Below are 70,841 nucleotides of genomic sequence, written 5' to 3' on the forward strand. Positions count from 1 at the left end.
TCCCCATGACTCAAGAGGCTGAGGCAGGAGGATCACAAGATTGAGGCCAGCCTCAGAAATTTAATGAGACCATATCTTAAATAAATAAATAAATAAAGTATCGGGGATGTGGTTCAGTGGTAGAGAGGCCCTGAGTTCAATTCTTTGCACCACCAAAACAAAGTAAAACAAAAGAAAACTGAACCCCTACTTCAAACTATAAAGTTCATACTAAATGAATAAGACCTTAATTATCAAAAAACATAAAAATTCTCATTAGAAAATGTAGGTGAGTCATTTGGACCTCAGAGTCAAAAACATTTCTTAAATAAAGCATGGGAAAAAAAAGCACCTTACTAGAAATACTGATAAATTTGACTATATTAAAAAATAAGGCTAGCCAGGCACAGTAGCAGACCTGTAATCCCAGCAGCTCGGGAGGCTGAGACAGGAGGATTATGAATTCAAAGACAGCTCAGAAACTTAGTGAGACCCTGTCTCTAAATAAAATATTAAAAAGGACTGGGAATGTGGCTCAGAGGTTAATCCCCCCAGGGTACAAAAAAAGAAAATGTAAAAAAAAAAAAAAAAAAAAAAAAAATATATATATATATATATATATATATATATATATATATATATATGGAGCAAGGCACAGTATTACACACCTGAATTCCAGCTATTCCAGAGGTTGAAGCAAAAGACTCATGAATTTGAGGCCAGATTCAGCAACTTTACTAGACCTTTCTCTGAGAGGGAAAAAGGATAAAGAACATTTGTTTGCCATAGATTTTATGCAAACAAATCTCCTAGACTAACCATTATTCTGTTGTTCAGAACCACTCCCCAGTTGTTTTAGTCAGCTTTTCAATGCTGTGATCAAAGGACCTTATAAGAACAACATAGAGGAGGAAAGATTTATTTGGGGCTCATGGTTTCAGATATCTCAGTCCATAGAAGGCTGACTCCATTCCTCAGGGCTAAAGGTGAGGCAGAACATCATGGCGGAAGAGTGTGGTGGAGGAAAGCAGCTTAAGACATCACATCAGGAAGTGAAGAAAGAGCTCTGCTCAACAAGGACAAATATATACTCCAAAGTCACGACCCCAGTGACCTGACTCCCTCAGCCACATCCCACCTGCCAACAGTTACCATTCAGTTAATCCCTATCAGTGAATTAATTCACTGATTGGATCAACACTCTCATAACCCAATCATTTTATCTCTAAATTTTTTTTGCATTGTCTCACGTGTGAGCTTTTGGGGGACACATAACTTAAACCATAACAAGCCTTTTATAATTTGATATTTAGTTTTAATATAAATAAAATTGCAACTGACTCCATAAAGAGAGCCATTCTTTCCCTCAATTTTCAATGATATTATTGGCACCAAACCACCCTCTTTGCTTGACCTTTTTCACCTCAGAGAGGTGTCCCCTTCTTGTTTCCTGATTCTTCTCTCAATCAGACTTAGACTATGAACATATTTCTGGCCTTTATTGTTTGGAAACAGTGATGGAAAAAAAAAAAGGTTAAAATCTAAATTAAAACAGGTGTATATTGTTTCTCATTACAAAATAGCTAGAAGAAAGGATTTTTAATATTCTCCCCACAAAAAATGATGTTTGAAATGATGAATAAGCTAAATATCCTGATTTGATCATCACACAATGTTTCTATGTATCTCAACATCACATAAATATGCACAATTATTATGGTCAATTATAAAAAACATAAGTGGGACTTTATCCCCACCTAAAAATAAAATTTAAAAGTTACCAAAAATACAGAAATTAATGAAAATTAGTCAACTTTCCTTCCTTAAATATTTTCTGAGTATCAACCATCTATAAGACATTGTGCTAGAAGCTAGAAATACAAAAATAGATAACATGTAGTACCTGTCCTTAAAAAGATGACAGTCTGGGCTCAGCAGTAGAGGAATTCTTAGCATGGACAAGACATTGGGTTCCATCCCCAGTGAGAAAGAAAGAAAGAAAGAAAGAGGGAGGGAGGGAGGGAGGAAGGAAGACCACAGTCTGTCACAGGAAGACAAGAGAAATGAGTATTCTTGGCACCCTATTAGGGTTGCCTGTAGGGACCAAAAGGGTACAAAGGAAGAAATCGGCCATGTTCCCAGGGAGGACAGGGAAGATGGGGAAAGGCCGGCATGGGAGAAACTTTAAAGATGCAATTTGAGCAAAAGATGAAGGCGTACATAACCAGGTGAGATACACACAGGATATCCAGATGGCTGATATCCAGAGAACTGAGGAAGGCCCACTGAGGAAGGCATACCAAGGAACTAAAGCAAGGAAAAGTGTTGGGACAACCCTGAGAAACCTCTGAGGAACCTGATTGCGAGGAAGGAGATTGAGAATGGAAGTGACACAGGACATGGGGAAGATTCTAGAGTTTAAGATATATGAGACAGACAGGCATGGTGAAACACTCCTGTAATCCCCACTACTTGGGAAGCTGAGGTAGGAGAATGGCAAGTTTGAGGCCAGCTTCTGCAACTAGGGAGAACCTGTATCAAAATAAAATAGAAAGGGCTGGAGACGTAGCTCAGTGGTAGAGTGCCCCTGGATTCAATCCCAAATACTAGATGAAAAAAAAAAAAAAAAAAGAAAAAGACACAAAACATAAACATGTGTCTAGATTTCAAGAAAGAAGCCAGGAGAATTGGAATATTTAAAAATATCTGAAGGACAAATTCCTTCTTTTTGTCTTAACTTCCTGTGGATGTTAAAATTTCTAAGAAAAGGTAATAGTATTTCCAGGAAACCACTCGACCCTAACTTAAATCCTTAGTGTCAAAATTATAACAGAGTTCCTCTTGACTCACTGGCAACAGTTTTGATGCACAAACAAGGTATATGTCTATAATTATGATGATCACACAAAGTGAGCTGGGGGTGTAGCTCAGTAGCAAGCACAAGCCCCAGGGTTTAGTCCCCAACAGAGAAAAATGTAAAGCTTTTAAAAAATCAGACAAAAGAACCTAAATGAGCACTATGAATGGGTCTCATGTCTTCACCTACATCCCATTGATATCCTCCTATTAGCATCTCGCCCTTCTCATTGGTCTTTTCTGTTTACATGGGGGATCTATGATGTGAACACACAAGCATTTTCTAGGTTCCTATAGATAATATCAGAATATCATTATAAATCCATGACACAGACAGTGATGAGCTGTATATGGAACCCAGGTAAGTAAAGGGAAACAAAGAAAAAGAACCAGAAGAAGTACAACAATAATAAAGACACACAGACATGTTCCAATTGAGTTTCACTACTCAGCACTTGAAGTGATCTTGGAATTTCTGGTGGGAAGAAAACACTCAAAAGGATTTACAAAAATTCTCCTTGCCCTTTTTTTTTTTTTTTGGTATTGGGATTTCAACTCAGGGGCACTCCACCACTAAGCCACATCCCCAGCCCTATTTTATATTTTATTTAGAGACAGGGTCTCAGTGAGTTGCTTCGTGCCTTGCTAAATTGCTGAGGCTGACTTTGAACTCATGATCCTCCTGTCTCAACCTCCTGAGCTGCTGGGATTATAGATGTGGGCCACTGTCCCAGTTCTCCTTGGTTCTTAATCGTGTATCATCTAGACTATGCTTTCTCTTTGAGAACACCAGGCCACCATGAGTAGACAAGAAATCATTTATTCATTCTGCTTCCTAAGTGCCTCTGCCCATTCTGTTTTTGATGCTGCTACGTGAAGGTCTTCACCCTACTGGACCTTGGCACTAATCTGATTGATCTTGACACAGTGGAATTGGTCAGATGAATATAAATTCTGACTTTGATTCCACATGACTGTGTGACCTAGGTCAAGTCACTTAACCTCTCTAAGTCTATTTCCACACTGTAAAACAGAGATGGCTACTCTATAAAATGGTGGCTATAATGGTTGTTGTTTATACCTCCAATCTCTCCCAGGGTTGTTTTAGTAACATAAAGATCTGATCATGTTTCTTCTCTGTTCAAAACCAGCTGTGGGCCACTCATGATGGCACATGTCTGTAATCCCTGCAGCTCAGGAGGCTGAGAGAGGAGGATAGCAGGTTAGAAGCCAGCCTCAGCAATTTAGCAATACTGTAAGCAACTTGGTAAGACCCTGTCTCAAAATTAAAAAAAAAAATTAAAATATAAAGGGCTGTGGATAGGCTGGGGTTGTACCTCAGTTGGTAGAGCATTTGCCTAGTATGCCTGAGGCACTGGGTTCAATCCTCAGCACCACATAAATAAATAAATAATAATATAAAGGTATTGTGCTTGTCTACAACTAAGAAAATATTTTTTAAAAGGTGGGGGAAGGGACTCTGTGGATGTAAAGTTCAGTGGTAGAGTCCCAGGTTTAATTCTCAGTACTACAAAAACAAACAAAAGCCTCTATGGTCTATTTTTCTTTATAGATGAGGTCCAAAAGTCTTAGTGTGGCCTTAAAAGTCCTATCTACCTCTCCAGCAATTATTTTCACTGACTTCCCTTTTCCCCTTCTCTGTGCATGCTCTTGTAAATACTCAGACATCTTTCTATTCCCTGGACAAAACCTATGTTTTCCTCTTCTCAACTTTCTCGTGTGTGTGTGTGTGTGTGTGTTGGGGATGGGCAGGCATGGTGATGCATGCCTATAATCCCAGGGACTCAGGAGGTTGAGGGAAGAGGATTGATTGCAAGTTTGAGGCCAGCCTCAGCAGCTTAGCAAGTCCCTCAGCAATTTAGTGAGACCCTATCTCAAATAAAAAATAAAAAGTGCTGGAGAGGGGTTGGGGATATGGCTCAAGTAGTAGCATGCGTGAGGCACTGGGTTCAATGCCCAGCACCACATAAAAATAAAATTAAAAAAACCTAAAGCTAGAAAATAAATATTTTTTAAAAATGGAGATGTGGCTTAGTGGTTAAGAGCCCCAGGGTTCAATCCCCAGCTCCCAAAAAAGAAATAGTGTGTGTGTGTGTGTGTGATGGTTTTCTTTTATCTACTCAGCCTGTCCAGTGTATAACCATTCAAAACCCTAATTCCTTGACTCTCTTTCTCTCCTATGTGCCTTTGAAATTTGTGTGTGTGTGTGTGTGTGTGTGCCTATGTGTCTAATACAGCATTTATTTGGTCTGAGATGTTCTAAGAATGATTTTTTAAAAATTATTATGATGGAGAGTAGATCCTTAGGTCTTCACCTGTTTTATCTTGGTATCTCCCTCTTTAGTCCCCTCCCTCTCTCCCCTCTTTTCCTGCACTTAGGAGGTAAGAAATAAATGGCTGCTAAATTGAATTGAACAGTTCACTCCTACTGCAGGTCTCTAAATCTTTCATGTGAGCTATGATGATACAGACTTTCATCTTTACACAATAAATTCCTTTGTGGTTATTGACTCTGCACATGAGCATGAAGAGGACAAGTAATAGAGTTGTATTCAGTTATTACCTTATCCTCCAAGTGGCAGAAAGAAAGACCTAGCTCACCAGCATTGGTTCTAACAACTAGAAAACAATATGTGGTAAAGTGAATTTAGGTGGTGTGTTGGGAAAAGAGTGTGGTGTGTGTTTGTCAGCTCTCTGGGCACTATTAAAAAACAAACAACAAACAAACAAACCTTGGATAATCAACTTATAAAGCTAAAAGATTTACTTTGAATCATGGTTTTAGAAGTTTCGCTCCATGATCAGGTGGATCCATTGCTTTTAGGCTTTTATTATGTGTACAGGATGCCAATGGCAGGGTACATGTGGTATAGGGAAACTGCTCATTTCATGACCAAGGAGCAAAATAGAAAAGGAAGGGGCTAGGGTCCCACTATCCCCTTCCAGGGCACATTCTCCATCACCTTAAAACCTCCTACTAGGCCGCATCTCTTAAAGGTTCCACCACCTCTCAAAAGCACTGCTATGGTCTTGAACACATGAGCCTTTGGAGGACATTCAAGATCCAAAGGATAACAGGGTTTTTATGAATTGATATGAGCTGAGCTCCATAATATAGCTTGAGGAATCAGACACAGTGCCATTGTGGTGTCTCTGTTGTTGTTGTTATTATTGTTATTGTTATTATTTAGAAACCTTATAGTTAACCTATAGAACATACCTGAGCCTCAGACTTTTCTGAATACCATGCTAATCCTAAAGCATGCTATTATTATAACTTAAAACTCCATAGTCCAATGAGTTTGTTATATATTCGATTAAACAAAGATAACAGAATTTCTCAGGGCTTTTATTATGTTAATCTTTGTGAATCTCTACAAATTGGCTTATGGTATGGAAGTTGTTACAGAATGAACGTTTGCATTTTCCCTCCAAATTCAAATGTAGAAGACCTAACTCCCAGTGTGAGAGTATGAGGAGGTGGAGTCTTTAGGAAATAATCAGGATTAGATGAAGTCATGAGGGTAGAGCCCATACAATCATGATAGTGTCTTTATAAGAAGAGGAAGAACCAAGATTGACACATCTCTCCCCTCCCCTCTGTCACATAAGCATTTGGGAAACAAAAGCAAGCCAGGAATAGGACCCTCACCAAGAATGAATCTGCCAGCACCTAAATCACGGGACTTCCCAGCCTCTAGAACTGTGAGAAATGTCTGTTGTATAAGTCATACAGTCTATGGTATTTTGTTATAGCAGTCCAAGCTGAAATAAGAGTGATTCCAAATTTATTTGAAAATGGAGTTGTTTCATAATAGTGCATTATGGTGACCTAGTGTTTCATGGAACACACTTTGGGAGACATGGCTCTAATTTAATCTTTTTTTAAATAACTTTTATTTATTTATTTTTATTTGGTGCTGAGGATCGAACCCAGGACCTTGCATGTGCGAGGTGAGCGCTCTACAGCCCCCTAATTTAATCTTAATTTCATCTGGAGGCTGTATATGAATTTGTTACATCATGTAATAGCAGCACATAATGTAATTCTTCTATCAATGTCCAGAAGATTTCAATGTGATTACAGTATAAATATGCATTTCAAATCAGTTTTGGACACGAGGACTGAATTGAAACCTCTGCTCTTTCTTGGGTCTCCAGCATATTGGCTTCTGATGGGAATCATGCCACTGGCTCTGCTGGCTGTCTAACTTGCCAACTCACCCTGCTGTTTTGGGGACTTAGCCTCCATAATGACCTGAGCTAAATCCTCATTATCTATCTACCTACATACATACATACCTACCTACTTATCTATTCATCTATCCATCCATCCATCTATCCATTAATCCTATTGGTTCTGTTTCTCTGTAGAACCCTAACACAGTATTAATGTAATTAAACAAAAATACCCCTCAAAGACCTACTACTTCTTCAGCAAGAAAATTCCCTTTAGAAAGACTTAGCTTTGTAGAATTAATATAGGATCATGGATTTTTATTGACTAGAGAGAAATCAAATTGAAGGTTAAAAAATTCCATTGCTGAGATACTAGCAATTTCTGATAGGTATATTTTGCTTTATAGTTCTAGTACAATGATTAGCATTGCTGAAATTAATTAATTTATTATTATTATTATTATTATTATTATTATTATTAGGCACTGGGGATCAAACCCAGGGTTTACACATACACTAGCAAGCACTTTACCACTGAACTATACCTCCAACCTCCAGAAATTAATTTTTTTAGTGCAACAAATTTGATGGTATTGGTGAGAATAAAGATAATCAAAAGGCTTTGTAAACTAGTGCTGTTATGATAATGCAAACTAGGAGATATCTAGGGCAATTAAAAGTGACAGAATTTATCTATGGAAAGAAGGAAGCTCCTTTCATCTTCTTGTACAAAGAGATGAGCTTCAATATTCAGCATTGACTGTGGGTCCAGCTTTTTATCTCTGCCCAGTAACTCTACCCTACTGGTCTTTTCTGCTCTCATATGCTTCTTCCCAGCATCAGTGCTTAAACATAAGCCTTTTCTACCTCTCATTCCACCTCACCCTTGACGTGTCCTGTTTTCTTCTATCCAATAAAGGAAGGAGGGTGGAGATTTGGCTTCTCTGGCAGCCAAACACAGTGATGCTTGCTCCAGGCTCCACCTCCCACATCATCCACCACCCTGTGTGGACTATATTGCTCTTACCCAGAAGCTGTTTTTCCACCCTAGGAGCTGACCTCATTGTTCCTGGGGCTGGAGCCATCTTATAAGGCAACGCTTGCCAGTTTGGGAGTTGATGGCAGTTTTGTGTTTGTGGCACTGGAGGAGTCGGCTTGTCCATTGTCTTTTGTCATAAAGATGTTAACGACCACCTTTCCTCTCCTTTGAGCATGAACATGGCTGAAAGCACAGAAGTGTGACTCGTATGTCACACATGGATATGTATGTAGATTCACTAGTTTAGGAAGCTGCTGTTGTTCATGAGAATTGTCAGTATACAGCTCTGCTTCCTGTTCTTGCAGACCAGCATGACATTTGGCTCAATCGAGCCCCTGTCATGGGTTGCCACACAAACATTGCTTGACTGGTGCTGTCATTTCCTGGCAATGAACAATTATTCCACATTGCCTCAGGATGCTCTCACAGTGTCCCTCTCGTGGCCACTGAACCAGTCCTCAAAAAGCAAATGTACAGCTGGAGTCATGCTTTTGAGGAACACAGGCAGCAACAAAGCCAGTATGGTTTATTGGAAGGACCATCAAATACAGCTCTAGGAGCACAGCTGCAGTATTTTGAAAATAGAGGAACTGGCTCCCACCCCAATCACCATATAGTTGTCACAGCCATACATGGCCTTCTTGTCCCTTCCCCATCTGACGCCATGAAGAGGGGAAGGTAGCAGTGGTGGTTCTTGAATTCCATAATCACTGGCCACATACTATCATCTACTGGATAACACCACATACCCTCACAATTCAGCTAATCAGCTCTCTTGTTAGATTTTTTTCCCCTTAATATGCACCATGTTCTTGGCCATAGGTTCCTTGATTTTCCCTATTATTTTAATGAACTTAATAGCAAGCAATCCACATTGAATTCTGCATCTTTAGGATAGAATGTTTTACAGTAGTGCAAAACATGTCTCTTCAGATGTACATTGGGAACAGACTTACTACCTTAGCAATTCATCAAGTAGCCAACTAATATTTGCTTACCGTCTACTTTGTATATGTCTTAGGTGCAAGGTGCTCATTGTGAAGGTTCAACAACAGATTATATATTGCTCAGGAAATAAGCATCTTGAAAAGTTAATAAAAGTAGTTATTTCATATTTTAAGTAACAAATGTCTATACAGTACCTGGAACTTTTTAAATAATAGGAATTTAAATGCAACATGAGGATAAAAAGTGAACAATGCCATCCAGACTTTAAGTCTGGGGAGAGCTAGATAAATTATTTAATAATAAATGATGCAGACTTTCCTTATTAGGAGGGGTTACTGAAGCCATTACAGGACACAAAACATTATCCTGATACAGAAACATAAACTTAAACTTATCTTTATCTAGCCATTTGTAGGGGAGAAAGAACCCAAGACTTTATTTTTGGTACTGGGGATTTAATTCAGAGGCACTTTACCACTGAGCTACATTCCCAGGCCTTCCTCCCGCCTTTTTTTTTTTAGACAGGGTCTCACTAAATTGCTGAGCGCCTCCAACTTGGGATCCTCCTGTCTCAACCTCCTGAGTCTAGAGGAATGCACCACAGTGCCTGGCTGAAGACTCTTGAAATAGCTAATTTCCCTCCCCCGAAAGCAGAATCTATGAATAAGAAAAGAAGAGATTGTGGGATCACAGCTCTAAATTATTTGTTCTGAGCAAGTAACCTTGAAGATGAAAAATTGACTGTAAGGACTAAAGGACTCATGATTTCCTAGTGTTTGAACTGCTTACATAATACTTTTTTTTTTGGTGGTGCTGGGGGTCAAACCCAGGGCCTTGCAAATACTAGGCAAGTACTCTACCAACTGAGCTACATCCCCACCTGTGGGCTGCTTACATAATACTTGATGAGACATCTATTTACCCCAGGATCACCAGGACACCCCTTTTGCAAAATATTGCTTCAGGGCACAACATGCTTTATTTTGTGTAATTTTTCTTTATCTACTGGAAAACCCATGGAGGCCCTGTCTCTCTTCCCCTCCTGTGCAAAATAAAGACAAGAGAACCTATAACTTCACTGGCATTGGAACTCGATTTTTGCTCACACTGCCTCAATTAAACAAGTTCTGAATTTTTTTCCCCCTTGGTGATGAGTGACATTGCCGCGCACCTTAACAGCAGAGAAAGCGATTCTGTGGGCCAATACATTTGTGTCTAGGAGGCATGGATATCTCCTGCTAACCCTCCTAGCTTCACACTAGCGGCTTTTAAATTGCTCAGAATTTTAGAAAGCCATAATCTCAGCATATTAAATATTAAGGGACTCCCTCAGAGTGCCAGAGCCTTAAAGTTACGTTATGCAAATCCGAACGAGCATGTTTCCATGGTGCAGAATAAAAGTTATGGCAGGGCTTTTTTTTTTTTGAAGCAGCATACTATAAACGTCACTCATGCCACTGTCTTTCACAAGGGCCCACTTGCTGTGAAATATTTTGAAAACAGAGACAAAGTGGAGATAACGCAGAGCGCAAACAGGCAGAAATGAGTAAACCGAGCTTGGCTGCTCCCAAAGAGGAAAAGGGACGCTCTGGAAATCTGAAGGAAAAAAACACGCGGCCCGCTGTTCGGGGACCTCTGTTTCCCTCGTCCCTCGAGCTGGGGGGAGCTCCCCCAGGAGAAGGAAGCAGCCCCCCCAAACCAGCTTCCGGACTGCTGCTTCTCTCCTCACACCTCCAGGGAGCAGTGCAGTCTCAGGCCACAATTCTCCGCGACCCAAAAATAACTACACAGATGCAAGGAAAAGGGCCAAAGCCCGCGGCACAGGGCGGTGCTTAGTTACAGTCTTATCGCTCACAGCCAGAACGCTGGAAACCTAACCTAGCGCCAGCCTTTTATAGCCAGTCCCTCGAGCCCCGCCTTAGCAACCACTCCTAGCAACGCCTCGCCCTCGCGCTCTGCCGGCTTATCCGCCTCAGTCAGGCCCTTCCTGTTCCCCTCCCCCCACCCGCTCGGCACGGCCGCCCGGGCCACGTGACTTGCCCCTGGGGAAGGGCCGGGCGAGTGGAAATGTGCAGGGCGGGGCGCTGGAAGGCGAGGCCTAGCGTCATCAAGATGCGACCAGATGGTTGTGGCGCTTAGTATTTCAGGGCGTCTGGAGGTTCCGGGACTAGGGAAAATGGCGGGGACTGTGGTGCTGGCGTGGATTCGCGGCCCCGGCTCCGGGTGCAAGGCGGTGCAGTGTACCTCGGACCGGTGTTCCCTACGGGATTTTATCCACCGACACTGCCAAGATCAGGTGAGGATCGCGGTTCCTGGAAGGTAGGGGAAAGGCAGCCTAGGGGCTGGGCTGGGTGCGAACAGGGTCTGTCTCGGGGTAGGTCTTATTCTCTGGGGTTTTGGGTTTGAGACTAAGTTCTCCAGTTTTAAGGTGCATCAAACTAATACTGAGACCTTTTGTGTTTTGAAGGTGGTTGCTTTGCCTCCCCATAGAAAGAGAAAAGAAAAAATGCTAATTATGGGTGTTTATTAGTTCAGCCCTGATTTACACTTTGGTTCGGTTTCTTTATCTGTAAATTAGGTATTTGGACCAGGTGACCTTTAAGGCTCATGTCCTTACATTCATAGGGACGTGCATTGTGTCTACTAACCACAAAACCCTGTTGAGTTCTTAGAGAAATATGTCCTAGCCAAACCCAGATCAAAAGACCATTGGGGAGCGGAGTGAGTTCATCTAGTCACTGGATTCCTCCAGTCGCTGGTCGGGGCCACCCACTTAAACACTGTACTGTTGAGGGCATGGATTCTTGTCTTATTATTTAGATGCTTTCGTCAATAATTTAATGTTTTTTTTTTTGTCCATGCATATTTATGAAAACCCATCAAGGACTTGTAAGGTTACCTGTATACCTGTATTCTTTTACTTAATTCCCAAGTAAGCAAGTGTTTATCAATTGTGAGATAATAAATATGTTCATTTATCTAAGAAAATTAGTGGTCCTCTTGAATCTAATTTTAAAATTTTGGCACTTGATCTAGAATTCTGATTATACACCTAATCCATGCTGTTTTTTCCGTTACTTATAAGCTTAACAAATGTTAACACTGCAAACCAAATCTTTAAAACACTAGGTCTTGTTCCATGGAGAAGCAATGTGCGTTTGCAAATAATGTGGTTTTCCAGCTTCCTGCTTTCTTTCTTGTTGCAGTCTAGTCTAAAAACAGCAGAGCTGTTTTGGACCATCTGAATGGGAAAACAATTTTGCAAAATAGTTGGCTTTTAATATACTTGAAAATAACTGATATGAAGTTTCCAAACTTACTAACAGTTGATCCAAAGTGGAACCAGAAAAAAAATAGGATCGTAACTCTCAGGAGTGATGGGAATAAGAATTTTAAAATAAGTAGCAAGAAATAGAAATGAATTCTGACAGTTATTTCACAAACATCACTATAGCAAATCTGAATAGAAACAACTTATAAAAGGGTATTTGATGAGATGTTGAAACATAAAAATAGTTCAGGTTCACATCTATGCTTTTTTAGGTGGTAGTATTGGGAATTGAACCCAAGGGCACTTTGCCACTGAGTTATGTCCCCTGTCTCTATTTATTTTTTAAATTCCAAGACCAGGTCTTGCTAATTTGTAGAAGTTTACCTTGAACTTTCCATCCTCCTGCTTCAGTCACTGGGATTATAGGTATGCACCATCATGCCTGACCCACACCTATGCTTTTAAAAGCAAAAGTGTTCTGAAATTAGAAAGTTAGTGTTAGTTCCCACTGAGAAAATTAAAATCTGTCCTGTTTTCATCAGGCATAACAGACACAGATAAAGCCATTTGCAAAGTTAATAGAAAACAGTGTTTTTCCCAAAGACATGCTACAACGGTAAAATTTTATAAACACCTCCTTAAAAATCTTGTCTTATTCACTGGGAAAACTTAGTCAAATAAATCATAGATGGATTTAAAAACTCCACTGTTTAAAATTATATCAGTGATAATGAAATATTCTACCCTTGCCTTGATGGTCTAAGTCTCTTTGATACAGAGAAGTACTCTTGATTTCCATACCAGGTGCAGAGCTTCTGATTAGGAGCTTCTGGACACAACATTCCATATCTATCTTAAATAGAGGAAAGAGGAAACTGGGTGTGTTTCACAGTTCAGACCTGATGTTGGCCCTTTTACACATAGAACTGATTTGTTTTAAGCCTGTCAAAACACTGCTTCATTTAAATTCCACCTAACTTCACCCTTGCCCCAGATCCTATTTTTCTTTTATTGGTGAGATATTCCGTGATTCTTTTGGTGTGCAATTCCCCTTTATTGCAGTGAGTCAATAAATTTTACTTGATTGAACTACAGATTTGTCCCTGATGACCCTTGAAGTGTGCTTGATAATACACAGATAGTTAATCAGATAACTCCAAATTTCTTTGTTTTTTTTTTTTTTTCTAGAGAGACTTACTTGACAAGAATCTTAACAAATAGAAGATTCAGTTTTGGTTAGTTTTCTTTTTTTTTTTTTTTTTGAGAATTTTAATATTTATTTTTTAGTTATAAACGGACACAACATCTTTGTTTGTATGTGGTGCTGAGGATTGAACCCGGGCCACACGCTTGCCAGGCGAGCGCGCTACCGCTTGAGCCACATCCCCAGCCCCAGTTTTCTTGTTTAATGAGTAGTTCTGTTTGGAAATGAAGTTTCTGCCTTCACATTAATGTCTTTCAAAGTTATTTAAAATATTAGAAATACCATACCCATTAGATAAAATATTACAAGAAATTAAAGTGACTTTTTAAAAAATAAACATTAAAACAAATATGAGATGCATTACATATTTAACTTTACAACAGTCTTAAAATAGATAGTATCTTACAGATAAGAATGATCTTAAGTTAATCACATCATTGTAGATAGCCTTAGCTCTTTTGCTTCTCTTCCAGGACATCATTTTTAGTTGGGAAAACAAATGCCAAACTACTTAAATCCAGCTGTCCATTTATTCTGCCCAGACATCTGGGCAAGTGCTGTGGTAGGGAAAAATGTAATCTCACAAATACGTTTCACTCAATTTATACCCAGTACTGCTTGGCAGCTATATTTTCCTAATCCAAAGTGGACTTCCAGGACTGCTTAGCATCCTGAACTCTGTAATCACTTGAGCAGCTGGACAGAATCTGGACTTTGCTTGTTTCCCCACATGTCACAAATATTTTTTATATATACCATGGTATTAACAGGGTGAGGAAGCCCTGGTTAATTTCATCACTCTCACTCTTATTGGTCCTCTTTCATTTCTTCTCTAAATTTTCAATACTTCCTCTTTGAGGCCCCAACTTTCTGTTCATTGAGGTAGTAAGAAGAGAATTTCCTAATTCTCATACCAGTTCCTTTACCTACCTGCCATGTATTCAGCATTTTCTTCTATTGCTATGGGTGATTTGTCCTCATTATTTCACAAATAATTCATAATTATCTTCTATTCTGCACAACATCTGTCCCCTCAGTTATTAAAGGACTTTTTTTTTTAAGCATTAGTTCTCTGTATTTCCATGTTTTTCCTTTTTACTGCTCATTTCTACCAATGTGTAAATATGAGCTCACATCCCTTCAGCTATCACTTCGATTTTCTCTGTTTTTGTTTTTCTTTTCTTTTTTGGTGCTGGAGGTGGAGTCCAGGACTTGGTCCATGCTAGGGAAATGATATCCTCAGTCTCTGGTTTTCTTTATAGAAAAAATTCTTGAAGGTAAACTCTTTTTGAGTTTTCGTTAGGCTTTTGTTCCCCTTACTCCAAACAACTTTCATGCTCATCTCTGTTTTCTATGTTGCCACATCCAGTAATCAGTCTCCAGGTTTCATTGTATTTGGAGCATCAGCATCATTTGGCATAGTTGATCATTACTTTCTCCACACTTTTTTTCAAGCAACTAGTCATCACCTTTAGTTCTCTTCTACTTCACCCCCCTAGGGCCTTGTGCACTCTACCAACTGAGTTATCTCCCCAACCCCTCATTGACCTCTCGCTGCTTCCTCCCCATCTCCCTAATCTCTAAACCTTGGAATTACCAGGGTTTGTTTTTTCTGGTAGATTTCCTCTGACCCAGTGGATTTCATCAGTGTGCTCACAACTTTCATATGTAAATCTCCAGTCCCAATATTCACCTGAACTTCAGATTTGTACATCCATCAGTTTATTTAACGTCTCCATTTGCCTAATAGACATAACAACCTGCAACTAATTTTCCCCCCAAAACTTTCTTCTCCATCCTGATAAGTGGCAAATCTATTCTCCCACTTGTCAAACCAAATTTTTATTTCTTTTAATTTCTTAGATTAAAACAAGGTAGATTTTTCTTTCTCATGTGTAAGGAGTCAGGCTGTTTGGGTTGCTCCTTGTTACCTGATTGGGCTCTGGACTCCTTATGTCTTATTACTTATATGGCCTTTACCTTAGGGAACAAGTTGGTGCTTCAACTTCTACAGTGACAAAGCAGAAGAACATATATCAAAATTTTGAACTCCTCCCCAGTTCTATTGTTTTCACTTTATCTATCCAGACCATTAGCAAATCTTATTGCCTCTACCTTCAGCGTGTCCTCAATATTTTTATTGCCTTCTGCCACTACCACATTGGCATGAGTAGCTTTCATTTCTCACCTGTATCATCACAGAAATGTCTCACTGATTTATCTTTGTAGCTTTATTTGCAACTCAACATCTAGAGTGGTCCTTTAAAAGCATAACTTTGATCATCGTCCTACTTTGTTCAACACTATGCTATAGTTGTAAAACCCTAAGTTCTTATAATGGATTTTAATGCCTTGACATTCTTGGGCTTATTTCATTCCAGCCATATTTGCCATTTTGCTTTTCCTGGAGTGCTTGAAGCTTATTCCTGCTTCAGATCTTTGTATGTGTGAGCCATGCAAATGCTAGTCAAGCACTTTACCTCTGAGCTAATTCTCATCTCTTTAAAATTTTATTTTGAGACAAGGTCTTGCCTGAACTGGCTTTGAACTTGTGGTCCTCCTACCTCAGCCTCCTAAGTAGCTGGGATTACAGGTGTGCTTCTTAGTGCTGTGCCCAGCTTCAGCTCTTTGCATTTGCCTGGTGCCTCTGTCTGGGGTGCTGTTCCCCTAGAAAAGTTCATGGCTTATTTACTCACTTTCTTTACTTCACTGCTCAAATATCGTTGATCAGAGATTTCCTGGACTAGCAATATAAAATAGATCGCCTGTCCCTTTGTCCTGCTTATTATCACTTGACATGATATGTACTTTTTTTTTCCTCATTATTTTTCTTTCCCCACTAGAATGATAGGTCCACGAGGCAGGACTTTATTTGCATAGTATTCCAACACCTGAAAGGTAGTGGACGTATTATAATAATAGAAAATGAGCAGTTAATTAATAGTTGTTGAATGAATGAATAGTTCCTTTAGAATTAATTATATGTAGCTGGCAAGTGGTGCACTTCTTCTCTGGAGGCTAAGACAGGAGGATTGAAAGTTCAAAGCCAGCTTCAGCAATTTAGTGAGGCCCTAAGCAATTTAGCAAAATTTTGTCTTAGAATTAAAAAAGGCCTGGGGATGTAGCTCAAATTGCCCTGGGCTAAATCCCTAGTCACCACCCTGCCACTGTTTTTTTTTAAAAAGGAATAATTATGTGATTTTTTTTTTTTTTAAGCTCATTTTATTTTCTCTTTTGAGACAGGGTCTCACCAAGTTTCTTAGAGCCTAACTTGCTGAGTCTGACCTTAAACTCACGCTCCTTCTACCTCAGTCTCCTGAGCCACTGGGATTATAAGTGTACCACCATGCTCTGCTGTGATATGGTTTAGAATGAGTTATTTGTAGTTTTGCTTCAGGAAGATACAAATAATGCATTTTTTCTTTTCTATTGGTTTTTAGATTTTTTTTTCTTTCCTGATGTTGTAGATTCAGCTATATAATTTCTAATTTGATGTAACTTTGAAGAATATTTTGCAGCCTCAGACACTTATGCATATAATATGTATATATACATATACATACATATTTATTATGTGAGATTGATGTATACAGAGTGGGTTTGGGTTTATTTGGGCTATAAGTTGGGGGCATCAGCAGAAGAGACAAACACTGGTGTTAGAGTCTGTAAACAAGTCAAAATAACACCTGGCATTTAGCCAGGGGAATGTTAGAGTTCGTAAACAAGTCTGGATGGTGCCTGGCAAAATGCCAGAGGGAGTGGTTTGAGAAGTAACAAAAACAAGCCATTAAGTGTGGAGATTCCTTATTGGTTGACTGATGTATCTAGTTTATGCTAATTAGATAAGCTGTGTGGAATGTATAAATACTGCTCCTGTCCTGCAATAAATGGCTCCCACTCCTGCTGTATCAACGTACACAAGTTATTCGTCACCCCCCCGATTATTCTGCTGCAGCCGGACTGCGGCACACTGGCTGCCAGGCAGTTCTAAAAATGTTAAAGCTTATATAGATTTATTAAAAACGGTACCTGTCTCTCACTCACCCCCTTCTTATCCCTATCTATACTTTTCAGGATTTATATTTTCAATTTGTGGATCAGTCTTGATGTTAACTTGATTTTACCCATTTTTTAAAATGTCAAAGGACAGAGGACCTCAGAGTTATTGGATCTGAGTCCTGTATTCTGTGGCTCAGGTGACCTATGGGAGAAGAAGAAAGTAGCTTTTGATTTCTACCAAAAAAAGACTACAGGTTTTAGGGCTGGGGATGTGGCTCAAGCGGTAATGCGCTCGCCTGGCATGCGTGGGGCGCTGGGTTCGATCATCAGCACCACATAAAATAAAGATGTTGTGTCCACCAAAAACTGAAAAATAAATATTAAAAATTCAAAACAAAAAGACTACAGGTTTTATATATCACGATTAGGTATAATAAATCCATGGATTTTGGGGGGCTGTGCTGGGGATCAAACCCAGGGCCTGTGCATGTTAGCCAACCATTCTACCTCTGAGCTACATCCTAAGCCCTGATTAGGTAATAGTTAGAAGAAAATATCTAGCATGTGTCAAATGCCTTTTTTTTTTTAATTTTTTTTTTATTTATTTAATATTTTTTTTTTTTTTTTAGTTATCGGCGGACACAACATCTTTATTTTGTATGTGGTGCTGAGGATCGAACCCGGGCTGCACGCATGCCAGGCGAGCGCGCTACCGCTTGAGCCACATCCCCAGCCCCTCAAATGCCTTTTTTTCTTTTAGTAATTTTCACTTTCATTTCAACAAATATTGATTGAATATACCATGTGCTTATTATTGAGTAATAAAAAGATAACAGGTTTCTTTCTGTAAGAAAAAGTATTAAAAAGCCTAAATTTGTCTCTAGGATGTTCCAGTGGAATACTTCTTTGTGAAATGCAATGGAGCTCTCGTTAGCACCGATGATACAGTGCAGCATGGAGCTGTTTATAGTTTGGAACCCCGACTTTGTGGTGGGAAAGGAGGTAGGACATGAATGCTGATTACTTAGTTGTCACACATCAGTAGACTTTAGCATTGTTTTGGATTAACAAACTTCTTGGTCTCTGAAGAATGCCAGCGTTGTTTTGCCTTATAAAATCCTTGATTACCTAATTTTGAGTATTTCCTCTTTTGTTCTTTTTGAAGAAGAAATAATTGTATAGTACACGTCACATGTTGAGCCAGATTGCTCTTAGGAACTCAGGTTCTAAAATTTCAGGGAAGATTAGACAAGAAAGATGACCATTAGTCTCTCCCATTTGCTGAAGAAAAGAGCTTTAAAACAGTCAAATCTCCCAATTTTACCAAGATTCTGTCTCCTTATAGTTGGGAGGGTGACCTAAAGTTGCCTTAAGAAACAACTGTTTGCTGTGGGGGGTAGATTAGGTGAGGATCTGGTTATGCTGTTATATCTAAGAAGAGAGAAAAGAAAAGAGTCAAACATGTACTTCTTGAGTTTTCTCAAAATCTACAATGATTTGTTTGGTTTTTTAGAGCATTGACATCTCAAAACTGTAATCATTCAGCTCTTTGAATTTGTATCCATAAGAATGAAATATGTCATCAACCATTTGACAGCTTCAGGTTACCTTTCCTTTTAAACTCATTCAAAAATCTCACTACGTAATTCTTGAATTATTAATCTGGGTATCTTGGAATCTCTAGCATTGGATAAAGCCCTTTGAATATTTCCACTATACAATACAGTATTTTAGAGAAGGTGAAAGGTTTGAAGTTAAATCTGAGTTATTGATCTTTTTGCCTTTGTTGCTTAGGCTAGTACCTTCATGTTTACTTTCTAAAAAATAAAAAGAGAGAGAAAGGAAACTATAGAGACAGATCACTTTTAATTTAGTGATAGACTTTTTCACAAGTTTCACTTGTAACTTTCTTTGGATATGTTTTATCTTATTCTTCAAATGTATCAACTCAGGTTTTGGATCCATGCTCCGAGCGCTTGGTGCTCAGATTGAGAAGACAACCAATCGAGAAGCTTGCCGGGATCTCAGTGGAAGGAGACTACGAGATGTCAATCATGAGAAAGCGTAAGACACCCACCTCTTTTGTTTTAAAGAGAGCAGCATACTTTCACTAGCAAATTACACATATGGCTATGCACATCAGAAATATTTACACTCTCATGGCTGGGGTTGTAGCTCAGTGGTAGAGCTCTTGCCTCATGTGTGAGGCACTGGGTTTGATCTTCGGTGCCCCATATAGATAAATGAATAAAATAAAGATCCACCAACAACTAAAAAAATATATATTTAAAAAATATTTATACTCAGTTATTATCTGATTCAATCTTTTCCATAATTTAATAATTATCTTTGGGGTTTACTTAAGTCCATAACAATATGCTAGCAATAAATATGGCACACTTTCCTGGGGAAATATCACAATCTGAGTAAGATTCTATTGATTCATGTGGAGGGCCTTTTATTTATATAAACGTAGTCACACATTGCTTAACAACGAAAACTTGTTCTGAGAAATGCCTGGTTAGACAAATTTGTTGTACTAGCATTAGAGTATACATGGACAAACCCAGGTGGTATAGGTTGATCACTCGATGCAATCAAAAGATACTTGAGGCTGCTCCTTGCTAAACATGGCACACTGTTTTACAATAAACTTTTTTTTTAACAAATAGAAATATACCTTAAAATAACAGTAGGTACTGGGGTCTAGCTTGGTGGTAGAGCACTCGTCTAGCATGTGCAAGACCCTGGGTTCAATCCCAGCACTAAAAATAAAATAACAATAAATAGTAGAGTACATTAAATACATAAATCAGTAAGTCATTTTTTTATCATCAGAGATTATGTTGTATACGTTATTGTATGTGCTGTCTTTATACCCAACTGGCAGCACCGGTTTGTTCACACCAACATCACCACAGAGAGGTATGTTATGCTTTGTGCTGCAAAGTTACTGGCCTATTGTGTCATTAGGCAGTAGAAATTTTCAGCTCCACATTACAGTTTTCTGGACCACCGTCATATATGCAATCTGTCATTGAAGGAAACACATGACTATATATAATGTGTCCATTCAATTACATCTCTTCTCCCCCTTCCTCAGAATGGCTGAGTGGGTAAAACAGCAAGCTGAGCGGGAGGCTGAAAAGGAGCAAAAGCGCCTGGAGCGCCTACAGCGGAAGCTTGCAGAACCCAAGCACTGCTTCACCAGCCCCGACTACCAGCAGCAGTGCCATGAGATGGCTGAGCGGCTAGAGGATTCCGTCCTTAAAGGTGAGAATTCCTCAGTGTAGTCCATGACACTCTGGAAGCCTGCAGTTTCAGGGTGCTCCACACTGCACACAGAGAGTCTTCTTAAGCTCTCTTGAGGGTCTTGGCCTTCTGAGAGTCTTCTAAAAGCCTTGGAACCTCTCCCTTTAAAAACAATGTATTTTAACTCTCCTCCAAACAAAACACATACACACACATTGAGCATATTTAACCCCTGAATTCCATGGGCCCCAGGTAAGAACACATTTTATATGTTTGCAGGTTGGGATAAGCCTAGTCTTTGGGAGGTCCAGACCTCATTGTATTTGCTTTCAATTTTAGCTCAAAAAAAAAAAAAAAAAAATTGGTGGGGTGTACTGGGGATTGAACCTAGGGATACCTTATCACTGAGCTATATCCTTAATCTTTTTATTTTTAATTTTTTTATTATATATATATTTTTTTAGTTATACATGGGCACAATATCTTTATTTGTTTATTTATTTTTATGTGGTGCTGAGGATCGAGCCCAGTGCCTCACATGTGTGAGGCAAGCACTCTTCAATTGAGCCACAATCCCAGCCCTTTATTTTTAATTTTTGAAACAGGGTCTCATTAAGTTGCTGAGGCCGGCCTTGAACTTAAGATCCTCCTATCTCAGCCTCTTCAGTTGCTGGAATCACAGCATGTGCCACTGTGCCTAGCAATATTTTAATTTTTTTAATATTTATTTTTTAGTTATAGGTAAACACAGTACCTTTATTTTATTTTTATGTGGTGCTGAGGGTTGAACCCAGTGCACCACGAATGCCAGGCGAGCGCTCTATCTCTGAGCCACAACCCCAGCCCCTTAAATGGTTTTTAATGAGAATAGTTCTCACTAATTTTTTGACATCCAAAGCATGTGCTAGACCTGTTGTAGGTACAGTTGAATAAAAAGATATCTATCCCTTCAAAAAAGGTTGTGATGATTGGGCATGGCGATGTATGCCTGTAATCCCCGGTACTCAGAAGCCCGAGGCAGAGGATTGCAGGTTGAGGCTAACCTCGGCAGTTTTAGCAAGACCTTGTCTCAAAATAAAATAAAACAGGCTAGAGATGTAATTCAGTGGCAGAACACCCCTGGATGTGATCCCCAGTATGGTAAAAAACAAAGATTGTGATAGAACAGGGGAAGCACAAATGTATGCAAATGACTAACATAAGAGAATAAGTAATTAGATTTGGAAAAGACTAGTTATGAACCTGTCAGCCTTAAGTTACAAATTGGACATTGGTATTTTAAAAAGCTGGTTCCAGAACCAGAACGTTTATTTGAAATCTCTGTGAACTTGAAGCTAGTCTCATTTTAGCCATATGAGATGTGGAGTATATTAAGAAATTTCAATCTAGAATTTTAGATATCAGCTCCTCTTGCAATCCAGATTATATAATTTCTTTAAATTTGGCTTTGATAGTAGAAACTATTAAATTTCTGGTTAGGTATGCAAGCTGCCTCCAGCAAGATGGTATCGGCAGAAATCAGTGAGAATCGGAAGCGGCCCAACAAATCAAATACAGACCAAGGAGCCAGTGCAAAGAAAAGAAAATGTTTTTGGTGAGTATCTTTCATTTTTATTTCAGATTGATCTTTAAGGACTGACATAATTTATTTCCTTCTTATCTATCCAGTAGATAGAAGCACATTTTTACATAATGTTTGACAGGAGCTTGGAGATTTTCCAGAGTGCTTCAGTCTTCAGGTTTTGGTGATTGTTGCATTGTTCTCACTAGTAAAGCTTTGTGCTCTGAGTGCCATTAATGGAACCTCAAGGATAATTTTTTTCCCTTGGAGTGAAACCTCAAATAGAGCTTTCTATTTGAATTACTTTTTGATATTGAAAGAGTTGATTTAAAAAATTCCAGCTGAAAGTCAAACTGTATTTCCACTTGCTTCTGTTTTCTGTTTTTTCACTGTTATCATTGAGTTCTTGACTTCTGTCATTTGTAGGTGAAAAGCACACCAACCCTTTTTCAAAACCACCATTCTTCTGATAGTTCTTTTGGCCCTCTGGTTGCCAGCTTGGTTCCCTTGGGCCAAGTTCTAGAAAATGGTGACTGCAAATGGATCTTGCTTCCTTGTCAGTCTCCCCTTTAGGGATGAAGGGATAATTATTAACCACAGGTCATGAACTGTTGAGTTCAGCTGAGAATTCTGTGTGTTCTTTGTGAGATGGGAATTAAATGTTCCTAAAAGAAGAAGTAGTAGCATTACCTGTAATTTAAAAAATTTATTGTGGTTTTTTGAGGTACAGTCCATATACAGCATATACAGCTCCTCTTGCAATCCAGATTATATAATTTCTTTAAATTTGGCTTAAATTTGGTCTGTTTTGATGGATCAGTTCTGTGGATTTTGAAAAGTATATAATATATAGTCATGTAACCATAACCCCAATCAAGGTAACAGTATTTTCGTCACCCTAAATAATTCCCTGATGCCCCTACAGTTAATTCCCTTCCTCCACTCATAGACTCTCCAACCACTGACCACCAGTGTGATGTTTGTTCTTATAATTTAGGCTTTTCCAGAATGTCATACACTTCAGTGCCTAACTTCTTTTGCTTAATATAGACTTTTTTTTTTTCTTTTTTGGTACCTAGATTGAAGCCCCAAGGGGCACTTAACCACTGAGCCACATGCCCAGCTCTTTTTATTTTTTGAGACAGGGTCTCACTACAATGCTTAGGGCCTCATTAAGTTGCTGAGGCTGGCTTTGAACTTGTGATCCTCCTTTCTCAGCCTCCCAAATCACTGGTATTGCAGGCTTACACACCATGCCTGGCTTAACAGATGTTTAAGTATCATCTGTGGTATTATATGTATCGGTAGTTCATTCCTTTTTATTGCCACATTTCATGGATATGCTACAATTTATTTATCTATTCTTCACTTGATAGATGTCTGGAGATTTTTCCAGTTAAGGGCAATTAGGAATAAAGCACGGATTTTCTTTATTATTTTATTTAATTTTCAACGGTTCAAATTAATGTGAGGAGAGCTTTAAGCAAGATCAGCTTCATTTTAAGAGCTTTACAAGTTTTAAAACAAGATTCTGGAGATGGGGTAGGGATGGGATCCTATTGGATCGTTGGTAGGGTTGGTTCTATCCCCAGATTTTTTTTTTTCCCTTCTATTTATGGCTCTGGAATTTTTTTTTTTTCTGAAATTGACCTATTCTCTATCTCAAGCTAGCATAATCAAATAATCTATTTTTTGGAGATCCCACAACTCTTTAAATAGAAGCTATAGGCCTGTTGCAGTGTCACAAGCCTGTAATTCCAGTGACTTGGGAGGCTGAGACAGGGGGATTACAAATTCGAGGCTATCCTCGATAAATTAGCCAGATCCTGTCTCAGAATAAAAAAGGACCCATTATATAGCTCGTGATAAAGCACCCCTGGGTTCAACTGTCAGTATAGTAAATACATACATACACACAAATAGAAGCTGTAAATAATATCAAACCTTTTTATTCTGACAGGTTGGACATGGAAGGACTAGAGACTGCTGAGGGATCCAGTTCTGAGAGCTCAGATGATGACAGAGAAGAAGCACCTAGTACTTCAGGAATGAGCTTCGCCACTCCAAAAAATGGCAGGGATGCTGTTGAGATGGCAGCCAGATTTCCTAGCACTTCTCAGAGAGAGGAAGAATTGAGTACAGACCTTGGATTATCAGAACAAGTACAGAGTCCAGAGACTGACCCTGGGAAGTTTATTTCAGAAGACTTATTTGCAGACCTGGGAGAGACATCTACCAAGGAGCACAGGGAGAGGATGACAGTTAGAGAAACAGAGACTAAGGAGATAAAGAAAGCAGAATGTCAAGAACTCACAGAAAGGGAAGCAGCTGGTGTTGGACTGAGTAAGAATAAAGGGACAAAAGAAATCACTGATGGAGAAATAGCTGCCAAGGTAGCTCCTGGAGAGGATAGGGAAAACGTCCCCGTTGCCAAACTGGAGGAAAGCCAGTCAGGAAATAGAGTAAGTACTTATTTTGAGTCAATGTCTAGAGCCAAATCCATTTAATCTCCATAATAAGTCATTAATATGAAAATGTGCTTTTTTCCCCCATAAGCTGCGTAGCAAAAGGCATGTTTAATACTAGGAAGTACAGATGATGGAGGAGCTTTGACACACTAGAGGGTTGGTTGTTTTTCTTTTAAGCTCTAGTGTTTATACTATTTTGCCACTAGGTGGTGTCTTTAGTGCCATTAGTTTTAAGATGCACATTTTTCACATTTTATCATCTCTGAAGTCAGATGTATAACACACACTGTAGCTTAATTGGTACTCCCCCCCCTCTTTTTTTGTGGTACTGGGGATTGACTACAAAGGTGCTCTACCCCTGAGCCACATCCCCAACTTGTTTTTTAATCTCTCATTTTGAGAAAGGATCTCGCTAAATTGCCCTAGTTGGCCTTGAACTTGTAATCCTCCTGCCTCAGTCTCCCTAGTCTCTGGGATTACAGGTGTGCACCAAATATTATTTTTTGGGTACCAGGGATTGAACTCAGGGGCACTCGACCACTGAACCATATCCCAGTCCTATTTTGTATTTTATTTAGAGACAGGGTCTCACTGAGTTGCTTAGTGGCCTCACTTTTGCTGGAGGCTGTCTTTGAACTCTTACTCCTTCTGCCTCATCCTCCCGATCTGCTGGGATTGTAGGCGTGGGCCACCGTGCCCAGCTAGGTATTCTTTTTGTTTGCTTTATTATCTTTTTTTAATTTGTTCTAATTATTTATACATGACAGCAGAATGCATTTGGGTTCATTGTACACAAATGGAGCACAGCTTTTCATTTCTCTGGTAGTATATGAAGTAGAGTTGTACCATATGTAAAGTCATACTGTGTACTTAAAGGTAATAATGTCCGTCTCCAACTAGCTATTTTTAATACATATAATAACTAGGATACATTTTGATAAATGGACCTTTAGTTTTATATGTGCTTATATTTCCTATCACTAAACTACTTATACAGTTTTTCTTTCCCATATGAGACAATTTGAACAATAATTGTCAGCTGGACATAAAGATCTTTCTAATAGAAAATTCCATTCCTTTTAAAATTATCGTTAAATCATAGGTCTCACGTTGAGCCTTTTAAAAAATCGTTTTCAGGCAGGGGCTGTAGCTCAGTGTCAAAGTGCTGGCCTACCATGCGTGAGGCACTGGGTTTGATCCTCAACACCACATAAAAATTAATAAATAAAATAAAGGCATTCTGTCCATCTACAACTACAAAAAAATTTTTTTTAAAGTTATTTTCAGGGGCTGGGGATGTGGCTCAAGCGGTAGCGCGCTCGCCTGGCATGCGTGCGGCCCGGGTTCGATCCTCAGCACCACATACAAACAAAGATGTTGTGTCCGCCAAAAACTGAAAAATAAATATTAAAAAAATCTCTCTCTCTCTCTCTTTAAAAAAATAATAAAATAAATAAATACCTTCCAGCAAAAATCTTTTAATGTTTACTCTGTGGGTTTGCATTTTAGAATAGGAGGAAAATGCTTCTGCTTGTCATTTATCTAATCAGAATCTTCCCTTACCCTGCCCCCCAAAATAAGCAAAAATGCATAAATTGCCCTTTCTGTGGATGACACTGAAGTTTTTCATGCTAATGCTTTAATTTGACCTCATCCTATCTCTAGAGTTGTAAGCATGTGGTTTGTTTAGGAATTGACCTTGGGATTTCACGAATGCTAGGCAAGAGCTACATCTTTAGCCCTAGGCATTAATTTTTTTTTTAATATTCTTTTAGTTGTAACTGAACACAATACCTTTATTTTATTTATTTATTTATTTTTATGTGGTGCTGAGGATCAAACCCAGTGCCTCACACATACTAGGCAAGCGCTCTGACACTGAGCTACTACCCCAGCCCAGGCATTTAATTTTCATATTGCATGTATACATTAGGAATTTTTTGTATTTTTATTTTGTGTTTATCTATTTATTTATTGGTACTTTACCACTGAGCTACATCCCCTGACCTTTTTATTTTATTTATTTTGAGACAGAGTCTTGCTAAGTTGCTCAGGCTGACCTGAAACTCCTAATCCTTCTGCCTCAGCCTCCCAGGTCACTGGGATTACAGGCATGCACCACCAAAACCAGATAACATTAAAAGCTTTATCCTGGCTAAAGTTTTAGAAAAATGAATAAAGGCTTGGTACAGTGGTACACACCTGTAATTCTAGCAGTTTGGGAGGCCGAGATAGGAAATCACAAGTTTGAGGCATTGGCAACTTAGAGCCTATCTCAAAATAAAAAATAAAAAGGGCTACAGATAGTTCAGTTGTAAAGTGCCATTGGATTTGTGTGACTCCCAGTACCAAAAAGAAAGAATGAACCATGGAGTAACATCTAGATGATTATTAAAATTCAGTAATAAGATAATGGCAAATTACATGATAGTTACTTGAAAAATAGTGTAGTTAACAGAAAAATGTTAACTCCTTCAGAAGGTGTTGGATTTAAATATTTTCTTTCTTTTCCCCTCAGGTTCTTGGTCAGGAAACTGTGGATTTGCTGGCATTCAGCTCTGCTGCAGAACTAGAGTTGTTGGGTTTGGAAAAACTCAAGAGTGAACTGATGGCCCTTGGACTGAAGTGTGGGGGGACGCTACAGGAACGGGCAGCAAGACTCTTCTCTGTCCGAGGACTTGCAAAAGAGCAGATTGACCCAGCTTTATTCGCCAAGCCTTTGAAAGGAAAAAAGAAATGAAGTTCATCAGAGCTGAATCCCTGTGTGTAGTCTGCTGGATAATCTGCCTAATGTGAATTTGTAGCCATCATTCCCATCAATTAAAAGCTATTTTTAACAACCCAATTCTAACTGTCCCCTTTTTTATTATTGCATTTGTAGAATTAAGTGTGAAACTATCTGGGCCTTCATGTTTTTTTGTTTTTTTTTTTGCAAGGGTGGAGGTGCTAAGGATTGAACTCAGGGCCCTTTACCATTGAGCTGCACCCCCAACCTTTTTTACTTTTTATTTTGAGAAACAGGGACTCACTCAGTTGCTAAGGCTTGCCTCAAACTTGGGATCCTCCTGCCTAGCCTCCCAAGTTGGTGGGATTGTAGGCATGTGGCACTGTTCCCAGTCTAAGAAGGTTTTTAATAATAAATAATTTGTTAAATAAAGAGCTATTGAGATTTTGGTTAGGAAAGTTATATTTTCAAGGAATTTATTCACGTGGCCCAAGTTGTCAGGTTTGTTTGTAATAGTCCTTTCTTTCCTTTTATGTCTGTAGGTACTGTGGCGAAAACTACTTTTTCATTCGAATTCTTGTAATTTCTTCTTGTTTGTTAGTTTTTGTGGCACTGGGATGGAACCCAGGACCTTGCGCATGGTAGGCAAGTGCTCCATCACTGAGGTATCTCCCAGCCCTGATACTGGTGATTTCGGTTCTCTCTTTCCTTATGAGTCCAGCACTAGGGATCTATTAACTTTGTTCATCTGATTTTCCATGAACCAATGTTGGCTTTGTTAGTTTTTCTCAATTGTTTTTGATTTCAATGATTTCTGTTCTTTATTAGTTCCTCTCTTAGTTTAGCTTGGATTTACTTTATTCTTTTTTCTTTAGCTTCCTAAGATAAGCCTTAGATCATTGAGTTGACTTTTTAGTATAAATATTTAATCTAAGTTTTCTATTAAATGCTACTTTAGTTACATCTTGACCACATTAACATTTTTATCATCATCAAGTTTAAATATTTTGATTTCCTAGAGTTCTTTGACTCATGAATTAGCTAGAAGTGTGTTGTCTAGTTAGCAAATGTTTGTCTCCCTCCCACCCCAAAGATCATATTGGTACTGATTTCTACTTTAATCCCATTGAGATCAGAAAATATCCTCTTTATAGTTTCAGTCCTTTTGGTTTTATCAAGACCTGTTTTATGACCCAGTATTTATTCTATCAATTTTTGCTTTGTAGTCTAGTGTTCTGTAACTGTTTTCCTAATCAAACAATTTTTTGGTGTCAGGGTTAGAACCAGGGCCTTAGGCATGCTAGGCCAGAACTCACTGAGCTTCGCCCCACCCCAGTACTGAACATTTTATCATTGTGAAATTTCCCTCTTTAATCTCTGGTAACACTTTTTGGTTAAAAGTCTACTTTATCTAACGTGAGTGTAGCCACTCCAGCCTTATACTTCACTATTTGCAGTGTACTTCTGTACCTTTTTCTATTCATTTACTTACTACCTCTCTGTGTCTATTTTAAAGTGTGTTTCTTACATACAGCATGTATTAAGGGCTAGCATTTTTTAGTCTATCTCGACCTTTTAATTGGTTTACCATTAAATGTAGTTTCTTTTGGGGGGTACAGCACTAGGGATTGAACCCAGAGGTGCTCAATCGCTGAGCCACATTCCCAGATTGTTTTTTTTAAATGTTGAGCAGGGTCTCACTGAGTTGCTTAGGGCCTTTCTAAGTTGTTGCGGCTGGCTTTGAAGTTACAGTCCTGCCTCAGCCTCCAGAGCCACTGGGATTACAGGAATATACCACTGTGTCCTAGCTAAATGTAATTAGTGGTTTTTTTTTTTTCTTTTTGGTACCAGGGATTAAACCCATGGGCAGCTAACCACTGAGCCACATCCTAACCTTTTTTTTTGTTTTTTATTTTGAGATAGGGTCTCACTAAATTGCTTAGAGCCTTTTTAAGTTGCTGAAGTTGGTTTTGAACTTGCTTTAGCCTCCCGAGCTGCAGGATTACAGGTGTGCGCTACTGCACCCAGCCAGTTTGATTTAGATCTAACATTTTACTGTCTTTTTTGTTGTTGTTGTTTGGTTGGATTAGTTGGTTGTTTGAGAAGTACATTTAATTTATTGGTGTTTTAGCTGTACTCTGCATAATTATTTTAGTGTTATATTATAAGGATCACAATATATGTTCCTACTTTTTCATTCTGCTAACAGTAAATATGCCATTTCACATAAAATGTAGAATCCTTTAAATCTATAGGTCGATTTATCATCCCTATCTTTTATATTGTAGTTGTCACATGTATTGAATCTATAAACTCTGTAATATAATTTATGCTTTAAATAATATGTATTTTACTTTTTTAGAGTACATTCTTTTTTTAATACATTTATTTTATGTATGTTTTATGTGGTGCCGAGGATCAAACCTACGGCCTCACACGTGCTAGGCAAGCGCTCTTCCACTGAGCCACAGCCCCAGCCCTTAAATAATATGTATTTTAAAGAAGAGAAAAAAAAATTTTTAAATGTACCTTTTTATATTTATCTGCGTATTTACCCTTCTGGAAGGTCTGGTATCATTTCTCTTCAGCCTGAAGAACTTCGTTTCTACCATTTTATGTAGCACAGGGAATAAATTTTGTTCATTTCATCACTTTAAAAATCTTGTTCCATTGTCTTCTAGTCTCTGCTGTTTCTGGTGACAAGTCAGTGGTTATTTGAATGATTGCTCCTTTATATAATGTGTCTTTTTCCATGGCTGCCTCCAGCTGTGCCTAGATGCACTTTACTCTGTGTTAATCTTCGAGAGTGCTGAACTTGTTGGCTCTGTAAATTTATGCCATTAATCAAGTTTGGAAGAATTTCAGTGATTATTTCTTAAAATCTTTTTACTATCTTGCATTTTCTGTCTTCTGGGATTTCAGTTACAACTTACAAATATGCTAAACCACTGCATGACAAGGACTCCCTTAAGTCCCCGAGTCTCTGCCTCACCAAATATTTCTGTCTTCAGATTATATAATTTCTGTGATCTAGCCAGGTTGGTGGGTGAAGTCCCTTAAGCCCTAGTTGCCCAACATCTCGTCAAAATGGGCCTGTCTCAGCACCACCACTGTGCTCTTTGGCTAGTGTCTCTAGAGGGTGTGGCCCTGGTCTGAACCTGGTGGCTACAGAGGGCAGCCATGGGATCATCACTGAATTTTGCTTCCCACAACAGGGGATCTGAGAGGCATATTTTACTGGCTGCCACAATGTTTTTCTGTTCCTTAGAATCCTTTTTCTAGCTTGGATATTAAACATTTTCACATTACTTAGGTACCTATTCAAATCTTTAAAAGCACATTCAAAGGGACTGGGTGCAGTGGACTGGATTACACCTGTAAATCCCATCTGTTTGGGAGGCTGAAGTGGGAGTTGAAGTCCAGTCTGGGCAACAAAGGCTGTTAAAAAAAAAAAAAAAAAATGCTGGGTGTGGTGGTGCAGGCCTGTAATCCCAGCTGTTTGGAAGTCTGAGGCAGGAGAATTGCAAGTTGGAGCCCAGCGTGGGCAATTTAGCAAGACTTTGTGTCAAAAGGGAAAAAATAAAAAATAAAGGGCTGCAGCTGGATCTCAGTGGACTAAACAAACAAACAAACAAACAACAACAAAAACACACACACACACACACACACTTAAAGGGAAACATTTAGATTTACTGGAAGTTTACTTTGTGAGTTTTTTTCTCACCCTCAGGGGATTGGGTAGCAGTGCTCAAAGAATTTCTTTTTTATCCTGACAGCATGAGGTTGGCCAGGCAAGAGCCCTTTCCTAATCAACCTAGCTACACTCCTCAGGTTGCCAGAGCTCTAGCTGTGCCCTGCCTTATTTAGCATGGAGTGTGAGCAGCCCTCGCTTTCCTCCCCACAGGCAAATGGATTTGACTAGCAAAGTAAAAAGACTGTAATTCTGGACCTGTCTCTGATAAAATCATGAAGGTATTGACTTAAATTTCATGACACTAGTTATATTTGAACTAGACTATGGGAAAGGGTATTATGGGATCCAGGTGGTCCTGTGTCATACAGGCTGTTGCTCTAAGTCACCCAACTATTGGCCTGTCTCTGGGAAGAAAATCTGATTCAGGCAGTTTTAATCACTGATGATGAAGAAATGATGTGATTTTTTTTTTTTTTTTTTTTTGTGTGTGTGTGTGTGGTGCTGGGGGTTGAGTCCAGGGTCTTGTGCATGCAAGGCAAACACTCTCTACCAGCTGAGCTATTTCCGCAGCCCAATTGATGTGAATTTTTAAAAAATGCTTTAAGTGTTACTGTTTTTTCATTCTCTTCTATAATGTGTCCTTTGAAAAAAACTAGATTAATGGTGCTCTATGAAATGAACCTACGCCCCAATCATTCATAGGTTATTGATCCAGTATCCAAGAACTTGGGGATGCACAAATATGGCCCTGGGTCTGATATGTGGATAAACTGAATCAAAATATTTGCAGTGACCTTAAAACAACTTCAGTTTTTCCTGAAATACCGGCCATGTGGTGTGGTGGGCTTTTAGTCAAGGGCTTCAAAGTCACCCATCTGTGTCTAATTTCTGATTTTCCCATTTTCTAATAGTGTTTTTTCACTCCTTATCTTTTCTGACAATCATTTCCCTAGTCTTGCTATTAAATGGGCCATATCTACTTTTTTTTTAGTGCTGGAATTGATCCCAGGGGTGCTTAACCACTGAGCCACATCCTCATACTTTTTTTTTTTTTTAAGTTGTAGATGGACAGCATGCCTTTATTTTATTTATTTTTATGTGGTGCTGAGGATCGAACCCAGTGCCTCACATGTGCAAGGCAAGCGCTCTGCCACTGAGCTGCAGCTCCAGCCCATATCTACTTTTAAAATTGTTAGAATTGAGTAAATACTAGTATGTAAGGCTCCAGAGCTCCACTATCTAATAGAAATGTAATGAGAGTCACACATGTAATTTTAAATTTTCTTGTCACATTAAAAAATACAAAGCCTGGCTGGGGATGTGGCTCAAGTGGTTGCATGCTCGCCTGGCATGCATGGGGCACTGGGTTCGATCCTCAGCACCACATAAAAATAAAATAAAGATATTGTGTCCACCTAAAACTAAAAACTAAATATTAAAAAAATGCAGAGGCAAGTGAAATAATTTTATTTAACATGATACTTTATTTCAGCATTTAATCAATATAAGAAAATTATTAATAAGATAATTTACTCTTTTATATCTTAAGTATTTGAAATCTGGTGTGTATTTTATACTTAGAGTGATCCTCCATTTGGACTAACTGTATTTCAAGTGCTCAATAGCTCCATGTGCCGTGTGGCTCCTGTATTGGGAAATGCCACTCTAGAACACATCTAGGACAAGGTGGGAACACAACTCACTCCAAACCTGTGAGTACAGAGCTAAATCAGCCAAATCAGGCTGAAGGGAAGGGGGCTTTCAGTGTGTTCTCCACAGGGCAGCCATGATAATCAAATGGGATGTATGAGAAATGAAAGCTTTGTCAACAGTCAATTGTCATGTGGAAAATGGAAGGGTTTCTCCTGTAGGCACTTAGGATAGGCCTGGGTGGCACAGGTGCAGAAATGTGTGTGAACTATGGTCTGTGAGGCCTGGTCCTGGCCTTGTTGATGTAGGGCTGGGTGACCTCACCTGGCAAATTGTTCAAGGTGTCTGCTCACCTTCATAAATAGAGCTGCAAGGCATAGCTAAAATTGGCTATGATAAAAGTCTCTTTAGGATTAAAGAATCTTGCAGGGGGTTGTAGCTCAGTGATGGAATGTGTTTAGTGTGCACAAGGTCCTGGGTTCAATTACCAGCACCAAAAAAAAAAAAAAAAAAAAAAAAAAAAAAGAGACTAAAGTATCTTGAAGTGAAAAAGTAATAAGGAATTGGGGTAAATGCTCATTGGAAATAGGAGTATGATACTGGATATTGCACTGAAATTTCTAAGTTTATCAAGTGGATCACCTGGTCCACTTCATGGTTTAGTTTAGGAATGGCAGTTTGTCTGGGAAGGCATGTCATGTCTTTGCTCATCTTTCAAGGTAGTTCCATGCTACATCCTCCAGTTGCTAGTCTCAGTGACAGCTTATTATGACGTTTACTCAGCAGACTTAGAGTTCCAAACTTTATTGATTGTGCATGTTTACCAGTAAAACATTGAGGATGTGCATCCCAGATAACGTCACTTGTCTTTAGAGGCCTCCGTTTGGTTCTCATCTCCCTCTGAATGCAAACCACACACTTAAAATGATCTGCAAAGCCCCACAGTCTGTATCCCTCTCCCCTCTCTGACCATTTCCTTACCTTATTCTGCCCCAGCCATAGTGGCCTCCTGGCTGTTCCTTTGACAAACCAATGGTGTTCTACAGCTCAGCACTGACTTTTCCCTCCACCTGGAACATTATTTCCCCAAATATTCACAGGATGGCTCCTTTACCTCTCATTGTGATTTAAAATGGCAGGCTGGGCATGGTGGCACATGCCTGTAATCCCAGTGACTTTGGAGGATGAAGCAGGAGGATCACAACTTTGAGTTCAAGCTGGGCAACTCAGGAAGATCCTGTCAAAATAAAAAATAAAAAATGGAAATAGTGGCAGAGCATCCTGAGTTCAATTTCCAGTACCATTTAAAAAAATAAAAATAAAAGGAGGAGGAGGAGGAGGTTGCATACACTCTCTCCATACACATCCCTATCTTTCTTTTTATTTTTAGTACTGGGAGTTGGAACACAGGTATCCCCATCTCTAGCTGGCGACCTACGCTGGTCTCACAAATCTGACTATTCCAATAACTTAAGAAAATGCATAAGAAAGCATGCAAACACACAGAAGTACCTTTTCAAAATCCGTGACAGCTCTCTGAACTTAAGGGGTCCGTGGGAAGAGAGAGAGGCACTGGAATTTTTATTCTTATATAGGGGACACACAAGGGGAGGTTCCATAGAAATGAATGACTGTTTTTCCAAAATGAGACCTGACAGCAATCGAAGGGCAAGTGTGCACAGCAATTCTACGAAGGTTGCATACCACCAGCCAATCATGAAAAAGGTTACCTAGTCTATGAAAAAGGAATTTCTTTCCTTTTTTTTTTTTTTTGTAGTTGTAGATGGACAGCATGTCTTTATCTTATTTGTTTATTTTTATTATTTGGTGCTAAGGATCTGCAGCAGTGCCCATACAGGCTAGGCAAGTGCTCTGCCACTGATCAACAGTCCCCGTTCTGAGGAAAGACTTTCTAGTGGACAGAAGAGGGCGCTGTCCACCAATAAATGCAAGCAGAGAAGGCAGGCAGGAAGACAGCTCAGGAAGATGCGGAGGTAGGAGGACAGTATAGGGTAGCAGGTGGCAGTAACTGGATCCCCAAGATCCGGGTGCAGCTGCCCACTCCTACTACCCCTCAAACAGATCATGTGGTAGGCAGATGGTTAGGCGCAGCTGGCCCGGATTTGACTCGGATCTGTTCTCTCTGACTTTTGAATTCTCAGATTTCACTTCAGTTTTCAGTCTACAAGCTATGAATAAATTATGTACAGGGGTGCTCAATATTCCATAACATTATTACTTTTCTCCTTAACAACTCTATTCTAATCATCCACTTTTTTTTTTCTTATGAATGAAATTGAATATATATTGAGTGCATCCAATGGTTGCTTTATTTTTTGTGTTATCCAAACAAAACAAAACATTCTTTTTGTCATATGGCTATTTTTGTTGTTATTTAGCAGTGCTGAGGATTAAGCCCAGGGCCTCCAGCATACTAGGCAAGTGCTCTACCACTAAGTTGTATCCTCAGCCCTCTCTGTCGCTGTGTTTTATAGAGCTAATATGTTTCTTTCTTTCTGAAGACTGCATGTCACCTGAGAGGGAAATGTATACACTAATGCTATGCTTCAACTCCATCAGGACTCCCGACCTGCCCTGCTCTTAGACCAGGCAGGCAGAGAGGCCTCTGCCTGGAGACCACATCTGGAAACAAGGTAAGAAACACAAGGTTATATAGTATCTTTCTTTTTTTTTTTTTTTAATTTTTTTTTAGTTGTAGATGGACACAATATCTTTATTTTATTTATTTATTTTTACGTGGTGCTGAGAATCGAACCCAGTGCCTCATGCGCGTGAGGCAAGTGCTCTACCACCAAGCCACAGCCCCAGCCCAGTATCTTTCTTTAAGGCTGAACAATAGTTTGAGTGAATGAACTGTGAGAGAGGTACAGGGAGACACAAAGGACAAAATTATTCCATAGTTGACCCTGGGAAATCAGAGAAAAGTAGCTGCTTTTAAGTTCATCCCCCCAAGACACTAAGTGGGTGTCTAGGCAGATGGGCCCCCCAGAAGTGTTGGTTACCCTGGAAAAACCCTGCAACCTCTCTGGTCTTGGTTTCTTCATCTGGAAGACCCTGTTCTCAGGCAAGTTTGAGTTTTTGTGGAGTAGGGTATTGGGGATGATCCTATGGGCACTTGCACACTGGGCTATACCCCTGGCCTTTGTTTTGTTTTTTGAGACAGGGTCTCACTAAGTTATTGAGGCTGGCCTGGAACTTGTGATCCTCCTGCTTCCACCTCTCGAGTGGCTATCATTACAGGCTTATGTGCCACCGCCCCAGCTCATTCATGGTTTTGGAGAAGAGAAGATGACTTTCAAGCATACCTGATGATGCTGCAGATGCCCCCTTAGCATCATGGTTTCCAGCTCTGCAATGACCCCTGCTGACTGCCACCCGGGGCTTGGGGTCCACCACAATCCTTCACCATGCCCCTCTCCATGGCCTGAAGGGCACTGGCCAGAGTCTGAGCCCCAGCTGATGGGGATCCTCTGGGCCCTTTTTCTCCTCCCCACCAATTGTTCTTCTTATTTTCTTCTCCCACTACAGGCCAGGGTGGGGCAGAGACCTCACATAATTCCTACCCTGGGCAGCACATGACTTTTTAACATGCCAGACTCTTAACAACTCTCTCTCATTGAGATGCTGAAAAGGAAATTGTTTTGAATGTGTGGGTTTATAAAGACAGATTCTGTAGCCAAGAAGCACTTTCCTCTCCTAGTTTTTTAAATTATAAGGTGACTGTGGATGTCATTCAGTGGTAGAATGCTTGCCTAACATGTGACAGGCCTTGGATTAGATTCCCAGCACCACAAATAAATAAATACTGATTTAAACAACTCTGCAAAGAAGACTCTGTCATCCTCCTCACCATGTAGAAACGGAGGCATAGAGAGCAGCCTGCAGTCAGCTGACTCATGGAGTGGTAGCCTGGAGCCCAGGCAGTGTGGCTTAGGACCCTGTGGGCTTGCCTAGCACACAGGTGCTGGGGCCACTCAGAAGCAGGTGGGACAGTGGAGGCTAGAGAGGGATCATCGCTGCCATGGAAATAAACCAGTGTCCCGGCCATGGGTCTCAGACACACATTTCATGGCACTTATTTTGTGGTGCTGGGAATCAAACCCAGGGCCTCACGCATGCTAGCGCTCTACCATTGAGCTATATCACCAGCATTTCCAGTCTTGCCACTTTATTTCTTTTAAGCCTCATCTTATTTCTTTAGTGCCCTGAGCACTGATTTGTTGACATCGTTGTAAAGCCTGGTCACATTAACTGGGGTTTACAGGCAATAAGTCTGGCCGCTGTCTTTTGGGGTGGCAAGAATGACACTTGCTTTTAGTGCAGGATGTAACACAGCCCTCCAGCCAAGAGGAAAGAATACAGCCAGGTCTGAAGGGATTATACTGTGAGTCACTGTCCAGGACCTTCCCCAACCCCCGGTGCTCAGTTGACAGCAGGGCTGCATCTGCCCAGTCAACATGGAAGGAAACTCTGAAATCTGCTCACTGGGAAGCTAATGAGAATCCACATTAACATTAGCATTACCTGGGCCCAGCCACACTTATCCCCCATATTCTGTTTACTGAACACTGAGCTCCTTAAGGGTGTTTGTTTACTAAACACTGAGCTCCTTAAGGGTGGAAACTCATCTTTGTTTTCTAAGCTCTGAGGTGTCTGATGATGGACAGGTGTTCTGAAAATGTTGATTGAATGAATGAACTGTGGAAAGGATTAGGTGGCTGCCCAGAAGTAGTTCATCTACGGGGATCAGATTGTTTGCCCATAAGATTATGGTGCTGAGGATGCAGCCTCGGGGGGGTTGGTTTCAAATCCAACCGGGAACAGACAGGACAGTCAGACTACATGACCTTGGACAGATGAGTGTGTGTGTGTGTTTTTTTTTTCCCTTCTCAAAGGCTGCCATTGTTTGGGAGGTAGAAATTGTATATTATGGCAAGCCCTAGGTGGACAGAAGTATGAGCACTGGGCCTTTGGACTGGGATTAGGGAGCCACAGGGTCCTCATCCACTCCCAGCTTTGATCCTTCTGAGGAAAGGGGACACCATCCATTTGGGACTCCAAGACTGACTTCCCCTCCTCCTCGAAAATGCTTTTCTTTCCTTTTTTTTTTGGACCAGGAATTGAACCCAGGGGTGACTAACCACTGAGCCACACCCTCAGACATTTTTCTTTTTTATTTTGAGACAGGGTCTCACCAGGTTGCTTACAGTTTCACTAAACTGTTGAGGCTGGCTTTGAACCTGCAATCCTCCTGCCTCAGCCTCCCCAACTGCTAGGATTACCTGTTGAAAATGCATTCCTAAAGGAGGCTCTGCCCTTTTGACTTCAGACTCTGTGAGGCAGGATGCTGGGGCTTAAAGGCTGCTGGGGATCTACCTGGAAGTGTCTCACACTAGGCTGAGGCTGGACTCCAGGAAGTTCTAGTTCTCTTCCCACCTTTGACAAATCAGAAGAAACCATGATGATGTGGCAAAGTCAGAGGAAGGAAGCAGCCTCCCCTCTGCAGGGTGCCTCTGTTGACAAGGATTCCTTTTTCATGGCATTCTCACAGGCCCAGCTGGGGCCCTCTGCTCCTCCTAGGGTTGGGACAGGGGTGGGTGAATGGGTGGCCCCTCCTGCCCAGTGCTGAGAATGGAACCCAGGGCCTCACATATGCTAAGCAATCACTCTGCCACTGGGTTACATCCCCAGCCCAGATGGGCACCAGAAATCTCAGGAATCAAGAGAATATTTTAATTGAATGTTTTACATTGTTTCCATTTTATTTATTTATTTATTTTTGAGACAGGATTTCCCTGTGTTACCCAGGCTGTCCTCAGATTCCTGGACTCCAGCAATCCTCCTTTTTCAGCCTTCTGATTGCTAGGACCACAGGTGTGTGCCATGCCCAGCTCTTAATTTAATATTTTAAAAAGTCAAAATTAAGATAACAAATATGTACTTACATTTCAAAAAAACTAAAAGGATTTGAAAGTTTTTACCACAAAGAATTGATAAATGCTGGGGAATGAGATTGATCAAATTATGTTACATGCATGTATGGATATGGCATAATGAATCCCACTATTAGGTATAATTATAATGCACCAATAAAAATTAAAAGATAATGCTATCTGCAAAAAGAATTGATAAATTTTTTGAGGAGATAAACACTGAGCTCCTTAAGGGTGAAACCTCATCTTTGTTTTCCAAGCTCTGAGTGTCTGATGATGGACAGGTGTTCTGAAATGTTTTATCTGATTTAAACATCCAATCATGTAGATATGTATTTTTATTACATGGTATCCCATTTATACATACAACTTCTTTATTTTTGGTTTTAAGTTTAAAATAAATAAGTAAATAAAGTCAAAATCCAGGCTAAAAATCCAGAATGAGCAAAATATCAAAATTTTAAATAAAGGCAGAATCAGTTGCTCTCCCAGACATTTGCTTTTGTGACATAATGGATTATTTCTATTTGGACAATTCCTAGCCTTCTATTTCCAGCCCCCGACCTCCTCCATTTACAAAAGTTGTAGGTCTGCAGCTGTTTTCGGAAGCCCCATGGAGAGGTTTAATCAGTGAGGAGCTGAGGCCTCCAGCCAAAAGCCATGTCAGTGAATCCTGGAAGTGTGGAAGTGGGTCTTTCTTTTCTTTTCCTTCCTTCCTTCCTCCCTGCCTCCCCCCTCCTTCCCTCCTTCTCTCCCTTCCTTCCTTCTTTCCTTCTTCTTACCAGGGATTGACTCCAGGAGTGCTTAACCACTGAGCCACATCTACATCCCTAGCCCTTTAAAAAATTATATATATATATATAATCTACAGAGTCTCACTGAGTTGAGAGAATCTTTGAACTCAAGATTCTCCTGCCTCAGCCTCCCAAGCCACTGGGGATTACAGGCATGTGCCACCACGCCCAGCTTAAATGTAGGGTCTTTCAGCCCCAGTGAAACCTTCAGTTGAGGGCATGGGAGACTTTGAGCCAGAAACATACAGCTAAACTTCTCCTTGGAACAGGGTGCAGTGGCATGCACCTGTAATCTCACCTACTCAGGAGGCTGAGGCAGGAGGATCACAAGTTTGAAGCCAGTCTCAGCAACTTAGTGAGACCCTGTCTTGAAATAAAAAGGTCTAGGTATATAGCTTAGTGGTAGAGCACTCCTGGATTCAACCCTTGGTACCATTGTGTGTGTGTGTGTGTGTGTGTGTGTGTGTGTGTGTGTATGAGAGACAGAGAGAAGGAAGAGGACAAAAGATGCTTGGTGTTTAAGTCATTAAGTTCTGAGGTGACATTACACAACAATCTTTCTTTCTCTCTGATGAGATTTTGGTGGATTTCCTCATAGACTTGCAAAATATCCTTTTTTATTTTTCTTTTTTTTATTTTGGTAGGGAGGGTACTGGGATTGAACTCAGGGGCACTTGACCATTGAGCCACATCCCCAGCCCTATTTTTTTTTTTTTTTTTGGTACCAGGGATGAAACTCAGGGGCACTTGACCACTGAGCCATATCCCCAGCCCTATTTTTGTATTTTATTTAGAGACAGGGCCTCACTGAGTTGCTTGGCACCTTGCTCTTGCTGAGGTTGGCTTTGAACTCTTGATCCTCCTACCTCAGCCTCCTGAGCTGCTGGGATTACAGGTGTGCACCAGACGCCCAGCTGAAAATATACTTTTACTATGTAATTTTTCCTGGTGGTGGTGTCTGCCCCTGTAGCTTCAGGTACCACCTGTGTGCTGTGCTGATGTTGCCTGGTACTATGGTTCCTCCAACCCAAATATCTTCCCAGAGTTTCCCTCCATAGTCCTTCCTCCCAGGTTTCCCATGGGCTCCTCATGGCTCAGACAGAACCGGATGTCTTCTCCCTCAATACCTGGATCCCATCCTCTGTAGGGACCCAATCTAGGAACCCAGGAATCACCTCTCTTGCCTCTGCCACATCCATTCAGTCCTCGGTCACCACCATTTGGATTGCTGGTGAATTCACCTCATTTGCTTCTGCCATGATTCAGGCCCCATCCCATTTATTTTTCTTTTATGTGACCACCACAGCCCTGCCTCCTGGCCTCCCATCCTACATTCCCCACAAGGTCACTGAGTGAACTTTTAGAACCATGGCTCTGCCCTCAGACATCTTGTTGTCTTCAGAATAAAATGGAAACTTCTTGTCTGGTCTCCCACCCTCTATACCTCTAATGACCACTCAAAGGCTCCACTGAAACCTCCCTGACTCCCTGCACAGATGCTTAAAGCCAAGCCATGGTAGCCCGAGGGGGCAGGGCTCAGCCAGGCTGATGGCTCCTCATTCTGGGATAATTTAATAAACCTGAACCCTGCCGTCCTTCCTCATGAGTGTGGGACTGTCTCAGTCCTTTGTCCCACAGTCTTCAACTGAGGAGAGAATAGGAGCAACCTGTCTAAGATGACTGCATGCATGTTAAAGAAGTGACTCAGCCAGCAAGCGAGGCACCATCTCTGCATGGTCCCCATATGGTCCCTAGTCACTTCATCTACCTAACTAGAGCCTTCCTTTTTCAAGGACTCCACCGGCTTTTTGAAAGCTTTGGCCTCTATATCTGCCGTCTCAATTTGCCTGCCTCACAGGCTGTGGAGACAGGCAGGTCCTTCTTTTCTGAGAGGAAGCTTCCTCAGGAAAGAGTGAAAGAGCCATGTTGCCCACTGGTTAATGCCTTGGGGGAGCCCAGAAGCTGCCCTCAGAGAAGGGGCCTTGTGATGTCTTGGGATGCTTCTGCTTATAGCTCCCTGGATCCTCTGTAGTGGTGCCCCCTCCTCCACCAAAGAATCTTAATTAAGCTTCTCCAGAGACCCTCACCATGATTGTTCTTATTAACAGAATATCAGCAAAAATTTCTGCAAAAAAAAAAAAAAATCTCAATGTGGGAGAGGACTTCCTATCTTTTGTGAGGACTAAGTTGCTCAGTCTTGCAAAAGCAAAGTCTGGCTACAGAAAAGATGATGTTACTTCTTCTTTTGTGATAAAACTTGTAAAACCTCTGACTAATCTAAAAAAATAGGACAAAAAACACTTGTCATGTAAACCTTCAAAGCCCTCCTCCTGCTGGGTATAAAGTTCAAAGAATTTCCAGACTTGAGGTCCAGAGAATTTTTTAGGCAATAGACCCTCTGGACCCTGTAGCCAATAAACCTGTTTCCTGAAAATTCCTCAGGTGTCCCAGCCTCTTCTGTCCTACATCACCTCCTGCCTCAGCATCCCAAGTCACTGGGATTACAGGCATGTGCCACTGTGTCCAGCAGGGACTAATAAATTTGGCTTCAACAAAACAAAACATTATAAACTTAAAAAGAAGTCATAAAATAGAGAACATTCCAGCCAGGATCTAGAAGAATATATTCACCATGCATGTAATCAAGAAAGGATCTATAAGCAGAATATATAAAGAGCTACTGCAAATCAATAAAGAAAAAATAAGCTGGAAGTGGTAGCACATGCCAGTAATCCCAGCAACTCCAGAGGCTAAAGCAGGAGGATCACAGTTTTCGAAGCCACCCCTAGTGATTTATCAAGGTTGTAAGCATCTTGGTGAGACCCTGTCTCAAAAGAAAAAAGAAAAAAGGCTGGGGATATGGCTCAGTGGTTAAGTGCCCTTAGGTTCAAACCACATAATAGAAAATTAGTAGACTAAATCTAAATGGCTCCTAACATTGGAAAAGTTGTTCGATCTCACTGATAATCAGGGGAATGCAAAATACAGGCAATATCATCTGATTCTTTCAAATTCCCACCTCCACCTTAGATTAGTTCAAGTGTAGGCACTTAAGTAAAAGAGGAAAGAACAAGAGGAAACATGCTTTCTCACAAACATTTGAGTGGGCCTATAAGTTGATAGATCGCTTTTCATTTTTCTTCTCCTGTGCTGTGGAGTGAACTCAGGTAATTTACCATTGAGCTATATCCCAAACTTTTTTATTTATTTATCATTATTTGAGACAGGGTTTTGACAAATTGCCAAGGATGGCCTTGAACTTGTGAACCAGCTGCCTCAGACTCTGAGTAGCTGAGATTGCAGGTGTGTGGCTACCACAACTGGCTAGATTGATAATGATTTTTTGGAGGGCAATCTGCTGGAATCTAGCAAAACTATAAAATATGTTCAGCCTTCTCAATATCTAACCTAGAGAAATATCTACACCCAGTAGTACACAAAGAGGAATCCTCAAAATTTTTCATTGCAGTATTGTTTATAATGTGGAAAAAAATCTAAAAGTCAATTAGGGTAATGTTTCTATACTCTATCCAGCAATAAAAAGAATGTAGTAGATCTTGTTGGGGAGGTGGAAACATGGAAATATCTCCAAGACATATGGTTAAGTGAGAAAAACCAGTTGTAGGACATTCTGTGCAGTTTGAATCCAACACTGTGAAAAGAAAAATGAATGCAAAAAATATATATATTTTGATATGTATATAAAATACATATTAATGTTCATATTAATAAATTTATTTTAAAAACTGGTTGAAAGGATATATGTAAAGATGATAGCAGTGGTTAATTACCTTTGAAAATTTTTCAGGGAGTCAGGGAAGATGAATGGGGGGGATTGGAATAGAAAAGTTTTGTTTTGTTTTATTTCTTACTCTTGGGCTGGGAATGTGGCTCAGTGGTAAAGTAGTTACCTAGCATGCTCCAGGCCCTGGATTTGATCTTCAATGCCACAAAAAAAAATTGAAAATAATAATGCAATAAATTTTAAAATATCAGTATTGTTTAAATCCTCTACAGTCAAGCATTTTTTGCCTAATTTTAAAAGTATATAATAATGTTATTTATTGACCCTCAGCATTTAAAATCATCTTATAAACAAATGACTAAACAGAATGTAAAGGTTACCAGGATGCACAATGAAAAAGTAAGGATGTAGCTGGTAGAGATTAGAGATGGGGAGGGAATGAGGAATATGTCATAGTCTCACCTGAAGAAGTAAGACAGTATCTAAAGCTTGGGGAGTACTAGGCACGCTAGAGACTTGGGAGGCTGAGGCAGGAGGATTGCAAGTTCAAAGCTACCCTCAGCAACTTAGTGAGTGAGGCGTTGTCTCAAAATAGAAAGTAGAAAGGGCTGGGGATGTAGCTCAGTGATAGTGTCGCTGGGTTCAATCCCCAGTACCACAAAAATAAAACAAAGCCCAGGGAGTGAGAAACACAGGCTTCCATATATTGTTTTGATTTACAAAAGTAACAAAAAGAGATAAAATTACCAGTGTATTTATTAAAAATTCAAGAGGTGGGCTGGGGATGTAGTTCCATGGTAGAGCACTTGCCTGGCATGTTTGTGGGCCTAGGTTCAATCCCTTAGCACTGTCAAAAATAAAATAAAAAATTTGAAAGGAGGATGGAAAAAGGCATCATGGTCTTGGAGGTAAAGAATCAGAAGTGACCTCTAAGAATAGGGAAGGGTGAGGCCGGGGAGGATGGCGTTTCTTTATAAACCCTTCTGTGCTGTTTGACACTGTGTCATAGACATGTCTGTGATCACACGCAGGTCCCCAAAAGCCTCCTTAGAAAATTCAGCTCCCACCAGGAACCTTTCAGGGGTCCAAGACCATGAGGCAGGCCAAATGCTCAAAGGACAGCTTAGAATTGCTAGCAGAGGAAGCAAAAAGTGTTTCCAGGAGGTGTCAACTTGGTGGCTGGAGTGTCACATTCCCTAACACGCAGGAAGGGGGTAAAACATGCCAGTGGCTTCTCACCGGAGTGGATGGCAAAAGCTCGTTTCCTTTCTGTGATAGCTGCAGACTGAGCTATTGATAACAAGCTGAGGTTTCTGGAAAGAGGATCTGTCCCAGCAGGAGAGGGCTTGTCTTAGGGATTCCCAAATGACTCCATATTCATTAGTATGGATTCTGTTTGCTCAGCCCACCTTTCCATTAGCTATCAGAATGTGCAAATCCCCCTCCCTGTGTTATCAGCCTCACCCTGGAGATTAGGGAATAAGGTAATGACCCTTATTATCGATACCACAGCCCCCACTAATGCTCTCCCCTGAGCTGGTGAGAACTCTCCCTCCTTACTAATCAGCTGGGTACCCACAGCCTAGGAAACAGGACTGTTTAAGAATGTTCCATCTATGGGCTGGGCATGTAGCTCAGTGGTATAGTGGTTGCCTGGCATGTACAAGGGAGTTTGATCCCTAGTACAAAAAAAAAAAAAATTTTTTTTCATCTTTAGGCAGAGCATGGGTGGTGCATGCCAACAGTCATAGCTATCTGTGGAACTGAGGCAAAAAGATTGCTTGAGCCCAGAAGTTCAGGACCAGCCTGGGCAACACAGTAAGACCTCATCTCTTACCAGGCATGGTGGCACACTCCTGTAATCCCAGCGACTTGGGAGGCTGAAGCAGGAGGATCACAAGCTTAAAGCCAGTCTCAGCAATTTAACAAGACTCTGTCTCAAAAGAAAAATAAAGGGTCTGGGGATGTGGCTCAAGCGGTAGAGCGCTCGCCTGGCATTCGTGCTGCCCGGGTTCGATCCTCAGCACCACATACAAACAAAGATGTTGTGTCCGCCGAAAATTAAAAAAAAATAAATATTAAAAAATTTTCTCTCTCTCTCTCTCAAAAAAAAAAAGAAAAAGAAAAAGGACTCGGGATATGGCTCAATAGTAAAGATTCTCTGAGTTCAATCCTCAGTACCAAAAACAAAATAAAACAACCCCCCCTCCAAAAAAACCCAACAACAACAAAAAACAAAACTCAAAATGAACAAACCAAAAAACAAAACAAAACAAAATCAATCTCTTAGAATAGTGGTTACCTGAGGAGTGGGCAATGGGGAATGACTGATTAAGGAGCATAAAGTCACAGCTAGGTGGGTGGAATAATTTCAGGTGTGCTATTACATGGAGGGGTGACTGGGGTTAATAACACTGTTGTAGTGGCTGGGGGTGTAGCTCAGTGGTAGAAGGTGTGCTTAACCTGTGAGGCTCTGGGTTTGCCCCCCAGCACGGGGCAGGGGGGAGAAAGAAAGAAATGTTATATTTTCACACACGCTAAGCACACATTCAACCACTGAACTATATTCCCGGCCTTAGGTATTGTATATTTCAAAATAGCTAAAAGAGGATTTTTAAATGGTCTCATCACAAAAAAATTATAATTTTTGGGATGATGGTAAGCTAAACATCCAGACTTCATCATTATACAATGTATAAATGTACCAAGCATTACACTGTACCCTAAATATGTACAATCATTATATCAATTAGAGTTTTTAATAATTAAATAAATTTTAAAATTCCATCTAGAACAGAGAGATCCTAAAGAAAGGCCAAGGGAATCACATGAAATCAGGAGAACTATGTCTCAGAGGGAAGGGAGTGGATTGAATGTTGTCAGGGGAAAACAACAAGAAACACTGATACCAAATACACATTATCACACACCTGGCCTTGTGCAAATTTAGACTGTGCTGAGTGCAGACAAGACACAGTGCTGCTTTGGAGAAGCTGACCAGGATTTAGGTGTCTGTGCGGGAGACATTTTCTCACTCTCTGCTCCTTTGCCGAGTGAACATGACTTTTTTTTTTTTTTCCAATTTTAAAATTGAATGTGTTGAACTAAGTGTGTAGCTAAGCATCTGTGAGGTCCTGGGTTCCATCTCCAGCACCATGAAAAAAAATTTTTTATGTGTTGGATACTAGTTTTTGATGAATACTGGCCTTAATCTGGGCTCAGATCTCATGTCTCTAATTGCCCATTTCAATTTTCTTAGCCAAAAAAAGACATGTATCTCCTTTCTTTTTCTCCTGCTTTTCCTCCTCCTTCCCCATCTTTTCCTTCTCCCCTCTTTTTCTGCTACAATTATATGAGCAATTATTTGCCAGGCACTGTGCTGAGCACGATTGTAGGATCACTCAAGAGTGCCCTTCGTTCTTGGGGAGAATCATTTCTCCATGATGCCAGGAGGGAGTACCATCCAACTGTCCTGGGGAGAGATGGGGTGGTCAGAACATTAGGCAGACTCTGGGTTTGAACTTCAGCATCAGGAAAAAAAAATGTTGAGACTTTTCCAGATGAGAAACATTTCAAGGGTAAAGAAGAGAAGAAGGACATGGGGGAGAAAGAATGAGCAGAAAGATGACAGTCTAGGGTCCATTCTGTGAGAGGCCAGAATGCCAAATGGAGGGGGTTGGAGACAGGGGATGGAAAGTCAGGCTGGGACCTGGAGAAGAAGTTCCAGATGAGCCCGGGAGGAGGAACTGCTGTCTGTGATGTGGGAAGTCATGACAGTGGTGGCTGATCTGGGGCAAGATAGGAACTGTTTTGCGTAGGCACAGAAATGGCAGGGAAGTGGACACCAGGCAGGGAGGGACAGTAACAAATCAGCATCTGGTCTCCTGCCTCCTACATCAGGGTTCTAAGATGTAAAAATTTCCAGAAATATGGCAGCTGTAGAGAAAAACAAGAAGAATTTTTAGAAAAGACAGAGAGGAGAAGAAATGGAAATTGACAGGAAAATGGATGCAGATAACTACGATTCAATAGATCTCTTGAGCTGCTAACTTTGCAGAATTAAATATTGTGGTACTTAGTTCACATACAACATGTTGCTGTTCAGAGTATTTAGAGAAAAAGAACAAAAAAACTTTTCTGTTCACCTGTTCTTATTCTCAAATTTCTAGAGAAAGTCCAGAAAAGATCTCAGGGGAAAAAAAAAAAAAGTTTTTTTCCTGGTCATTTTCTTTCCTCGTATCATAGGCACTCATGAAGCTGAGGAATCATCTAGAAGAACAAAATTATGAGTAACTTGGATGGCTTGATGGGCTATTTTTTCACGGAAATTCTCCAGCATCCTCCCTTTGCCTCGTGGGACTACTAATGGACCCGTCCTCACCCTGTCCTGCTCCTCCAACCTAATGGGCATAGAATCTTCAACATTCTGATTCCTGGCCTCTGCTCTGGTGGAGTCAATTCTCGGTGTCTGTCCTGTGTTCCTTGTTGACTCCTTGATGGAAGGTGGGAGGTGTCAGAATAGTGGGGTTATGGAGAAGGTGAGGAATGGAGAGCTGTCTCCTGAGCTCAGGGGCAGCCTATATCATGGTGGCTAAGCTGTGTGGAATTGACAGGCCAGACAACACAATGACAAGGAAAGCAGCGACCTGAATATGGAATGTGGTTCTGAGAAGACAGAGCAAGCTAAGACATTTGGGTTTGTCTAAAGCCATCCAGGTCGGAGGAGACTTTGGTTCTATGGGTCTCAGTGGAAATATATGCAAATGATAATGCAAAGAATTTGCATTTTTAATATAGCCTTCAGATAATTACATTTAAAAAGATTTATAATATATCTGAAGAAACATAAAAAGCCTTCACTTCAAATTTTAAAAACCTGGATGAGGCTGGGGTTGTGGCTCAGAGGAAAAGCGCTTGCCTAAGCATGCGTGAGGCACTGAGTTCGATCCCCAGCACCATATAAAAATTAAATAAAAGTATTGTGTTCACCTACAACTAAAGAATAAATATTTAAATCGTATGGTTAAAAAAACCCCAAAAACCTGGGGCTGGGGCTGTAGCTCCGTGGTAGAGCACATGACTAGCAAGTGTTGAGGCCCTGGGTTCGATCCTCAGCATCACATAAAAATAAATAAATAAAATAAAGACATGTGTCCATCTACAACTAAAAAATATTTAAAAAAAAAAATTAAAAACCTGAACATTCAGGTTCATAAACAATCTGGACTACATCTTTGGGGAAAGAGTTCTGATTCAGACAGTTTTTAAGTAAATGTTCCCTATTCTCCAAACTTCTTTCCTCCCACCAGGACAGAAGGGGCTATTTTACAATTTTTCTGTTTTGTCAGCCTGACCTGACCCCAAAGCCAGACACACCATCCAGATCCACAGTCTGAGGGGTGGCCTGGCCTCTTCCTCTGCATGACAAAGAGCGGCTGCCCTCCCTCCTGAGGGGTAATCTATCCTTTGTAAAAAGTTTCCCAATCCACATTCGTGTCCTTCTTTTGGCTTTTGGCTAATTGCCCAATTACTTTATATTCCCAACAGAACTCTACAGGCTGGTGGGAATCCACATTCAGGACAGCAACCTGAGTCTTGGGAGAAATCTGAGGAGTCTGCAGGATTTGTCCTCTGTCTGTCTGCTTCTCAAGCTGCCCTGCCCCCTTTCCCTGCCCAGACCCAACTCTGGGTTGATGAATCCCCAGCTTGCCTGAGGCTGATGGATGAGCCCTGCAGGCTTTCAGGGACAGGGCAGGATGGGCACTGGAAATAATTTGAGGTTGTAGAAAGCACTATGGCCTGGGAATTGGAAGAACTGGCTTTGTTCAGGTGTTGATCATTAACTGTGTGAGCTTTGGGGAAGCTGTCACCTCTCCAAACCTCAGTTTTCTTAGCTCAAAACCTTGGGGCAGCAGAATGGCTTTGTTACTCCATTTCAGCTCTAAGCTCAATAGTCCATTTCAACTCAAAGCCCAGGAGAGCAAGGTAGTTGGCCGGATAAGCTCTTCATTGGTGCTACATGTTCCCAGGCTCCTTGCTCAAGGGATGCTCCCCCAAATTGGGCAGAGGGATGTTTTCCAACCATGTACCACCTGTGCAGGCTCCCAGAACCACCCTCAGCACTAGGCCTCACATGCCTGGCCCCATCTTAGGTCCTTGGAGAGGCTAGGTATTGACAGGATAGTTCTAGCTCCCACTGAGGGCTCAGTTCTAGGTTTGGCTCTGCCCTGAAGGCCAATCCAGAAGCACCAAGAAGACATCTGGAGGAGGCAGGAAGGGTCCTTCCACTTTACTGTCTTCTCTGGAAAATGAGGTTTCTATTTAGCATGTCAGTTCCCAGGTACTCCCAGGTTTTTGCCCTGATGTGTCTCCTAGATGGTAGATGGCTCTTGTGCACGTCTGTAAGCAGCAGCACCAGGGTCTTGGCCTACTTCGGCCCTGGAACAGCATGTCGTTGCTGAACCACAACAGGGTCCACAAGGTCTTGTTGTAAGCCTCTGGCCCCAGGGAGTTCCCAATAGCTCTAGATGTTGGAGGCTTGGGGAGGGGGTTGTGGCATGCAAGGGCAGCCTGGGTGTTATATCCTTGGCACCTTTCTGGCCTGTGATAAGCCACAGGGCTTCCTCTCACCCAGCAGCAAGGGTGGCGGACTATCGCATATTTATGGAAACCAACCCAGAAGAGCTTCTAGGACTGAGGACCACAGGTCCTGAGTCGCCTGTAAATGTGACACTTCTGCACCTTTTGGTCCGACTTAAGGCCCAAATGTTTGCATCACTTAAGTCCTTTCTCTGATAATCACTTGTAAAGAAAGGCAACAGCATTTCTTTTGAAGAAGGCTATGCTTGTCACCAAGAGAGTGGGAGGGTGGTTTGGACCGGACACAACTTATTTTTCAGAGGATGTTCAAACTATTAAATGGGATTTTTATTATTTATTTATTTATTTTGCAGGGATAGAGGCCAGGGTTTCAAACATGTTAAGCATATGCTTTACATCTGACTTCACTCCTAGCTTCTCAGTGCTATTTATTTATTTATTTATTCATTTTTGTGGTGCTGGGGATTGAATCCAGGGCCTTGTACTCTAGCAACTGAGCCATATCCCCAGCCCTTATCAGTGTTATTTTTATTTCACCTTCTAATTTTAAGCCCATCCCACATACTACTAAAATCCCACTCTCTATATGCAAATGAATGTATATTTACAAATGCTTGTGTATATGCAAATGCCTAAGTGTATATATATATATATATATATATATATATATATATATGTATATATATATATATATATACACACACACATGTATATAGTGTAAATTTATGCATGGTATCCCTAGGCTCTCACCCAGAAGAAATTCTGCCCTTGAGGATTAGAAAGTTCTCTCCTCCTGGGCTGTGTGACACGAGGGGTTTGTCAATGACGCAGCATCTCCACAGAGGTGTCACGGTGCTACCCTACCTGGGAAGGTGGCGGAGGTGATTCCTGCCCAACCGGTCCTTTGGCCCTCAGACCACAGTCCTTGTCCCCCTCCACCATCATCGTTCACCTCCCACATGACAGAACACAGGAATCAAGATTGTGGATTTTCAGGAAGGGCTTCCTCCCTCATGCCCTCAAATCCCCTGAGCCAGGAGAGGCCTCTGGAGACAGATGCCTGCATTTTTGTCTGAGCTTTCCACCAACTGAACATCAGTTCACCCTGCAGTGCTTCTATACTGCATCTGGGAGATGTGTCTCCTGAATACATGCCTGACACATGGTAAACATTCAAGAAACGTTTCATATTCTTGTTGATGATAGTTTTAGAAAGGCCACAACCTTGAGAATGCAGATTTCTAGACAAATACCAAAAGCACACCCTTCTAGAGTGATTACTAGAACAAGGCACTGGGCTAAACATCTTATTCATATTCATTTATTTAATCTTCATACTAACTCTATGAAGTAGATCCTGTTATTATCATCATCTCCTGCCTTCAGATGAGGAAACTGAGGCACTGGGAAGTTAAATAACTCACTAGTAGGTTTAGCGTGGAACAAGTAGTAGATCCCATATTCAAACCCAGCTAGTCTAAAATGTGTTGGAGAAGGCACTGAGGGCTCTCACTTCAATATGCCCCCAGTACCTATGGCTTTGGACAGGACATGCCTGTCACGGTGTTACGGTGCTACCCCACCTGGGAACACATGCCTCTGTGTTGTGGCTTTCTGCTTTCTGTCCTTCCTCCCATGTCTGGAAATGTCAAGGACTCAGGCTGAGTGCTGATGGTGTAAGCCGGCTCAGTGGGCAGACCCCTCCCCAGAAAGATTCTGCTATCTGAAGGTGGAAAATCACTCTGTGATTGTCTGACTGGGAAGACACCAGCAAGAATTGCTTTTCCTGAGTCAGCTGCCTGAGTTCTGTCCTGACAGCATCTACCTTCCTCCGTCATGGGGGAAGGCAAGGAATGTGACAGAACCTTGAAAGACACATGGCATGGAGCAGGAGGGGATTGCAAGGGCTAAAAGATAGAGGGAGATTCCTTTGACTCAAGGGGCATCATGAAAGAGGCCAAGACCAGCAGGACTACAGAACACTTTCCCTCCCTCCTTCTGGGACAAATCTAGACCCATAATGTCTTTCAGGAAGAGATTTAAAAGTGGCTAATAGGACTCACTTGTTCACAAAACAATCTTGCTTTTTCATAAAACAAGATTGGGATATGTTAGGGAAATTCAATATTGGGAGCTGTCAAGGCAGTATAGGTAGAAACTCCAGGCATCCAGACAGTCTTTTGTGCCCTTTCTGGACAGCCTGCTCCCTGGGACTCAAGAGCCTGTCTGGCTGCTGAGCTCCCAGGAGGTCCAAGGGGTGTGACCTATGCCCCTCCCTCTTCACCCAGGGCTGGCTATAAAGCTGGCCAGCCCTAGTTCTCAGCAGACCCAGCCAGGCCCAAGATCCTCCAACAGCCTTCTTGGGGACACATCTACCGTCCTGAACTGTACCATGTGGTCCCTGTGGCTCTGCTTGGCACTCTGGGTGATGCCACTAGTGGGCCCTGGGGAGGCCTTGACTGAGGAACAGGTCCTGGACAGCCTGCTGCAGCAGCTGCAGCTCAGCGAGGCACCCACCATGGACAGGGCCGATGTGGAGGAGCTGACCATGCCTCCTGATGTGCAGGCCCAGTATGTATCCCTGATGCAGCGTAGCCATGGGGACCGCTCCCGTGAGAAGAGATTCAGCCAGAGCTTCCGAGGTGAGCCCTCCACCTTCTGCATCTTGATCCTTAGTGGGGAGGGACAGACAGACTGCCCTTAACCATTCTGGTAGTGTCAAGAGGCCCCTGCTTTGTGAGGCTCTGTGGAGAGACCATGTGGTGCTTATGGTTAAGGGGCAGTGAGGAGGGACCATGGGCCTGTGAGGGTGGGTGGATCTGGGTCCCTGGGCTTTGGCTGTGCATTGATAGATCTCTCAGGGCCAGGAGGAGGTGTGCCAGGCTGGACCTGCTGGCAAAGCCCAGGCCCCAGAGAAGAGGAGGAGATAGAGAGCTACTGGGCTTGGGTGGGTATGGCTAGAACCAGGTTCCCCCAGGGAACTAGGTTACAGGCAAGACTTCTCTGTTTCCACATTGCCACCCTGATCTGAGGGTGATCTGGAACAAATTTCCTTAAAAACCTCTTTCAATCATTTGCTACCTGGAACAGTGGACGACTGTTTCTCATCTGTCTCCCTCCCAGCATGGTGAACAATGAAGTGAGTGAGTGGCTGTGGGTAGTTGGGAATATTGAAGTGTGACAGCAGAGTGTCCAGCTGTCAGAGATGCAGCTGCACCTCCATCTTAGTGCAGCCTATTGCCTCAGAGCTGGAACCATCTGCTAAGGGCCCAAGCTACATCCAATGCCGGACACCACAGGTGCTGATATTTGATTTTCCATATGTTGGAGTTATCCAAGAGTCCCAGAGAGGCCTCTTCCTGCTGGTGGAAATCGTTATTAAAGGAGTCCCAGACTCAAGGGAGATTTTTAGGTAACTGGGTTTGCCCCAGAAACACAGAACAGGGGCTGGTCTCTCCTGGCCTGGCAGCCTGCTCAATGGCCTTGCCACCTTCAGAACTCCCCTGGTGTACTGAGAGGCTATGCTGACCCTGCTCTTGTCGCCAGAGATGGTGGGCAAGTTCTTGGTGTCCGAGGCCTCCACGCAGCTGCTGGTGTTTGGCATGGAGGGACGACTGCCACCCAACAGCGAACTGGTGCAGGCTGTACTGCGGATCTTCCAGGAGCCTGTCCCCAGGGCCACGCTCCGCAAGCAAGAGAAGCCGTCCACGCGTGGCCACCGGGCCCGGATCACCATTGAGTGGCTGCGTGTCCGCGACAATGGCTCTAACCGCACCTCCCTCATAGACTCCAGGTGTGGATCCTGGCTGCTGTGTGCTGGGGGAATGGAGTAGGGGATGGAGTAGGGAGGAGGCTGCTTGGTTGAGCGCGAGAAAGGGGCGCAAAAGGGGCGGGGCCAAGGGATTGAGGTGGGCGGGGCCAAGGGATGGAGGCGGGGCGGGGCCAAGGGATGGAGGCGGGGCGGGGCCAAGGGATGGAGGCGGGGCGGGGGCGGGGTAGTTTCCTCCCAGGATCCCACCCCTCACGCGGTTCTATGTTTCAGGCTGGTGTCCATCCACAAGGGCGGCTGGAAGACCTTTGATGTGACCGAGGCTGTGAACTTCTGGCAGCAGCTGAGACGGCCCCGGCAGCCCCTGATGCTGAAGGTGTCCGTGCTGAGGGAGCATCTGGGCCCCGGGGCCTCGGACGCCCACAAGTTGGTCCGCTTCTCCGCGCAGGGGGCACAGGGCGCTGAGCAGAGGGAGCCTCAGCTGGAGTTGCACACGCTGGACCTCAAGGACTATGGGTATGCTGCGGCTGGGAGGCCAGGGACACAGCAGATGGCGTGGTCCGGGCCTACCATCTCAGGGACTGGCTAGGGGGCGGCTGTGCAGACTACCCAGGATAAGACCGATTCCTATATGTTGGAGTTTCTAACGATAGAAATTGTATTATTCAAATGTTTATTTATTTATTTACTTACTTATTCATTCATTCTGGGGATTGAACTCAGGGGAGGTTTATGACTGAGCTACACTCCAGTCTTTTTTTTCCCCCAATATTTTTATTAGTTGTTGATGGACGTTTGTTTTATTTACTTATTTATATGTGGTGCTGAGAATCGAATCCAGTGCCTCACACATGCTATCAAGTGCTTTACCACTCAGCCACAACCCCAGCCCCACTCCCAGTCTTTTTTATTTATATTTAAGTCAGAGTATTGCTAAGTTGCTGAGGGTCTCTCTAAGTCTCTGAGGTCTCAAATTTGTGATTCTCCACCCTCAACCTCCTCAGTGGCTGGGATAACAGGCATGGGCCATGGCACCTGACTTATGAAAACATTTTGTTGAAAAATGATGCCATTGAATCATACACATTATTATAATCATCTATTTTCACTTTTGCCATCATGATTAAGTCTTTGAAAAATATTAACTCTAGCTGTTAGCAAGGCTGAATTCTTTTTCTCATGGGACAGTTTAGCTATTTGGAGCAGACAAGGGCAGCATAGTATAGTCAGCTTTCTGGATCCGTGGCTTTCACATCTGTGGATTCAACCAATCACAGATAAAAAATATTTAGGGGAAAAACCCTCATCTTACTGAACACGAAGAGCCTTTTTTTCTTGTCATTATTCCCCAGACAATGCAGTGTAACAACTATGTACAAAGCATCTACATTGTATTAAGTATGATAAGTAATCCAGACATGATCTTAAGTATATGGGAAGATATGCATAGTATACAAATTCTACCATATTTTATACAAGGGACTTGAGCAGTGCAGATTTGGGTAGCCAAGGGGGTCCTGGAACTAATCCCTCATGGATACTCTAAATTGAGGATGACTATATAGTAGTTAAGACCAAGCCCTTTGGAATCAGACAGTTGAAGTTCCATCTAGTTCTGCCTTCCACTGGCTTCATGTCCTCTGGCTTGTCCTCCACTGAACATCTTTGGGCTTCATTGTTCTCAAGTGTAATAGGGAAACCCTCTTCAAGTTTCATTTGGATGAAATGTAGGTATCACCTGATAATACACATGGCATACCTAGGTCAATGTCTAGCATATTAGGAGACTATTAATAAATAGTAGGTCACTTTATATTCTGAATGTTTATTCATTTGTCTTCTATTACAAGTACCAAGTTTTTTTTAATGTAATAAAAGATGGATTTAAATCTCCTTTCAGATTCTCCACTAAGCTGCCCACTGGACCTCCTTATCTCGGCCCTTCGGCTGACCTCTGACCCTATCTCTCCTTGCCCCCACAGAGCTCAAGGCAATTGTGACCCTGAGGCACCAGTGACCGAGGGTACCCGCTGCTGCCGCAGGCAGGCATACTTGGACCTTGAGAAGACGAAGTGGGCTGACAACTGGGTCGTGGAGCCCCCTGGTTTCTTGGTCTATGAGTGTGCAGGCAGCTGTCTGCAGCTCCCAGAGCGCCTGGCCAACAAGTGGCCATTTCTCGGACCAAGACAGTGCATCGCCTCAGAAACAACCTCACTGCCCGTGATTGTGAACGTCAAAGAAGGAAGCAGGACCAGGCTCCAGGTGGTCAGCCTGCCCAACATGAGGGTGCAGGAGTGCAGCTGTGTCTCAGATGGGGCTCCTGTATCAAGGGGCCTCCAGCCATAGGCTCTTGAGTATAGCAGTATAGCCACTTGAGGCCTCTGCAGAAGCAGGTCTTAACGTAGATCTTAATTTTACACTTAGCAATCTACCCTTGTCCCAGTTTAGTGCCTCCATGTTATCTTTGCCCTGTGTTCTTCCAGTTCCTGTCCTTCTTGTCTATCACCCATCCTAAGCACTTACATGAATAAATAATGCAGTTCCAGATGCTGTATTCCAGTAGGAGACCCTGGCCTACTTAGTAGAGGATGTGGCTGAGCAATGAACAGATTGTCAGCTCAAAGTTTCTATTCCCTGGAAAATTCTCAACTGAGTAGGGAATAAACCCTATAATGAGAGCTGGGGAAATAGAACTGATTTACTCTAAAATACCTGATGAATTAGAACAATTTAAAAATCCCTGTTTCTCCTGCACAAGGAGGTAGCTGAAAAACAACTCCTTTTCCCCTAAATACTGACCTATTTTTGTAAAGGTACCTAGGTCCCTGTTTCCCTGAGAGGGTGATGAAGGAGGGAGGATGAAGGGTTTCAGGCAAGGGGCTGTAGACAGGGAATTAGGACCCCTGATTTTTGATTCTGATGGGGCTACAAGCTGGGACCTCCAGCAAATGCAGAAGACTTTGGGTTCCTGTGTCCTCTTAAAAAGGAGGAGTGGGCTTCAGCTCTCAGACTTCTTTGCCCCAGGGATCTGACAGTCCCTCACACTATCTTCTACTCCACAGACATTGCCTGTGTGTATTTAGGTGATCCCCCACTGTTTTAGAGAACTTATCACCAGAGACCACATGTATTTACATATTGCTGTTCTTATATTTAGCAAAACCAATTAAATGTAGATAATATGAAGAAATAAAATGAAAGTGATGTTTCACTCTATGTCTCTATATTTAATTTCTAGTACTCTACTCTTTCTTTAAGAGAGAAGGAAGTGGAAGCAGACCCTCATCGTTATACAAAACACATGTATGAATATGTGAGAAAAAAAGAAAAAAAAAGAATAGCATTACCTTAGATTAGGTAGAGAGAAGTGATGGGAGGGGAGGGGAGGGGTTGGGGAGATAGGAAGGATAGTCAAATGAAATAGATATTATTACTGTGTGTATTTATGTGACTGCACGACCAATATGATTCTGCCTACTCAGAAAAATGAGAAATTATATCCCATCTGATTCAAATGTATGATATGAACAAAAAATTAAAAAAAAGATTTAGCTATAAAAAAGAAAAAAGAGAGAAGGAAGTGAATATGAGGGAAGGAGAGCAATGTAATGATTGCTCTCAATCATTAAAGAAAGGGGGTGGCCAAGGACTCTCTCAACTTCTAGGGGCATTGAAGACTATAATAACTAAAGTTAGTTTAGGCTTTCATTTATGATTTTTATATTTTCCCACACAAATCTCATTTCAAAAATAGTATTGTGAATAATCATATATTTCTTCTTTTTTAAAAAAATGCTTCCTAGTTATACATGGACACAATATCTTAATTTTGTTATTTATTTTTCTCTGGTGCTGAGGATCAAACCCAGTGCCTCACAAGTGCAAGGCAAGTGCTCTGCCACTGAGCCACAACCCCAGCCCTATTCCTTCTTTTTGTAAAGCACTTTAAACTCTGCAAAGATGGTTATGGGGTCCAGTGGGGTGTAGTGTTGAGGTAAGCAAGCTTATATTTATTGAGCATTCATGAAGAACCAGGGATCCAGGCTATGTCACATATATTAAATCACTTAAATTTTTGCAGCTATTCTTTGAATTAAGTATTCTTATTCCCATTTTCAGATATAGAAACTGAGGCCAAAGCAATGCAAATCTGTTGAATTTCCACTCCATAGAATGGGTTATATACTCATTCCCACTCCAGTTCCCAATAAGTCGGCTTTACTGATGACACAGACATTGGGTTCAAATATCATTTGGAAGCTGTCATATCTGGCATTTTCCCTAAATTTACCTTTCTCATTCACTGGGGTTTTCTTATGCCCAACTATGGAGAAAGTTATACTTTAAGTTCATGGACTATATCTTACCACAAAGCTAATAAATATCAACTGAATAGTAGAAGAAAAAAAATTTTTCTGAGGACAGCCAGGATTTGAGGACATGGCAAGAGTATTATAGAAAGTAGGGGAAGAACAGTTGGCTCTGATTTATCAATGGCTAGATCATCTCCATAAGATATCAGAATGAAGCCTTTATATGTGGGCGTTGTAAGTACCATATGGCAATGGTTGCTTTGTCTGTAAGAGGGATATGATTATCTTGTAAAGAATTCTACCTGTTATTCAGTGATGCATCTGTGGCTCTGAAGTCTATGGTCTCCCAGCCAGTAACATATAATCAGTGTTAAGGATGGACCTGCTCATGCCAGCTTGAATGAGGCAGGAGGATCACAAGTTTGAGACCAGCCTTGGCAAATTAGCAATACCCTCAGCAACATAGTAAGACCCTGTCTCAAAAAAAAAAAAAAAATTAAAAGGATTGTGGGTGTAGCTCAGTGGTAGAGTACCCCAGGGTTTAATTCCCAGTACCAAAATAATTCGTTTTAAAAATACAGGAGAGATTTGGCTGGGGATGTGGCTCAAGTGGTAGCGTGCTCGCCTAGCATGCGTGCGGCCCCGGTTCGATCCTCAGCACCACATACAAAGATGTTGTTGTGTCCACCGAAAACTAAAAAATAAATATTAAAAAAAATACAGGAGATGGCTTCATTTCAATGTAAATAAAGATGTGCTCATTAGCTCAGGGAGACAGTGTGGTAGACAGAAGCTTCTCTCTAAAGACATCCATACCCTAATCCTTAGAACTGGTGAATATGTTATGTTACATGGCAAAAGGGACTTTGCAGATGTAATCAAGATCACAAATATTAAAATAGGGAGATTATCATGGATTATCCAGGTGTACTGAATCTAATCACATGAGCCCTTTAAAATCAGAAAATGTTCTCTGGCTAGAAGCAGGAGAGATGAGATAGAAGGGAGAGGTCAAAGATATTTGAAACATGAGAAAGACTCAGCCTACCATTGTTGGATTGAACATGAAAGGGACCATGATCTTGGGAATATGAGTGGCCTCTAGGAGGACTGAGGGCTCTGGGCTGATAGCAAGCAAGGAAAAAAGACCTGAGTCCTACAACTGCATGGAACTAAATTTTCCCAGCACCTGAATGAGTCTGGAGGCAAAAATTTTCCCAGAGCCTCCAGGTAAGAGTCCAAGTCAGCTGACATTTTTATTTGATTTTGTGGAACCTGCAACAGAGACACCAGCTGAGCCTACCGAGACTTCTAACCTACAAATTGTGACAGTAAATTATTTTGTCTTAGAGGCTAAATATGTGGTGCATTATTACAGCCACAATAGGAAAAGAACACAAAAGTGAGACGGATCCCATTATAAGTGGTACATAGTCAGCAACAAGGTGCAGGCCTATAATCCTAGCTAAAAGGGAGGCTCAGGCAGGAGGATCAAAAGTTCAAGGCCATCCTGGATAACTCAGTGAGAACCTGTCTCAAAATGAAAAGAGAAAAGGACAGGGGTTGTAGCTCAATGGTAAAGTGCCTCTGGGATTAATCCTCAGTACCAAAAAAAAAAAAAAGAAAAAGAAAATTGCCACCAAGAACTTAAAGAAGAAGGAAGCTGTGGAGGAGGTGGAGATTGGAAGAGATGCTCCAGCTAATTTGAACGCTATTGAGGAAAATGGGGAGCAGGAGGTGACAATAAGGTAGAACATTAAGAGAAAGAAAGTGGGGAGGAGGAGGAGGAAGAAGAGGGCCGTGGTGGGGAAGATGATGGAGATGAAGATGAGAAGGCTGAGGCTGCTAAGGACAAACAGTACAAGATGATGATGACGACAATGTGGATCCAGGATGCAGATGAATGAGGATGACTAGACGGCAAAACTTAAAAATAGTGGGCTGTGTTGGTTGGTTAGTGGCAGAGCGCTTGCCTAGCACATGTGAGGCACTGGTTTGATTCTCAGCACCGCATATAAATAAAATAATTAAATACATAAAGGCCCTTCAACAACTAAAAAATATATATATATTTAAAAAAAACCTTAAAAATGGCTACCTGTGACCTATTCACCCTCTACCTCCTTCTCAGACTCTATAAACACAGTCACCTTCAAGTAGAGAGGCCCTCTTGCCCAGAGGGCAGAACCATCCACAGATGGCACCTGCTGTCTATCACCCAACCAAAACCACAACATGAATTTGCAACAGGGAAGGATTAAAAAAAAAACAGAAGTTCCACGTAACTGCTTTTTTTTCCTTCAAAATACCTTAGAAAGGAAATTTTCTTTGTATTTTTTTTTCAGTAATGAGGTTTGAACCCAGAAGCATTCTGTCTCTGAACTACATCCAAACTTTTAAAAAATTAAAAAAAAAATGTTTTTGGTACTAGGCATTCAACACAGGAGTGCTTTATCACTGAGATATATCCACAATTCTTTTTATTTTTTATTTTGAGATAGTTTTGCTAAGTTGTTGAAGGTGCTTTTAAGTTGCCAACGTTGGCCTTGTGATCCTCCTGCCTCAGTCTCCCAAATCGCCGTGATTACAGGCATGCATCACCATGCCTGGTTTGCTTTGCATTTTTCTTCTTCTTTTTTTGTTTCTTCTTTCTGTTTTTTTAACTTATGCTTTAAATTTTTGTACATATTGTAGGAGTCACCTACTTTTAATGATCTTGAATGACCCAACCAGTCATTGGGGCATTCTTTGTCCTACTTATGACTTTACTTGTAGTGTGACTATGTTTATTATAATCTCAAAGGAGAGGGAAAGAAAAAGAAAAAAAAAACAATAAAAAATTATTCCAAGCATTCCAGTAACTTTTTTTTTTAGTTGTAGTAAGACACAATACCTTTATTTTATTTATTTATTTTTATGTGGTACTGAGGATCGAACCCAGGGCCTTGCACGTGCTAGGCAAGTGCTCTACTGCTGAGCCACAACCCCAGCCCACATTCCAGTAACTTTTTATGTGTGTGCTATTAGTAGATGATTTATATGAGATGGTTAAAAAAATATCAAGATAAAAGGTTTATTTTATTCCTTTATTTTTTGTCTATGATGTTGCTGTTTACTTATTTATATGTTTGATCCATGTGTGAAACAATGATGTCCAACAGTAAAATGGAATCTTATTTTGTTGAGTTGTTCTAACAAAAAGTAAAACCAAGTTAAAGATGTGTCAGACTGCATAGGAAAAAAGCAGTGTATAGAGTTATTCTCCCAAAGCATCATTAATGGTTTTCCTTTATTGGTGGGATTAAAGACATCATTTGTGGGCTGGGGAAGTAGCTCAGTGGCAGAGCAATTGTCTAGCATGTGTGAGCCCCAGGGTTCCATTCTCAGCACTACAAAAACAAAACAAAAAACCCCAAAAAACAAAAACAATAAGACAAATGTTCATTTTCGCCTTTGTTCTAATTTCTAATTTTTCTATATTTAAATATGATTTTTTTGTGTAATCAAAAATAAATGAAAGCCAAGTGCATGCCAGTAATCCTAGAGACAGAAGACTAATGCAGGAGGATCTCAAGTTCAAGGCCAGTCTCAGCAACTTAATGAGGCTCTGTCTTAAAAAATAAAAAACATAAAGAGCTAGAGATGTAGCTCAGTGGTTAAGCACTTCTGGGTTCAATCCCCAGTACTGAAAAAAAAAAAAGTGCAAAAATGTATGCAAAACCTCCTAGAGAGGTTCTTAGGTCAGGAAGGACCTGGGTGTCAAGGGATTTGTCATCTGTGTAGCTGGGGACAGCTCAGGTTCATCCCCATTGCCTGGATCATCTCAGTTCTTAGAAGAGATGGGCCAGCTGTTTTTAGAGCTAAGCCAGAAGGGAGGGCCTGAGAGTGAATAACAGGACAAATAAACACACACACTTTGTCTGTGGCAGCTGGAGGGAGAGAACCCAGAACTGAGAGGAGGGAGGAAAGGAATTGCAGGATGGTTGAACCTGCTTGACTAGTGGCTGGGAGAATAGAAATACCCTGGCTGTCTGGCAGACACATCTGTCTTGTTCAGTAGAGCAGGCACCCGAGAAGACAGTTGTATACAGGGAGAGAATATGTCCATGGCAGTGCCAGGTTAGGGCCCTTCTTGAGAATGTGTCCCAAGTGACTGAGTGAGGATTACAAGCCTCTCCTCTCATCTCATCTCTCTATCATTTCATTCCCAAAAGAACTTTAACAGACATCAGTCATAATCTCCCTGGGAGCCATGGAAGAGGTTATAGCACCAAGGAAATAGGCCTTTAGCATCAGCAAGCCCCTTAAGTCCCATGAAATGGGATTACCTTTCATGAAAATAAACAACAAAGTTGTGAATATATGGGCTGTGGGTGTAGCTCAGTGATAGAGTGTCTGCCTACCTAACATGTGGGAGCTCCTGGGTTTGGTTCCCAGCATCAGAAAAACAGAGAAGGAGAAAGAAAACGAGGGAGAAGGAGGAAGAAAGAAAAAGAGGGAAAAGAAGAAGGAGAAAGAAAGAGAGAGAGAGAGAAAGAAAGAAAGAAAGAAAAACTGTGTACATGTGAAATTTGGAGATGAAGCTGGGCATGGTGGCACATTCCTATAATCCCAGCGATTTGGGAAGCTGAGGCAGGAGACTCTCAAGTTCAAGGCCAACTTGGGCAACTTAGTAAGACCCTGTTATCAAATTTTAAAAAATAAAGGACTGGGGATATAGCTCAGTAATAGAGCACCCCTGGGTTCAATCCTTAGAACTGCAAAAACAAAACAAAACAAAATAATAGAACTCCAAGTACTGTAAAATAACCAGTTTCTTTTTAGGTGCTGGGGAATTGAACAAAGGGCCTCTTGCATGCTAAGCATGGGCTCTACCACTGAGCTACATTCCCCAGCACAATAACCAGTTTCTGGTCAGCAGTTTCCATTTTCAAACTTGGGGAGCAAGTGCTTTCCTTGCTCCCTCTCTTGTGTTGTCTGACCTGGCTGGGAACAAGCCAGCATTGGAGATCACCAACACGGGGTCTTCCTTCTTAGATGCTTATAGTCCTCCCATTTCACCCCCTCTTCCTGAATGGATAAAGAAAATTTGTTACTCATACATAATAGAATATTGTTCAGTCATAAAAAGGAGTGAGGTCCAGCAACTCCTCTCAGTCCCCTCTTGCCCTGCAGGAATTCTCTCTTCTCACTTGCATAAATATTACTCTTTTATGCTATTAAAAAACAAACAAACAAACAACAACAAACTTCATCATTTGCAGCATTCTCTTTTTTGGCGGGGGATGCTGGAGACTCAACTCAATCCAGGGGTTCTTTACCACTGAACTACATTCCCTAAACCTTTTTCTTTCCTTCTTTATTTTTTTTTATCCTTACTAAGCTGCCTAAGAATGTCACTAAATTGCTATAGCTGGTCTCAAACTTGGGATATTTCTGCCTCAGCCTACCCAGTCGCTAGGATTACAGGTGTGGGCTCCCACGGCTGGTTTACTTTTTGAAATTTTGATTAATACACACGCATTGCTGTAAAAAAAAGTTGTATTTGCTCCTGACTTAGAGGTGCTGTAAACGGGATTCTTGGAGGTGTGGCTCAGTGGTTAATCACTCCTAGGTTCAATCACTGGTGCCACAGGGGAAAGGGGTTAAAAAACAAAACAAAACAAAAAAAACAACCCGCAAGGGGCGACCACGAGAGAGGGGCACCCAACTGCAGAAGGGGAGTCTGGGAGCCAATCATTTCCTCAACAAAGGAACTGGTCCCGCTTGCGATCTAGTCAAGAAAAAAAATTCACGCGGAACCACGCAAGTACAAGAGAATAAACCGCAGCTGCCCCGCTGCCACACAACTTGGGCTGGGAGGGAGCCAGCAGAAAGTAGGGGTTTCGAAGAGCGGATCCCGCTAATCCCGGGTGGCACCGATGCGCTCGGTCTGGGCCCCCCAGGTTTGCACCATCCGGTCTGAGCCCCGCCAGGAGAGCCTCATTCATATAAAATCGGCAATCTGGAGGATCCCTCTTGGTCATGAGGGACGGCTGACGGCCAGCGCCAGAAACAACATTGGCCAGGCCTCCGCGAGGTCTCGGTTCTGAGTCCCACACCACGCGGGGACCGCAGACTCCGAGTTCACGTCGCTGCGCCGGATGTGCACAGGACCAGCCCCGGAGCTGCACCAGAGGTTGAGAGCGCCGGTGGGGGCGGGCACACGGCTCAGAACGACCGCGGATTGGCTATCCCTGCGATCCTGGCCGCGGATTGGTCTTCCGGAGCTCCCAGCTGCGGATTGGCCTCCCGGGCCACGTGGCCTACAGCAAGGCCTCTGCCAGCGCCTCCGGTGTGAGTGAGGGGTCCCGCGGGGTCCCGCCTAGGAGTCAGCCCCGGCGGCTCTCTGGTTCCGGAAACTGTCGGGAACTCTCAGGATCCGGCTTCTTACTCCTGTTCTTCCGTCAGCAGCGTCATCTGGGTCTTACTGGGTTTGTGCGGCGGCCGCTGGGACTCGGGAGCCAGCCACCATGAGCGTGGGTTTTATCGGCGCTGGCCAGCTGACCTGTGCCCTGGCGCGGGGCTTTACCGCCGCTGGTGAGCGCGTGGAGGCGGGAGGCGGATTCATTCCCGGGAGGACTCGGCTGGGAACCGCCCTTCATCCCACCAGCATGAATGAATGAATGAATGAATGAATGAATGCGGGAATTTGCGTATCATGGGGTCGATGAGACTGTTTTTAAGCGGCGAGTCATCTTATATCCATCCGGGTAAGGGATTAAGTTGGTGTCGGAGACTAGCACTGTGAGAGCAGCTGTGCGTTGTGATCTGATCCCAGGAAAAGCATGGCCACCGGGTGGACAATGATTCCGTTGAAAAGTCTTGTCTTCTGCAGGCATCTTGTCGGCTCACAAGATAATAGCCAGCTCCCCGGAAATGGACCTGCCGACGGTGTCTGTGCTCAGGGTAAGAGGGATGGAGGGCTGTGGGGAGGAGGGTGGAGACTCAGGAAAAGAATAACCTGAGATGAACTGAGTCAGGCTGCCCCTGAGCCTCTGGTCTTTGGGTTCCCAGGAACATCTCAATCCTTCCATCTTCTCTGGAGCAGCTTAGGGTAGTGGTGAAACTAGTGTTGAAGATTAAACAACCGAGAAGCACCGAGGCAGAAGAAAAAAGTTTTATTTGAGGGGTAGAAGAGAGAGAGAGAGAGACTCCTCCAGAGAGGAGGGGTTCTAAAGCTGGTGCCCCCTAGGAATTGGGGTGTCCTGCCAATTTTATACATTTTAGGTTTCCTTTCTGCTCATGCCCCTTCCTCCTCTTATCTTGCCTGTGAGATCAAAAGGTGCAGTGACCAAGGATCTGGAAAGGAGCTGCCCAAGGGACATCCATTAACCACTCCTTGCTGGGAAGAACAATCCCCTGTAGGCAGGTGACTTTGGCAGCTGGTTGGAGAAGGGGGTATTAGCATTTTATTTCCTTTTGAATCAGCTCCATCTTCCAGTTCATTAATTCGTTATCTACCCTGACTGTCCTTTTGTCCCAGTTTCAGTGGGAGCCCCTAGGCTGGAAGACTTGGGGTCAAATCCAGACCCTGAGTGCTAGAGGCAGGTGTTAGAAGATTAACTGAGGTAATTATACATGGGTGCATATATATACATATAGTAGGTGCCCAAGAAAGACTTATTTTTCTTTATCAATTAGTCCTGTGATCTTAAAGTAAGCAATGACTGTGAATCTCTCCTTCCTCATTTATAGTAGTCGCTTTGCTGCTGTCCTAAGACATGAATGAACATGTTAGCAAAGAACCTGGGGAATTAGAAGTTTCTCTCTCACAAAGCATAATAGCCTGTCTTCTTCCAAGACCTTGGCAGCATGGTAATGGATGGCTGAGGAGACAGGTGGCCGGCAGTGTCTGTGTGATGAGTGTCTTCTAGCCACCGCTGAACCACCACGTAGAGGCTGTGCAATCTGGTGAATCTGTGCAAAGTGGCTGGGGTTGGAATAGGACCTGACCCAGCTCTGCTCCCAATCCCTGGGACTAGATTTCACTTTTCCCGTTTGCCTGTGACACTTTTCACCATGGAGCATTCTCACCTGGCAAGGGGGTGCCTTGGATGCCAGAAGATTGGTGAGGTTGAGGGGACAGCCACTTCCTGGCTACCTTGGTGAAGCTTTGCATGTCCAACCCCTGTGCTTACTTGTCCAGTAGCAGAATGGAAAATTTTATGTCATTTGGGGTGGAATCCTGAGGGGACAGGGCAAGGAATTCAGGGCTGCAGCTGGCAGAGTGGGCTTAGCAGGGTTTCACTTCTCCTTGGGGGGCTTGGATTTAGCCAGGCTCCCCAGCACTATTAGCTTTGCTGTCTCCTCTTACAGAAGATGGGCGTGAACATAACCCGCAGCAACAAGGAGACCGTTAGGCACAGTGATGTCCTGTTCCTGGCTGTGAAGCCACACATCATCCCCTTTGTCCTGGATGAGATTGGGGCCAGTGTACAGGCCAGGCATATTGTGGTCTCCTGTGCAGCCGGTGTCACCATCAGCTCTGTGGAAAAGGTACCCGTCTCACTCCTGATGCCCTTTGTGTGAGGAAAGGGTGGCCTGGGAATGGCAACTGAAGGGTGGGTGCTGGTGGGAATTATGGCCCTCTGTCTTGTTGCAGAAGCTGATGGCGTTCCAGCAGGCCCCCAAAGTGATTCGCTGCATGACCAACACACCTGTGGTGGTGCGGGAGGGTGCCACAGTATATGCCACTGGCACCCACGCCCTGGTGGAGGATGGGCAGCTCCTGGAGCAGCTCATGAGCAGTGTGGGCTTCTGCACTGAGGTGGAAGAGGACCTGATCGATGCCATCACGGGCCTTAGCGGCAGTGGACCTGCCTATGTGAGGCCCTATCTGCTCAGTCGACCTTCAGGGAACCTAGGCAGCTAAATGGGCTGGCAGGCAGTCTCAGGCTGGGGGACAGTGCCTACATCTTGGGCATGGTTGACTGATGAAGAAAGCTGACCACTGGAGCTAGTTCCAATCATCACAAAAAATAGACCCTGGGGAGGGCCTTGTCTGCTGCCCAGGGCTCAGTGAGTATCTCCACAGGCGTTCATGGCCCTGGATGCATTGGCGGATGGTGGGGTGAAGATGGGTGTGCCACGGCGACTCGCAGTTCGATTAGGAGCCCAGGCCTTACTGGTCAGTGTCTTTTTCCCTGCACATTTGGGACCAGGGTGTGCAACGGAGGTTCTTATGGGTCACTGAGCTGGGGATGGGCTGGTTTGGAAGTTGGCATAGGGATTGGCCATGAATAGTGGGTGTGGGGAGGTCTGTCCCACCCTACACCAGCAGTTTCCTACCCTCATGCTCCTTCATGCTGTAGGGCGCTGCCAAGATGCTACTGGATTCAGAGGACCATCCAGGCCAGCTCAAGGACAATGTGTGCTCCCCTGGCGGGGCTACCATCCATGCCCTGCACTTCCTAGAGAGTGGGGGCTTCCGCTCTCTGCTTATCAATGCAGTTGAGGCTTCCTGTATCCGAACACGGTGGGTATGTCTTGTTGTCCTCTGCCCCAGGCGCTCCACTCCCAGTCTACCCTGGACAGGGCTGGGCTGGGCTGGACTGCATCTTGCAGTCCTTCTGTCTTAGGTCTCATCAGCAGTGCCAGAATGCACTTATTAGACCATGACTTTTAGACTTAGCCAAGTGTCTGCAGGCCTCACTTCACTTAATTCTTACCACAGTTTTGATAACTGGGATTAACTTTGATTTATAGATGGGAAAGTTTAAGATCAAACAGCTAATAAGTGATGGAGGCAGTATTCAGCTTCATCTCTGACTTTTTAAAAAATGTCTAGTTCTTTTTAGTTATACATGACAGTAGAATGTATTTTGACGTATTATACATACATGGAATATAACTCCCCGTCTTGTGGTTGTGCATGACTTGGGGTTTTACTCATTATGTATTCATATATGAATACCTTTGATTCATTCTACTGTCTTTCCTATTTCCATCTCCCTTCCCTTCTTTGCCCTTTGTCTAATCCAATGAACTTCTATTCTTCCCTCACTCACCCCTTATTGTGTGTTAGCATCCCCATATCAGAGAGAATATTCAGCCTTTGGTTTTTTGGAATTGGCTTATTTCATTTAGCATGATAGTCTCCAGTCATTTCTGACTCTCTTTTATTTTAATTTTTTTTAAAGGTGTTGATGGACCTTTATTTCATTCATTTATTTATATGTGGTGCTGAGAATCGAACTCAGTGTCTTACACATGCTAGGCAGGTGCTCTACTACTAAGCCACAACCATAGCCCCATCTGTGATTCTTAAGCCCTGTAATTTTTCACACTTTCTCCCTCCCCGTATGGTCATAGATACCACTGGAGTGCTATGTTTAGCTTGGATCAAATGAGGTAAATAAGACAAACCCCTGCTTAGTTAAATACTAAGAGGCTGAGGGGAGCATTTGGTTTAAGGTTCTAATATTTGGTTTATCAAATTTCGGGTCTGAGGCTCTATGGATAGGGGAGATTTCATAAAGCTCTTGCTCTAAGATGTATTGCCTTATTTCAACCCTTTTGGGATTTTGTCTGCAGAGAGCTGCAGTCCATGGCTGACAAAGAAAAGATCTCTCCGGCTGCCGTTAAGAAGACCCTCCTAGACAGAGTGAAGCTGGAGTCTTCCACAGTGTCCACACAAACCCCCTCCAGCCCAGGAAAGCTCCTGACAAGAAGCCCAGCCCTGGGTGGCAAGAAGGACTAAGGCATCATCTGCCTTCATCTCTGTGATCCCAGAGCTCTTGCCTGACGGGTCTTGACCCCTATTCCCTCCTCCAGCTGCAGGAGGGGCCAGCTCAGGTGGTTTCAGGTCCCTCTGATAAACTCCTTAGACCTATTCAGACTAAGCTGCACTAGTTGCCTCTCCTGTGCCATGGGGGAAGATGCTCTGAGGGGTGGTGGTCAATGCTGGAAGCCAGACACATCCCTGTACACCTCTGCTCATAGAGTGGCTGATCCCTGAGTCAGTGCTTAGCTGAGGGGGAAGGTCTGGGGAAGACTTCAGTTGGTGTCCTTCTGGAGTTTGATATCAAGACAAAGAAGCAAGAAAAGAAAAAACATGAAAGGCCCATCTGAATTGATACATGGAAAGGAAATGAGCAATTTAAAATTATTACAGTTAATCAGAAGTGTGTGGTATTAGGAGCTTGGGTGTAGTTCAGTGGTAGAGAATTTGACCAGAAATGGTGAGGCCCTGGGTTCCATCCCCAGCATCACAAAAAGAATTTTAAAAAAGAAGTGTGTAGTATTAGATAATGCTTATATTTAACTATAGCTTCATAGATGTGCCATTTAGAAAGTGTTATTCAGTGCTAAGTGCTTTAATAAAGTTTATTTTATATTATCCTGTTTTTCTTTTGCTTAGTCTTATTTTGTTCTAGAGAATGTGAGGCCATTACTAGATCCTGTCTGTACTGTCCAAGAGCAAGAGTTGCAGATGAGAAGTAATAAGGATCCGAGTATGATTACTCCAGCCCTGTTCCCAGGGTCAGGGACAAGATGTTGTGTCCTAGAATGGGCAAAGTTAATGGCAGAGAAGAACCAGTAGCCCAGGTGGGGTGTGGGCAACAGCCCCAGACACAAAGGAGAAAGCTGTGGGAGTTGTGGGTCAGGAGCCATGCTAAGCCTGTGATCCCTGCCACTGTCCTCTGAGGCAGGGACTCCTTTTCTTCACTTGATAGGCAGATGCTGAGGCCTACAGGGGAGAAGCTCCTTACTCGTAGTTGTGCTGCTGGTCAACAGTGGGTCCTTTGTTCTTAGCCACTGACTAGTCTCCCAGAAGCTGGGGCTGGTTACACCATCTACACAACCAAACTGAGCCTGCAGCTAACAGCCTGTTGTCTGTGGCTCACATACTGAGCCCTGTGCAAGAGCTCCTAGGAACAAGCTTCCTTTTTTTTTTGAAAAGGTGCAAGCATTGGCAATTACCATCAGCTTGGAATTGCTCAGGAGGCTGAGACAAATTTGAGGCCAGCCTGGGCAACTCTGTGAGACCCTGACTCAAAATTAAAAAGGTTAGGAATGTAGCTCAGTGGCAGAACACTTACCTAGCATGTATGAGGCCCTGGGTTTAGTTCACAGTGTGGCCAAAAAGAAAATAGGAAATGGCAATAACGTGTTGGGAAGGATGTGGAGTAATTAGAATCCTTGTCTATTGCTGTTAGGGTTGTGAAATGGTGTGGCCACTTTGGAAAGCTGTCTGACAGTTCCTCGCAATTAAACAGAGCTACCATAGAACCCATCAATTCCACTCTGAGGTATAAAACCAATAGAAATAAAAACATGTCTTGGGCTGGGGATGTGGCTCAAGTGGTAGCACGCATGCCTGGCATGCGCGGGGTGCTGGGTTCGATCCTCAGCATCACATAAAAAAAAAATAAAGATGTTGTGTCCACTGAAAACTGAAAAATAAATATTAAAAAATTCTCTCTCCTCTCTCTCTTTAAAAAAATGTCTTTACAGAAACTTGCACATGAATATTCATGGCAGCTTTATTAATAATAGCCCAAAGGGGTTGGAAGTGTCACTCAGTGGTAGAAAACTTTCTTAGCATGCATGAGGCCCTGGATTTGATCCCAGCACTAGGGGGGAAAATGCTAAAAGGTAGAAAAAGAAACCCAAGCATGGTGGCACACACCTATAATCTCAGCAACTCAAGAGGCTGAGGGGCAAGTTTGAAGTGAGTTTCAGCAACTTAGCAAGACTCTGTCTCAATAAAAAGGTCTGGGATGTGGTTCTAGGTTTAATCCCCAGTACAAAAAAAAAAAAAAAAAATCTGTACAAT

The 70,841-nt window shown here is 42.1% G+C and overlaps 3 protein-coding genes across 6 annotated transcripts; all 3 read left to right on the forward strand.

The window, feature by feature from the left end:
- Positions 1 to 11,165: 11,165 nt before the first annotated feature.
- On the forward strand, positions 11,166 to 27,622 carry Sde2 (SDE2 telomere maintenance homolog). Its single transcript, XM_027954742.3, has 7 exons — positions 11,166 to 11,318; positions 18,381 to 18,498; positions 19,449 to 19,560; positions 20,600 to 20,769; positions 22,228 to 22,342; positions 24,270 to 24,771; positions 27,296 to 27,622. Exons 1-7 carry the CDS (start codon positions 11,199 to 11,201, stop codon positions 27,515 to 27,517), a joined length of 1,359 nt encoding a protein of 452 aa, XP_027810543.1. The 5' UTR covers positions 11,166 to 11,198; the 3' UTR covers positions 27,518 to 27,622.
- A 24,709-nt stretch (positions 27,623 to 52,331) lies between these two features.
- LOC114107350 (left-right determination factor 2-like) lies at positions 52,332 to 56,054 on the forward strand. Of its 2 annotated transcripts, XM_027954768.2 has the most exons (5): positions 52,332 to 52,581; positions 53,486 to 53,525; positions 53,628 to 53,732; positions 53,982 to 54,224; positions 55,691 to 56,054. In XM_027954768.2, the coding sequence occupies exons 1-5, from the start codon at positions 52,332 to 52,334 to the stop codon at positions 56,052 to 56,054; spliced, it is 1,002 nt and encodes a 333-aa protein (XP_027810569.1). The 2 variants fall into 2 exon arrangements, with proteins under 2 accessions (XP_027810569.1, XP_027810568.1); XM_027954767.2 differs by having other exon boundaries at positions 53,486 to 53,732.
- Positions 56,055 to 64,315: 8,261 nt separating this feature from the next.
- Positions 64,316 to 69,401, forward strand: Pycr2 (pyrroline-5-carboxylate reductase 2). 3 transcript variants are annotated; one of them, XM_027954753.2, is made up of 8 exons: positions 64,316 to 64,357; positions 64,475 to 64,600; positions 64,899 to 64,969; positions 66,380 to 66,559; positions 66,666 to 66,887; positions 67,098 to 67,190; positions 67,375 to 67,538; positions 68,597 to 69,401. In XM_027954753.2, the coding sequence occupies exons 2-8, from the start codon at positions 64,534 to 64,536 to the stop codon at positions 68,760 to 68,762; spliced, it is 963 nt and encodes a 320-aa protein (XP_027810554.1). In that variant the 5' UTR covers positions 64,316 to 64,357; positions 64,475 to 64,533; the 3' UTR covers positions 68,763 to 69,401. The 3 variants fall into 3 exon arrangements, with proteins under 3 accessions (XP_027810554.1, XP_027810555.1, XP_027810556.1); XM_027954754.2 differs by having other exon boundaries at positions 64,340 to 64,357; positions 64,472 to 64,600; XM_027954755.2 differs by lacking the exons at positions 64,316 to 64,357; positions 64,475 to 64,600; positions 64,899 to 64,969 and adding an exon at positions 65,002 to 66,131.
- Positions 69,402 to 70,841: the final 1,440 nt, after the last annotated feature.

The sequence above is a fragment of the Marmota flaviventris genome, chromosome 12 (genome assembly GCF_047511675.1).
Source record: "Marmota flaviventris isolate mMarFla1 chromosome 12, mMarFla1.hap1, whole genome shotgun sequence".
NCBI lineage: Eukaryota > Metazoa > Chordata > Mammalia > Rodentia > Sciuridae > Marmota > Marmota flaviventris.

Bases quoted from the DNA above. Each gene is read 5' to 3' on its own strand.
- Sde2 (XM_027954742.3), top strand. From the start codon at position 11,199: ATGGCGGGGACTGTGGTGCTGGCGTGGATTCGCGGCCCCGGCTCCGGG. The intron at 20,770-22,227 runs GTGAGAATTCCT...ATTTCTGGTTAG, and splicing joins AGAGGATTCCGTCCTTAAAG to GTATGCAAGCTGCCTCCAGC. The intron at 24,772-27,295 runs GTAAGTACTTAT...TTTTCCCCTCAG, and splicing joins AAAGCCAGTCAGGAAATAGA to GTTCTTGGTCAGGAAACTGT.
- LOC114107350 (XM_027954767.2), top strand. From the start codon at position 52,332: ATGTGGTCCCTGTGGCTCTGCTTGGCACTCTGGGTGATGCCACTAGTG. The intron at 52,582-53,485 runs GTGAGCCCTCCA...TCTTGTCGCCAG, and splicing joins ATTCAGCCAGAGCTTCCGAG to AGATGGTGGGCAAGTTCTTG. The intron at 54,225-55,690 runs GTATGCTGCGGC...TTGCCCCCACAG, and splicing joins CTGGACCTCAAGGACTATGG to AGCTCAAGGCAATTGTGACC.
- Pycr2 (XM_027954753.2), top strand. From the start codon at position 64,534: ATGAGCGTGGGTTTTATCGGCGCTGGCCAGCTGACCTGTGCCCTGGCG. The intron at 66,888-67,097 runs GTGAGGCCCTAT...GTATCTCCACAG, and splicing joins GCGGCAGTGGACCTGCCTAT to GCGTTCATGGCCCTGGATGC. The intron at 67,191-67,374 runs GTCAGTGTCTTT...TTCATGCTGTAG, and splicing joins TAGGAGCCCAGGCCTTACTG to GGCGCTGCCAAGATGCTACT.